This window comes from Trichosurus vulpecula, chromosome 8 (genome assembly GCF_011100635.1).
Source record: "Trichosurus vulpecula isolate mTriVul1 chromosome 8, mTriVul1.pri, whole genome shotgun sequence".
Lineage (NCBI taxonomy): Eukaryota > Metazoa > Chordata > Mammalia > Diprotodontia > Phalangeridae > Trichosurus > Trichosurus vulpecula.
Window position 1 is genome coordinate 233,503,833 of NC_050580.1, and position 67,527 is coordinate 233,571,359.

General features: G+C 41.8%; 1 protein-coding gene across 1 annotated transcript; it reads left to right on the top strand.

Moving 5' to 3' along the window:
• Positions 1 to 251: 251 nt before the first annotated feature.
• Positions 252 to 49,402, top strand: LRRC74A (leucine rich repeat containing 74A). Its single transcript, XM_036736394.1, has 13 exons — positions 252 to 291; positions 2,547 to 2,675; positions 9,005 to 9,180; positions 15,601 to 15,708; positions 16,334 to 16,430; positions 17,246 to 17,295; positions 18,244 to 18,325; positions 18,410 to 18,495; positions 19,543 to 19,737; positions 23,861 to 23,956; positions 25,893 to 26,033; positions 47,196 to 47,303; positions 49,313 to 49,402. Exons 1-13 carry the CDS (start codon positions 252 to 254, stop codon positions 49,400 to 49,402), a joined length of 1,398 nt encoding a protein of 465 aa, XP_036592289.1.
• The last annotated feature ends 18,125 nt before the right edge of the window (positions 49,403 to 67,527 follow it).

Sequence of the window (67,527 nt, forward strand, 5' to 3'; positions counted from 1 at the left end):
GATGACCAGGGGAAGCAAGGTTTCTCCCAACTGACAGAACTGGGATAATATTCACGAATGTCAGGTCACCTCAGGAATCAGCTCTTTCTGGGACTGCTATGATAGAAAGGTTACAGCAGGCCACGAGGATTTGTTTGTGGGAGGTTGAGAACAAAATCTGAAACAAAAGTGAATGTACCAGTGTGTTTCTGGGGGAAAGACAAGCAAGGTGGTGAGCAACTAGCAGCAACCCTGGGAAGGGCATTGACACCATGGACTATGATGATGAGGATATGCTTGACCGTGAGCAAGGTGAAAAGTCGTAACATTTATCACCACTTAGTTCCCTCTGGTGCTGCCCCAGCTGAAAGTACCATGATTGATTACATGTGCCCTCAGACACTGGCTTCTCTTCTCTTCTCGTTTGACCTCTCTCTAGAACAGGATTTGTAGTACATTAATTGGGGGAGTGGGGGCAGGTCAAGAACTGGTCAATAGGGAGTTGTAGAATTGTAGAATTTTAGAGTTGGACAGGACCTTAGATGCAATCCAACTTCCATATATATGTATATGTTGTATAGATATACACACATACATATGCATTTTTTTCAATTTTTTTAATTCAATGAGTATCCAAGGTCCAGAAAAGGTGAACTCACTTGCCTAATGATTCACAGGGAATTACTGGTCAAACTCAGGTTCTCTGTCCCCCCAAGCCAGTTTTCTTTATATTACACTGCATTATCATGTCTCATAGGCTGGTGAGAGACTCCAAGAATCTATAACTCACACAAGGCATAAGAGAGCTCCTTGACTTCATTTTAAATCAGAGCTGTGGGATCATGAGGGGCCTTGCTTCTCCAGAGCCTGTTGATCTCCTAGCCTACTGTAGGCGTATCTCTACCCACAGGCCAGGATCACAGTGTCATACATTATAAGCTAGAAGAGACCTTAAAGGTCATCTAATACAAGCTCCTCATTTTATAGATGAGGAACCTGAGGCTTAAATGACTTGCCAAGGTCACACAAGTTAAGAGCAGAGACAGGATTTGAACCCAAGTCCTCTGACTCCAAGTAACAACGTCATGCCTCTTAAGAGCCAACAGTGTGGCTTCCATATACCATCCAGTCTTTCCTTCTGATGCTGGGAGCTAGGAATTCGGCATCTGACTTTCACATTACAAAAAAAAAAAGAATCCCATAGTTGAACAGGTTCAAGAATTACAAATTATTACTCAAATGACATAAGACAGAATAGGATATAAGGAAAATCCCATTGCTTTCATGTATTCATCAAGGAAAAGGGAACAATAAAAGAAGCATGCAACTATGATATTTTGACATTTAATTTGGTTTTTCTCCATCTTCTCGTCCCCCTAATAATATTAGCTAAAGAATGTAAAGGAAAGGAGTTGATATTACCTAGTTAGGCAGCTTGTCAGCCTAGTGGCTAGACTGCTGAACTTGGAGTCAAGAAGAGCTGAGTTCAAATTCTTCCTGAGCCCTTATTAGCTGCGTGACTCTGGGCACGTCACTTAATCACTATAAAGTGAGGACGATAGTAGCAGCTACCTCACAAGCTTATTACAAGGATCAAATGATCTAGCATGTGCTTTATCAACCTTTAAGTGCTTTATACATGTGGACTGTTACTATTCGGAAGCCAGATTAAACTTCTCATTCCTCTCCAAGTGCATTTGGCGTTCAAACCAGCTTTTCAGTCCTTGTCTGACTCTAGAGAGGGCTAGATATTGCAATAAACTTGGGAACTACCACTATGGAAACTCCTTCCATGGTTGTTGGTCTGTAGCTTATAGTTTTAGGGAGTTCAGTGGGACAGTGATTACCTACAGCCACACAGCTAACGTATGTTGAAAGTAGGACTTGAACCCAGGTCCTCGTGACTCCAAAGCAAGGCCTACATATCCACTGCACCATCGTGCCTTTCCTTTCTCTTTATCCAAAAGAAAAACTGTAGGTTAAGCAAATCACCAAGCTAGTATCATGGAAGGGAAGGAAGGAAGTGATTGGTCAAGTCATGCGTATGCACAGTCAAACGCAGAGAAGGATCTGTCAGGAGATTTTCCGACGTTCCCAGAGGAGCAGTAACCAGAGAACACAGGGAAGAAGCATCAGATCTGCGCAGACAGGTTCATAATAGGCCAACAGCTAGTTTTGCACTTAATGCTTATTGAACTGAATTGAATAAACTGCTGGCAAAGAGATAGGAATGGGGGGGGGGCCCAGGTGGGGAGAGGAGAAATAGGACAGGAACTGTCATTGAATCATGTTCGAGATCCAGTCCAACCCCTTTGTTTACAGATGACCTGTAAGAGATCAAAAACCTCTCTCCCTTCATGACAGTCAGGCTACTTTATCATCAAAGTAAAGGAAAACCCGGAGTGAAGAAAGAGGCTGAGGGGAAGGATGGGAATCCTGGGTGACCGGACGTAAGGATCTGGATTTATTTCCAAGATGGAGTCTTTGAGAAAGAAGTGGAGTTGGACGTTTTCTGGGCTGTACAGAATGAGGGAGATTGGCTTTTGTTCCTCTCTTTCTCTTTCTAGATGAGGGCGAGCAACAGGCCGAGGAAAGTGATTCTAACGAAGATATCATCTGTGTGGTAGAACCTCCTGCTGTCATTGAGAAAGAAAAAGCCCAGCCTGAGAGCTATGAAACAGACCTTGAAATCGAAGGTGAACACGCAGCACGTTTGGGTGGGACCGGAAGCATTTGTGTCAGAACAGACCTCTCTCTGTTACATCGTTGACAGGGGTGAGAGGGTGGAGTAAAAGATGCCAGTGTGTCTTCATTGGTAGGGTGGGTCCCATGGTCTCCGCTATAGAAGTCACATAATAATGATGACGATGATGATGATGATGATAGCTAGTATTTACATAGAGCTTACTATGTGCCAGGCACTGTGCTAAAGGCTGAGAATTCCCTTGCTTAGTCTCCTGGGATCGTGGGAATTTTTCCATCTAATTTTGTGGAAGTTGTCTACCTACACCCAAGAGCTTAGGGTGTCTGAGAGCTTTTAGAGTTCTGTATGTGTGGGGCAGAGTAAGGGATAAACCAGGAAGGGAAAAAGGGAGGCTTATTCTACTCCAAAGAAACCTGGTCCAGTTTGGAGTTGGCCTTGTTCCAAATAGCTGCAGGAAGCCAGGTCGGGTCTTGGCCCTTTGGGGGGATTTGGATACTAGCTAGATTCTGGATACCCACAATGATTTTCTGGATAAGTCTGAATGCACAAGTTGATGCTTGATGCAAACTAGATCCCCAAGGGGGCGCTAGATGTGGAGCCAGTCTGTGTGCAGAGTGGACTTTCGGAGGCAGTTATGCGCGCACGCGCGCACACACACACACACACACACACACACACACACACACACACACCCCTTGGCCCAAGGAGCCCTGGCTTTGACCTAGGTCAGGGTTCAGGCTGGAGTTGGGAGAAAGATCCAATGCAGCGTGAGTTTAAAAGGGCCATGCATAGGGAGTGGTCATCAGCTGTTGACCGGCTTCAAGTGTTTGGGTAAAACAACAAAGGGAGGGGTATCGGAGGTACTGAAGTGGCCAGCAAGCCCTCCTCTCCACAGAGATGGATGGCATTCAGCGTGATAAGTTGAAATTCTGGTCCTCATTGCCAAAATTTCAGAAAGGACCCACTTTGCCTTTTTTTCCAACACTTTATCCAACAAAAAAATCAATTAATCCAAAAGCATTTTTAAACACCTGCTTACCATGTGACTATGTGGCATTTGCTATACACCGGACATAAAAAGATAAAAGCCAAAGAGGACCTCCCCTCAAGGAGCTTGCATTCTCATAGAACACACTAATACTGGTTATAAATAAAACAAATAAGCCTATGGATTCTCCTCAAAATCTGAAGGAAAAAGCATCAGCAAGAGCCTGACTTTGTGGGGTGATGTCTCAAATCTCATAATTAGAGGCCTTGACCTGCCAAGTAGAACAAGTGGGGTAATAGGCTTAGGGCCAGAAAGGTCCTTAGAGGTCATCTCAGCCAACCTCTACATTTTTCAATGAGAAAGATGAAGGCCAGAATGGTTAATGGGCTTGCCCAGGGTCACCCAATTAGTAGATGACAGTCATCTCAAACTCAGGACCTCAGACTGCAGATCCAGCATTCTTTCCACTGCGCCATGCTGTCTCTCCACAGGTGTACTCCAGCAAACATTTGACATGTTCCCAGGAGTATACTTTCACTAAATATATAGATTTTACCAGAAGGCAGCAAATTGTGCTGCAGAGCAAGTTTGAGGGGCCACTGGCTGAGTTACGTAAAGGATTGTTGTTGTTTGTCCTTTGTTTTCAAAGAGGACCAATGTCTTGACTTGTAAGTGAAATGGATTTAAGTGAGGCAGGGCTGTGCAAAGTTATCAGCCTCACTTTCTCCTCCAGAGTCATTCGGAATCCAGTGGCAACACATAGAGCAGGATGACTGGTGATGGCCCCCACATGGAGGAACCAAGCAATCCCCTTAGACACCAAGTTTCAGTGCCCCACAACCACACTTACGTTCACTCTCCTTTGCTACTAGTACTTGAGCATTGACTTGAGGATGCAACCAATGAGGGGGAAAGCAATTTACTCTGCCAGTTTATTTTTTAAAGGTCCTGAGGCTCTTATTGATGTGTTGACCCATTAATCTCCCCACACAAGCCAAAACCTCTACCTCTTCCACAGAAGCATACAGCCCTTGGGTTGCATGGTATTCTTTTGGGACTTTTCCCACCCTTCATTTGAATGCTTCTCGTTTTACCTGGATGCAAATGTTGAGAGGTAGGAAGGACACATCATGTGGTTTGTACGAGGTTCTCCAGGGGAATGGACCTGCTAAGCTGAAAGTTGCCTTGAAATGAAGCCATGGAGAAAAAAGCTAAGAATAAGCCCAGGCTCCAAACTCATCAGGTTGCCAGGGTTCTAAAAAGAGGAATTTGTCCCAAGTACAAACCAGGAGACAGATGCAGCCACATGGAACATAACCTCTGAGGCCAATGGTTGGTGACAAAAACACAGCCTGCACAGCTGCTCTGTCTCGTCTGTATCCCTGCGGTCATGTCAGGGGCTACCAGCCCCCTCTAAAGCAGGGGTTCTTAAGTTTTTTTATCATGGACCAATTTGGCAGCCTGGTGAACCTTTTTCAGAATATTGTTTGTAATATATAACACAAAATATGTATAATTACAAAGGAAGTCAATTACATTGGAATACAGGTATCAACATATTTTTTAAAACAAGTTCATAGACCCTAGGGTAAGAACCCCAGCTTATAAAGGAAAGAGCCCCTCAATGGGTGGCCTCAAGTAACATCATCCCTGGGTCCCAAGTGGGAAGCATCAACATCAGTTGGCATCATGGAAAGACCTGGATGGACATTCGTGGGTACGGCAGCATTAGCAGGAGGTCCAAATCGGAAGAACCATTGTTCCAAGCACAGGTAGGGAGAAGAGGTCACCTCCCATAAGTGGCTATCCTTCATCAGCCATGCCATGCCATCCTTCACATCCAAAATTCATTGTTTTGGATCTGAAGGAGAAGGCCAATATATATCTATGGTCACAGGATAAGCTGCCCTATAAATCTGTTTCCCTTTCCCAGACAAAGGCAACTTTGTCTTCCTTGGAGATGCTTGTGCTCAGCTGGCCAAAATCCCAGGGATCAGAAGGAAAACAGATGCAAAATTTAGATCCAAGCCAGACACAGAGAGCTCAGCCAACAGACCTGGCATGACCAAAAGGATACCCAGCTGTCGAGATATCAGGAACTGAAAGGATTCAGACTCCCTCAGGCATGAGCTGGGTTGGGCTGGTCTAAACCACAGAAAACCAAAGTAATCAAAGCTCTCTGGATGAAGAAGTAGAGACCTCACCTTGACTCTGGGCTCTGCCATCTAGCTTTGCAAGATTAGGCAGCGTGCCTACCATTTGTAGGCCTCAGTTTCCCCAACTGTAAAATGGGAAAGGACATAGGATTAAAAATTAAATGATACATGGGAAGTCTTTTAAAAATGAGGTTGTGCCATACAAATTCCAGTGGTTCTTTCTCTCCCCACTGGGCCACTACCCTAGGTCATGCCCTCTGGATTATTATCAACAGCCTCCCCACTAGTCTTCCTGTCTCAAGTCTCTCCCCTCTCCAGTCTGTCCTCTGTACAGCCACCAAAATGATTTTCCTAAAGTGCAGGTCCAACCTGTGTCACTAGGTCTAGGATTCAGTCAACTTCAGTGTCTCCCTGTTTCTTCTGGGATACAGGGCAAACTCGATTGTTTCTCATTTAGAACGCTTCATCATCTAGCTCATTTTTTTTCAAGGTTTATAATGCATTATTATCTTTAATGTATGCTACATTCCAACTCAACCAACTTACTTGCTCTTCTTTATGCATGGTATTCCATTCATTCCCTTCTCTGTTACTTTGTACAGACTTGTCCCTTCTGTATGGAATGCACTACCTTCCATCTTCTGTCTCTTAAATCCCTCACTTCTTTCAAAGCTCAATCCAAGGGCCATTTTCTAGGATTTCCTAATCAGCTAAACTGCTACTGCCTCCACAGTCCCCTGAAATTACTTTGTACATATGTTGTGTTTATTTTTATGTATATATCTTGTTTTCCCCCATAAGATGAAAGCTCCTTGTAGGCAGAAATTGTTTCATTTTTGTCTTTTTATTCCCAAGGATCATAAGATCTTAGATTTAAAGTTGAAAAGAACCTCAGAGGACCTCTAATCCAATCCCCTCTTCTTATTTTTATTTGTACAAATACTGTATTTGCTTAGTCATTAATTTGGTTTACAAAAGTGGGAATTGTGTTTGTATGGCCTTATCTCTTTTTTCCCTCTTTTTTTTTAAAAATCAATCCCCTCTTTTTAAAGATGAGGAAACTGAGTTCCGGAGAAGTTGTGACTTGCCCAAGGTCAAGTAGCTGGTGAGCATCAGAGGCCTCTGACTCCAGAGCCAGTGTTTTTTCTCTTGTATGGTGCCTTTTGCAAAGACCCAGTGCAGCCCAGGCTTAATAAAGGCTTGTTGATTGGTTCATTCTTCTGTAGTGCTTTCAAGGTCCTACGAAGACTCAAAACCTTAAAAGCTCACTCTAAATTACTCTGATTTGGATGAAGGATATCACCTAATTTTTTTCTTTGAAAGCTTGAAGTCCTGCCAATAGAGTACCTAACCCTATTCCCTGTTTTATCAGGTTGGAACCTTCTAGGTTTGTTCTTTCTCATAATCCTATAGCACTATAGCAGCCCTGAGGAGGACCACTCACAGTGATGAACCCTAAAGAATCATAGTAATGGATGAATAGATAGATAGATAGATAGACAGACAGACACATACATAGACAGACAGACAGATACATACATAGACAGACAGATAGGTAGATAGATAGACAGATACATAGACAGACAGACAGATACATACATAGACAGACATATAGGTAGATAGATAGACAGACAGACAGATACATACATAGACAGACAGACAGATACGTACATGGACAGATAGATAGATAGATAGATAGATAGATAGATAGACAGATACATATATAGACAGACAGACAGATAGATACATAGATAGACAGACAGATACATACATAGACAGACAGATAGGTAGGTAGGTAGATAGATAGACAGATACATATATAGACAGACAGACAGATAGATACATAGATAGACAGACAGATACGTACATAGACAAACAGATAGATAGATAGACAGATACATATATAGACAGACAGACAGATAGATACGTACATAGACAGACAGATAGGTAGGTAGGTAGATAGATAGACAGATACATATATAGACAGACAGACAGATAGATACATAGATAGACAGACAGATACGTACATAGACAGACAGATAGGTAGGTAGGTAGATAGATAGACAGATACATATATAGACAGACAGACAGAGAGATACATAGATAGACAGACAGATACGTACATAGACAAACAGATAGATAGATAGATAGATAGATAGATAGATAGAACATTTATTAAATGTTTATTATGTACAAAGTGCTGAGGGTACAAAGAGAAAGACAGACAGTTCCTGCTCTCAAGGGGCTTACATTCTAATGGGAGAGGCAACACTTATGGAAGGTTTCAGCTGCAAGTTAGGTGGAAATAGCCCATGATCCTTAGGGTGTAGCAGCAAAGCAAATATTAATGCCTCCTCTTTATTTTCATTTCCACTGACAAAACCTTATCAGTTTTGGCTGTTGAGCCATTTGAGGGTACCAAGGACTTTGATGATAAGAACTTTCTATTCTGAGTCTTTGCAACAGATTTGTGGTGGCTGTATTACCTGAAGGAGGAGTTTTATCTCCAGAGTTTCTTCCCAGAATTTTGGCTATCAGTCCTGGGATAGAAGCATCACCATTCCTAAAGCTCTTGGGTTCAGAGTCCTTAACGGTCTTCATCAGGGACTGAAGGAAGATGGTGGTCAAAGTGGCGGTGGTGGTCCGATGTTCCCAGCACATTCTGCCTCCTGTCTCTCCCTCTAACTCTTGCTGCTTCTGTTAGCCTGACTCGCCTGCCCTATGGACAGTTGATGAGGATGGCTGACGCTTTCTCAACAGGAGATGCCTCCTAGGATGATGGCTATGAGGGCCAGTCTAGAAGTAAGGCCAGAGGTCTGGGAGGTACTGTCACTCCTCCAGGAGGTGCTGCTTTGCTCCGCCTCTTTTGCTGGTGGTGATGAGAAAGGTGGGCCTCTTCTCCACAATGAGTTCTCCCCTCAAGAATGGCTGAGCCATAGATTTAAATTTCAAAGGTATATTAGAGGCCATCTAATCCAATTCCCTTGCTTTTATAGATGAGGGGACTGAGGCCTAGAGAGGATAAGTAATCTGTTCAGGTCACACAGGTAGTGAGGGGCAAAGCTGCTTTGAACCTAGGGGGAGGAGCTAAGACCTGGGGTGGCCCAGGAGGAAGGGGAGCAAGGGCAAGGCTGGAAAAGAAAGTGTTCTGACTCTGCTCTTTGTACTTTTTCTCAGCTGACTCGGAGAAGCTTTTCACCACAGGACAGGAAGATCTATACCTAGAAGCCTGCAAGCTGGTAGGCGTGATTCCTGTGTCTTACTTCATCAGAAACATGGAAGAAACCCACATGAACCTCAATCATCACGGGCTGGGGCCCAAGGGCACCAAAGCCATCGCCATTGCCTTAGTGGTGAGCATGACCAAAGCAAGGTCAAAGGCAGAGAAGAAGACAGTGAAGATGGTAGCCACGGGGGGCCGGGCCCGGAACTTACACAGTCCGGATGGTTAACACCCCTCTCTGTCCATCAGCATCTCCCACTTTACTGCGGCATCCTGTGTTGCAAATGCCGAATTTCCCCTTTAAATCTGAGATACTCCCTTTTGCTATTCAGGTCAAGGGTGCTGGCTGAGCTCTGACCTGGCACTGTGTTCTCTTATTCAGGAAACCAAAGCAACAGCCCTAACAGCAAGGAATAGGACTGGGAATCAAACTACGCGTTGACACCTAACAAATGGGTCAAATCAGTCAATAAGTTACCAAGTCTTATCAGTTCTATCTGTGTCTCTCACATGCTCTGCTTCTCCCCACTCACACAGCCAGGTGTGTGCGAGTTCGGGTCTTCATTTCCCACCTGGACTATTGCATAGCTTCCTAATCGAGTCCTCCACTTCGAGTCTCCTCCCTCTCCAATCTGTCCTTCACACATGCCAGAGTAATATTCTTTAAAGCATAAGTCGGACCATGCAAAGGAGGTCCTCAAACTCTAGTGGCTTCTCATTACTTCTAAGATCAAATACAACCTGTTCTGTTGGACATTTAAAGTCTTCATTCTGGCTACAGTCTGCCTTTCCAGACTCTTGCATGCCATGGTCCAGTCAAACTGATCTTGCTGCTGTTCCTCACACACAAACTCAGGTGCCTCCACACGGCTGTCCTCCGTGTCTGTCATGCACTATCTCACCACCTCCAACTCTTAGAATCCCTAGTGTTCTTCAAAATGCTGCTTATGTGCCATTTCTTAAAGGGAGCTTTGTCTTGATTCCCTCACCCCCACCCCCAGCTGCTAGTAAATCCCCCAAAAAATTACCTTGCATTTATGTTTCACATACTCATAGGTATATGTTACTCTTCATTCCCAATAGAATGAAAGCTTCTTGAGGGCAGGGCCTGTTTCGTTTTTGTCTTTGTACAGGGCCTGGCACAGAGTAGGCACTTAATAGATGTTTGTTGGTTAATGATTAACTGATCAACAGTGAAAGCCAGGGAGGTTGGATTTCAAAATAGGTTTCCAATCCTTTTATATGCAGTCTTAAGGCTTCAAGGAAGCCACACACTTAGCTAATTCATCTCTCTGCCTTCAAACAGGACCCACCCAGATCAGGTAAGGCTGTTAATTTTTAAGGCTCCCAGAGGAGGTTCCAGTGTCCTCAATAGACCATTCAAAGTTTTCCGATTCTCAGTCTTCCTTATGTTTAAAACATTTCTGGAGGGAATATAAAAGTTACCAGATCTTTCCCTGATCTATTTCCTACCTCTCCTGGATCTGAGTAGGCAAATATACAAGTTCAAAATTATGTTTGTACTCCATATTCAAATGTCATTGAAGAAAAAAAAAATCCTCTTTCTAGCCATACCAAATCCTTAATATTATAGCTAAAGCTCTTTTGTGCAGGGGATATGGAGAATTGTGAGTAAACATACTCTTTTTACTTGTTCATTTGTTCTTTTATTTGATACTTTGAAAATACTTTGATGTCTTGGCCTGGGTGGTGCACACCTGTAATCCTTACTACTGAGGAGGCCAAGGATAGTGGATCACTTGGGTTTACCAGTTCTGAACCACAGTGGACCAAGTCAACTGGGTGTCTGTGCTAAGTAAAGCACTAATGCAGGATGCCCATCATGGAGTGGAGAGCATAAGGGAACTAGGTTACCTAAGGAGGCATAAACCAACCCAGCTTCCAGCCTAGACAAGATAGAAAGATTCAGTCTCAAAGATTGAGGAAGGAAAAGAAAGGAGAGGAAAGGAGAGAAGAGAGAGGAGAAGTGGAGGAGAATGAGAAGGAAAGGACTTTGATGGACCCCCGATCCCATCAGTGTAGATACTTCCTCCACCAGTTGTGCCATATTCAATCCATCCGTGCTTCCAATCCTGTCAAGCATCTGTTATGTTTATACTGAGTTCTATGGGACATACAGGACTGAGTATTATGAGGATAATTATGATAGATTATTTGCACTTTGATTTCTTCATGCTCTTCATGACTGATATCCTATTCACTGTCCTCTTTTGCCAGAATCCTAGGACTGGTTTATTGGGAACCAAGTATGGCCAGGATGTGCCCTGAGGAAAATGTATAATGTCAGCTCCTTGAGATCAGGCACTGTTGGGTTTTTGTTGGTTTTTTGGCCTTGCCTTGGTATCTCTAGTGCTTTAATATAGTGCTTAATGTTTGTTTAATTGGATTGAACTGATGTTTAGGATAGCAACTAAGTATGAGTATGACAGGAAATGGATTGTACTGACAACTCTTTCTCTGCCCATTCCCACGGTGGTAGTCAAAGTCAATTAACTAATCTATCAATCAGCAAATAGGCACAACCAGGTCCTGGAAAGCTGTCTACTGCCATCCTCTACTCAGAAATAATTATGTACCTTGTATTTTTAGGATGGGGAAGGCAGTAAAAAGAGATAATCATCTATATAGCACCTACTATGTTCCAGGCACTATGCTAGGTGATTTTCAAATTTAAGTTTTAGCATTTAAGTTTATTACATTTTTTTTACTTTTCTTATTGTGTATTTAAGTTATAGTATTTAAATTTAAAATAAATTAATAGAAAATTATCTCATTTAATCCTCACAACAACCCTGGGAGATAGATGCTGTTTATTATCCCTATTTTATGATTAAAGAAACTAAGGCAGTCAGAGGTCAAATGACTTGCCCAGGGTTACACAGTTAGTGAATATCTGAAGCTGGATTTGAATTCAGTTCTTCCTGACTTGAGGCCTAGCACTCCATCCATTGTGCCAACTACCTGAAATGACTTTGTTTGTCTTAATATCCCCACCACCTAGTACAATACCTGGCATATGTACTTAATAAATGAAATGAATTAGGAATTTCACTAGATAGTCTATGCGCTTGGTGGTCCTCATTAAATTCTCTCTCTCTCTCTCTCTCTCTCTCTCTCTCTCTCTCCCTCTCTCTCTCTCTCTCTCTCTGTCTGTCTTTCCTTCTCCCTCTCCCTCTTCCTCTCTCTCTTTCTCAATGGAGTTCTGCCTGCTAGATGATCTAGTGACCATTACTGGAAAAAAATACCTAGATGAAAAGAATACTGGCCCTTCACAGACTTAACATATTTCAGTCTAGATAACAGAGGAGGTGGATATCAGGCAGTCTTATTAACACAGAGTAAAGATAACAAATAGGGTTCACAAACCAGAGTCCATGGAAAATAATGGCACTTGCCTACAAGCTCTGGCTATTGTGCAGAATGTAATTCTTTACTCTGCTTGCAATCTTCCAATAAATAGTGCCCAACAGTATAGTATCCCAGTATTAAAGTCCCTTAAGTAAGTCTTCCCTTAGAAGCGTGTCCTGTGGCTGCTGGGTATAGTCCAAAGCTCCTTTGTCTTGACTGGAGACACTCGGCTTCCCTGAATCCTGCTCTTCTGCAGTGCCGAACAGGGACTCTACCCTTGCACTTCTCCCTTACAGAAGTTTCTTTTGAACTCAGGCCTCAAAGAAAGCTGTCCAGTGAGCAGGAATACACTACCCTTTCATGTTTTCCAAGCAGATCTCCATCCCAAGTACCAAGTTGGGTTGACTTGCATAGTTTGTTGTCCTCTCTTACCCAGTACCGAGATGGTGCGCCTTCCTCCTTCCTCCTTCAAAAAGGTTCCTCCTATGCTACAAGAAGCAAAGTAGAATCCCTACTTCTCCTCCCAATTGTCTCTCATATTCATGAGTCATTCTGGGGCCAGTTGGGTGAGTGGATTCAAATTATCAAGGACTACTTTCTAAAACATTCAAGGAGATCCAAGGAGCTAAAATGGAAGGGCAAGGAACCATGACCTAGGAAGGATAAAAAGGTTTATTCTATACTACATCAATATTGAATGAGGCATAAAAGAGAGCAATATAGGGTTGCCAAAGGTGCTCATCATTTACTTGGAGGATGTCTAGCAAAGAATCTGAATGGAAAAAGAGAGGGAAGGCCCTCTACACACTCCTATTCATGGATGACACTCCGCTTACTACATCAAGTCCCAAAATAGCATAGGAACTCTTCAATGAGATCTATGGACATTCAGAAGAGAACTGCCTAACAATCCACACAGGAAAAGTCAAGCGATAACTAAGTGTCTATTGCCACAACCGTGACTTTCATTGTCATAGCTGTTGAATGGTCATCCAATTGAATCAACATATATGTATGCACGTATGTGTATATTTATATGTGTATGTGTATACATACATACATACATTTTATATATCTTAGGTAGTCACTGCAGGCTGACAATGAGCTAGTCCCAAAATTAAAGCAGAGAAAGAATATGATGAACTTTACCCATTTTCAGTGATCTCAAGCTGTTCTCTGAGTCAAAACCCCATCATGTAAGCATCTATATTCTCCTAGTAGGTTGGCAGAGTGGATAGAGAATTAACTCTGGAGTCAGGACGACCTAGGTTCTTATTCCACCTCTGACACTCACTGGCTGGGTGAACCTAGATGAGTCATTCCTACTGTTCTCTAAGATCACAAGGGGCAAAATACTTACTGATCAGGAAAATCATAGGTCTGGACCAAAAAAAGATTCTTTAGGCAACCCTTTATGGCTACAAATCCTGGAACACCGTGAACTCTGAGTATTCAAAATTGTGGGTACTGCGAAGGGTTAATGGAGAGACACACAGGGTGGATACAAGTAGCCTGTCACGTATTGCTGATTGTGATTTCCACACAAGAAGTAACACGAGGAAACGCTTCTCCAGAAAAAGAAGCGGGCTGGCCACACATCTAGAACATAACCCACGGACAAGCTGAGTCTTACCACGGCACCAATAAAATGTTAAAATACCTAGAGGAAGGCCTCCAGATTCTCTATGAAGAGTTTATGGGAGGACATGGACGAGGATTGGGAAGGATGAAAAAGCAAAGATGTGTTGCCATCCATAGAGTGGTAGAGTGCTCGGATCAATGAGATCATGGGCCCATTGATGCTTTTTTATGATTCAATTTATGATCAGTTACGTGGAGATTTCACGCACAATACTCCTCTGGATTCTCACAACAGCAATGTGAAACACATGGTACGCATATAACTATACCATTTTACAAATGAAGAAACTAAAGTTTAGATTAAGTGACTAATAGACGGAATCCCTTGAGGCTCTTCTCTAAGTCCTTACTGTATGGCTCTAGGGGATCTTGCAAATACTCCTCAAGTTCCCCTCACACCCTTTCTTTAAAAATAAGTTATTAATCACTTTTGTTTTTATCTCATCTTCCTTTCTGGACATATTCTTCTCCCTCACATTCCCTAAAAGCCATCCCTTGTCACAAAAAATAAAAAAGTCAGCTGGGTGGTGCAGTGAGGAGAGAGTCAGGAGGACCTGAGTTCAAATCTGGCCTCAGACGCTTGACACATGCACTACCTGCTTGACCTTGGGCAAGTCATTTAACCCCAATTGCCCTGCCCCCCCCCCAAAAAAGGCGTGTGTGTGTGTGTGTGTGTGTGTGTGTGTGTCTGTGTGTCTGTGTGTCTGTGTGTCTGTGTGTGTGTGTGTGTCTGTGTGTCTGTGTGTCTGTGTGTGTGTAGAAGGGCTGAAGCACAACTAACCAATGTATCAACAGAATCTAATGGTATATGCGATGTTCCGTATCCGTAGACCCCCACCTCTGCAAATATTCCTTTCTTTTTCAATGGAGGATCCCATAGGAGTCTAACCAGTCTTATACTGTGTGTATGGAAATATTACCGTATTATTGCCATTATTACCATAATATGGAAATATTACCAGAGGATTCTCCCTATTATTCATAGCTCATACAGTTAATAATAATAGCTAATATTTAGGCAATGCCTTAAACTTTGCAAAGTACTTTAAATATATTATCTCATTTTATCTTCGCAATAAATCCTCCAGTTAGATGCTATTACTAAATCCTTTTTGCAGAGGAGGAAACTCAAAGCTAAAAAAAAGCTAAATAACTTGCCCAAGGTCATAGAGTGAATATCTGAAGCAGGATTTGAACTTAGGGCTTTTGACTCCAAGTCTGACACACCCTCTACCACATTCCCTAGCTGCCTCAGAGGATTAGAGCTGCAAGGCCCCTCAGAAGCTACTTAGTTCAACCTCCTCATTTTATAGATAAGGTATCTGAGGCCCAGAGAAGTAGAAAATGAATATTCCAAGGTCACAGTGTGAGATCTGAATACATGTTCCCTGTCTCTTCCCCCAAAAAAGTTCATGCTCTTATTAAGTTGCATCAGATGTGAACAGAAGATTCAAGTGTAGAGTTGAGTTCTGGTTGTGCTTGGGGAATGGGCAATGCTACTGACTCTTTTTCTTTGTCCTTTCCCACATGGTGGCCCAAGTCCAACACAACTATCACCCGCCTGGAGTTAGAAGACAATTGGATCCTGGAAGAAGGTGTCTTGTCCCTGATGCAGATGCTGCATGAGAACTACTATATTCAAGAACTGGTACACCGTCCTCCTTTCAGTTTTCCCCTCTATCTGAACCCAGGCTTCAAAACCCAACACAGAGCAGGCCAGAGCAGTTGCAGCCAAGCCCAGGGCTTGCCCCCAGCCTTACCACAACCCACCATTGGCTCCTCTCTTTTGCGGGATGTATTCAAGTTAGGGCTTGACATACCAGAGGAAGTCCATGGAGCGCTTGTCCTGTTTTCCAGCGGAATGCTCCAACAAGCATTTCCTGCCCAGACTTCAGGGGTCATCCATGGGCATCTTGACCTTATTGTCCATTACCTTGTTGAAAAATCTTTCAAAGTCAATGAGAGATAAATCATTTGAAAAAATAAAGCATTGTTATTTCTGCAGGCCTCTCTTAGCTTCCATCTCCTCCTTATAGATCTCGGGTAAAAAAAATACCCTGACTGCCTTCGTATGATTGTAGGATTTGCAGAGAAGATCATTCTTGCGGATGATTAAACTGAAGCTCAAAGAGGTCAAAGGATCTGGTCAAGGTTACACAACAGACTCAGATCATAGGTCTTCTGATGCTGTCTCTTTTCCATCACATTGCTTGTGTTACTGAAAGTGGCAATCTGCAGCATTTTTCTCATAGAATTTTTGTTTTGCCTTTTAGAATGTCTCCAACAATCACTTGGATTCTCCAGGGGCCAAAATTATCACAGATTTTCTCTTAGAAAATACTTCTTCACTCTCGTCAATTCAACTTGCAGGTGAAGTTCAAGATCGGGGTATGGGGGGAAGCAAAGGATGAAAAAAGAGAGCAGGTTCTTGAACCCTCTGTGCTCCTATATGACAAAGCAGTTGGTCAGTAGTCAGCCACCAAGCATTTATTAAGCACCTATTATGTGCTAAGCCCTATTCTAAGTGCTGGGAATACAAGTCTCTGCTCTAAAGGAGCTTACATCCTAATGCAATAAGACAATGCTTTATGCATTGAATCTGAAAAGGTAGGGGAGAGACAAAGGTAGCTAGCTGTGGGGACCTGGTACTTCCCTACCCCCATACATTCAAAAGTCCATCGGCGTCGTGAAAAAGAACCAGCTTGGCATCCCAGAGACAAACCTAGCAGCTGAATGACTAGAAATTCACTTCTTCACACCAATGAAGTATTACGTAGAAAAAGCCAAAGATTGAGCACATTTCATTGGTTTCAGGTGGGACCCAGATGTGGAACTAATGCTGCCCTTTTGAAGGGTAGAGTATGGTACACTACCTCATAGAGCTCCCAAAATAACCCAAGTTGGGGTAGAGAGAGAAGAGAAAGGACAGTTGGAAAGGAGCATTTGGAACCATTTTGCTTCTGTCTCTTTTTCAGCATCACTCTTCTCCACTCCCTAACTCAACTCTTGATTTTGTCACCCCCAATGAAATAAGAAAACTGCTTGCAGAAGCAGGAGATGATGATGGTGGGGAGTGTTATAGAAAGGAGTTCACAAGAGATACTGGGGAGGGAGACCAGAAGAAGAGAGTGGGGGGGAAGTTAGAGACCAAACTGAATTCCAGCCATGCAACTTCTTCATTGCAGGGAATAACTTCAAAGACGAAACAGCCCAGATGTTCTGCAATGCACTTACGGTAAGAAATTAGGTAGCTACTCAAACTTCTACCTCTTCTTCTATACCTGAGAGGCACCCTACCACCTGTCCCCACTCCATTGCTGTCTGAGAGGCAGCACAGCATCATCGAAAGAGCACTGGTTTTGGAGGGGAAGACAAGCTCCAGTTTTAGCTCTACTACTTACCTGCTGATTTCCTCTTCCTTGGAGGCCTCCTACATACTTAGCATCTTCTAATGATCATTAGATTTACCTGATCACTCTATTACATTAGGAAGATCTTGAGGGCAGGGAGCATATCTTGCTTATCTTTCTATCTCCCCTGGCACCTAGTACAGTACATCCATTGGGCATACTATTCACTTATTGAATGTTGGTTGGTTGAACCAATGAATGGATGGATGGATGAGTTTCATTCAACCAGCATTTATTTAGTGACTAATCTATGGAGGCCAAGCCATGAATATCATTGGTAGAGGTAGGCAACTGCCAAGCAAGAGAGTAAGTCCCACAGGCCTGGTTTCAGGGAAGGTAGTCATTGCTTCATCTCCTCTCACTTCCATCTTTGGATAAAGTCAAACCACAGAACCTTCCTGGAAGCGCTAAATTCTTCTGCCAGCCATCATTCGTTAAAAATGAACGACCAATTTTACAACTTGACTAATATGGAAATGTGTTTTGCATGACTGCACATGTATAACCTATGTCAAATTGCTTACCTTCTCAATGATGGGGGCAGGGGGGAGGGTGAGAGAATTTGGAACTCAAAGTTTTAAGAAATGAATTTTAAAATTATTTTTACATGTAATGGGGGGAAAAATAAAATATTTTTTAAGAAGAAATGACCAAGATCTGTAACATCCCCCTGTAACATCCTCTTCCTTTCCTTAAGTAGATAAAAGGTTAAAGTAGGTATAAAAAAGAAAGAAAAAGATAAAGAACCTTCTCTCCACAATTTCTTTTCCCAGTCCAATTACCGAATCAAGGTCCTGGACCTCAGCCACAATGCATTTTCTGAGAAGGGAGGAGAGCAGTTGGGACATATGCTAGGTAATACCATTATACAGAGCATGGTAACTTGGAAATGCGATACTCTTGGACATGTTTCATGTTAAAGTATCTTCTCATCCTCAGTCCTCAATGAAGGATTGCAGACATTGAACCTCAGCTGGAACCAACTACACTTGAAGGGGGCTGTGTCATTGTGTAACAGTCTCCGGGTAAGGTGCTCTCTCAACTGGTGGTGAGTAGGTTTCTGGGAAGGTGCCCAGTGCATCTCCCAGTACCATCATCATCATCATCATCATCATCATCATCACTTTCTTTGCTCTTCTCAGGCACCTGAGACTGGACAGTTGTCATGATACTAGGTCTCTGTTGGGCACCCATCCCCTAGTTCTGTCAGATGCTTAGCTTCCACCCAATCTGAATGTATAGTCATTGTAGACCACTCACTGACCATGTTGACTGCATCCAGACTCTGGTGCAGCAAATAAGCTTGGCCACAGACACACAAAGTAACCTAAGGGGTAAACCCACAAGCCCCTTACACCATTGGCTGACTCCTGTTGGAGATCAGTACACCAATGGAACGCACAGACACTGGTAGAAAATAAGGCAGGTCCTTTTCCCCTTTCCTTTTCCCTTTATACTATAATGCTCTGTATCCTTAAAAAATTATGATAGTCCATTCTCCCATACAATGGCAAAGCACTGGATCAAGCCTCCCACATAAATATCTATTTGCAAGCAACCTCTGTGAGGGCAGAAATCCTGTGGCACTCTCTGAAAGCAAATTGTCATATCTGCTCTCTTCCCATCTCTGTTGTTCCAATGCATTGCCTCCCCTGGTGTGCTAACAGTCTCCATCAGCAGGCTGTTTCTCAGATAAACAGTAAAGAGATAAATGGTAAGTACATTTGCCATTTAGTTCAAGTCCTCATGTCTTAGAAGTACATCCCATGAAGGGAAACTCACTCTGATGGAGGCCCAGGCAGTGATGTTGAGTCAATCTCAGAAAAGCAGTTCACAGCAACCATCAGGGACTAGCTAAGCTCATAGTTGGAAGTCCAGATACTTAAGAGCCTGGACACTAGAAGGATGTATCCAGAGAAGGCAAATTCTTCCTGATTCTATCCTTCTGGTTACTGGGGTATCTTATTGAAGTGGGATAGATGGTTATGGAGAAGGAGATGTAAATCAGTACTCATCAATTAATGTGCAACATACAACCTTTATTCCTATGCTATTCTGCCCTTTCCCTGAAGCTCAATATTACACTGAAGACTTTGGACGTTTCTTGGAACGGCTTTGGTAATGAAGGCGCTCAGGCCCTGGGGGATGCACTCAGAGTCAACTCTACTCTGGCCTATCTGAATATCAGCAGCAACCACCTGAACAATGAAGGGGCCATCAAGTTGGGCAGGGGACTAGAGTTCAATGAAACCCTCAGAATTTTAAAGGTAAAGTTGTCTCAACTGGACTTGGGTCACTGGGTACAAATGGGCACAAATAAATGGGACCTGATGTCAGCGATATCCGTGATAACACTTCAGGAGAGTCAAGGTTAGGCATGCCTCACAATCTATGAAGCAGAGCCATCAGGAGGAATGTTTGCCCTTGGGGCAAATGCCACCAATCATGCCCAGGAGAAGTAACAGAAAATAAGCACTCACTTGGAGGGGAAAGAAGCAAACAAGACAGAAACCCTGAGGCATAAGCTGAAAGCTGCTACTAGGGAGGTCAGTCATAGGAAAAGAGGAAGGAACTCAGTCCGGCATGTCACCTGACGCTTCCTATTGGTGGATGAAGGGCTAGACGTGGAGTCAGGAAGACAGATTTCAGATCTTGCCTCGGATAACTTGCTAGCTGCATGACTTAGGCAAATCACTCTCTCGGCCTGCTCCTCTTCTGTAAAATGGGAATGGTAATACCGCCTCCCTCTCAGAGTTGTGAGGACCAAATGAGATGATGTATGTAAAGCACCTTCAATCAGTGGCTAAATTGTAGTTGTTATTATTTTAACTAATTATTCTTGCCAAGTAGGTGCTAAGTAAGCTTTGATATTTCTGTGGTGCTTGTGGACATTCGGCACCCTGGGGCAAACTCCTGACCACCCCTTCCTAGGGGTATGCCATTGCAGAGTTTGCCTCTGTTAGTTCAGGGGGGCACATGCCGACTGCCCTTTGGGCAGGTGTCCATAATTTCAGTTTGAGCGGTGTAGTTATAGACATATGCTAAAAGCTGAGAAAGCCATGGCAGAATCTCATCACTGCCAGGGAATGTCAGACTGGCTGCATGGTTTCTAGGCACACCCAAGCAGCTGTAGCATTATTGTGATGTATTTCATGGATCACAGGCTAAGCGAGAGCCAAGGAATCAGCCTAGTTTCTGCGCACTGTACCCTAACTCCTGCGTGAATTTCGTGTGGCTCCTTGTTTTGGATCCAACGACAAAGGGGGAAAGTTCTGTCTGTGGCATTTTCATGGTTCCTCAGAGGATGAGGAACTCTAGGGAGCCTCTCCTTGTTTATTCATGGGATCATTACAGGAGGGGGTTAAGGACTTGGGTCTAAGTCAGAGAAGTCACTGTGAGAACAACATGCCCGTGAGGAAATTCAATCCCAGACTCTGCTGGCTAATGCATCCCTGAGTGTCATCTGAGGTGGCTCCTCCCACTCATGAGAGAGTAGTAGCAAGGAAAAGCACTAAGACTCAAGTCTTGACATTTGGGTACTGGGCTGTTTCTTACTGGGGAGGGTGCAAATGCTTCTTTGCCATAGACAAAAAAATTCATCTGTGTAGTCTATGTAAGTGGCTTGTCTTGTGTATGTTAATTCATAATGTGTAAGCTTTTCTGACTGCTAGAAACAGATGAAAGGGAAGGGAGGGGAGGAGAGGGGAGAATGGAACCCCCTGGTTAGAAGTTAGTGAGTTAGAAAATTTCTATCATACTGGGTAGCCAGTATAGACCGCAATACTTTTACCTGAGCTAGGGCATGAAACTGTATCAATGGACAACTAAGAGCTATTTTACCCACATGCACAGGTTAAGCCACCACCTCTGTGATGTCAGTGCCCCCCCAAAGATGTGATGTCCTATGAAACTTGCACCTTCTCTCTTTCTCTTCTCTCTCTCTCTCTCTCTCTCTCTCTCTCTCTCTCTCTCTCTCTCTCTCTTTCTCTCTCTCTCCAGCTCACTCTCCCCACTCTGGCTTCACATTGACAAGCTTGAGGGTTTTTCTATAGAGGGGCAGGACTGATCACATTCTCAACCATACTTCTACAACTCAAACTTTCAGGTTCCTAGGGATAACCTTCACATAAGGAAGATACAATCTTAGGACTCACCACTGTAACTACTAAGCCCCCACTGGTGTGTTTCTTATTTATACAAAACCATTCAAAATGAAACCATTGATTCAAAAATAAAATAGTTACTAAAGCAAGAAGGGGAATAAATATAACCTTTACTCAAGAACGGGCCAAAGCAATTATAATAACATTTACTTAAAAGAAGGCAAAAGCCAGAATAATTATTACCTTTAGCTGATAAAAGGCAAAAGTAGGAATAATTGAAATATAACAATATAGTCATAAATTTGGGGTATACTGTCCCACAGATGCATGCAGTGCCAGAAATGCACATTCGAAACCTAGCAGAGCAGCACATGAGCAGGGAAATTCACGTGCCCAGATAACTCATGACTCTGAATGGCAGACCCTAATGTCCTTTATCCCTTTAGAGAATAGTCTGTACCATGTGTCCCTTGTTGGATAAAACTGCTTCTTTGCTATTTGCTTCCTTCTGTTCCTCATAGTTCTTCTGTTGGTCAAGGCTGCTTTTCTGCTATTTTGGGGGCTTTTGAAGCAGCATCAAACACTTTTAGTATACAGCCACCCTTGTCAGTATATTGGGAAACTGTTGGGTTCTTTTAGCAAAAATATATCAGCTACAGTCAAAACAGTAACAAAGCCTTTTTCCCTCTCTCTTCCCCCCACCCCGCCGCCTTTAGCAGTAAAGGTAAACACAGACACCCCTGATAAGTTTCCCCTCTTTCAGGTTGTAGGCAATTGTAGAGAACAATTAATCCAGACAGCTTTCCACACTGCAGCAGGATTCAGCTCACTAATCATATTCCAGCAGCTACAGAGCCTGTTTGGCCTCAGTCAGCACTCTCAGCTAACTCATTCTTTCTACAGCCAGTCAGCTCTCAGCAAAGTAATGTCTTTCTTCCGATCAGAATGGCTCCCATAAAAACAACTGCCAAGACTGTGTATCACTTCACTTCTTGTTACCTTCTATATTTTCAGTGTCTTCTGTTCCAAACTCCTTCTGTAATGAACTTCTTCACCTGCTTCTATCTTCATCTGGTAATTTCCTACTTCTTCTCCCATGACTTATAATACCTCTAATCAGGGCTTCCCCATAAGCAGTGACCAATCTCTAACTTATGATGTGAAACTCATCTTCTGCTACATGTGCCTCCATTAATGCTTAATTATATTATATAATCCATGCTAAAAAAAAAAACAGTCCCTAGTATCCCTAATTTCTCAGTTGTAGCCTTCAAAGCTTTGAAAGTAGTTCATATGTAAATGAGCCGATGGAAGGGCACAACGGATAGAGTGCTGGGCCTGGAGTCAAGAAGACTCATCTTCATGGATTTAAATCTCATCTCAGACACTTAACTAGCTGTGTGACTCTGAGCAAGTCACTTCACCCTATTTGCCTCAATTTCCTCATCTGTAAAATGAATTGGAGAAGGAAATGGCAAACCACTCTAGTATCTTTGCCAAGAAAACCCTAAATTGTGTCATGAAGAGTCAGGCATAACTGAAATGACTGAACAGCAGCAACAAAAAATGAGCCAAAGGACCACAATACTTTGAAGCCATCTTTAACCCAGTCAAAGAGATCCTTTAAGTGCATTCACCCGAAGAGTTTTCTCTCAGGTCTTCAGAACAGTCTATTTCTCCTCAAGCATTTTTATTGAAGGAACGGTGTTTCTTCTCAAGCTGATTTTTATCAGTATTCCCTTCACAAATGCCCCTTTTGTTGCCTTTTTAAACAACCAAAATGTCCATATACAAAAGAGACAAATCCATACTGATGAAAAAGTGGACACTAAACCAAGAGAGCTTAGCCCTGAAAAGACATCCGTAGCTAAGGGGACCAGATCAATGTAAAATCACTTTTTCAGCATTTTTTCCCCTTCACGCACTCTGTGCTCCAGCCAAACTGGACTATGAACTGTTCCCCATCTTCATCTTGCCCTCTGCCGAGTCTTTGCATTCACACAGACACCCTGTCTCATGTCTGATACTCATACACTTTTCATTTCAGTCTTTTGAAAACCTTTCCTTTAAAATCTATTTCAAGAGCCACCTCCTTCATTAAGTCTTCAATGATTCCCCCCAGCTTGAGAGGATTCTCTCACTTCTCAGGCTCTCATTGTTCTGTTTGACATTTCCTATTCACTTTTCCCATTCTAAACTCTATTATATTTTAATAAAAGTTTGTTAGATGAATTAATGATGAATCTTTACCAAACTTCAACCTTCTCCTGTTTCATTTCTCCTGCAGATGTCCCAAAATCCTGTGACTGTGGAAGGGGCACTGTCACTTGTCTTGTCTGTCAAGAGGAACCCCAAAAGCAGATTGGAGGAGATCGACATCTCAGTAGGTGACCCTACCAGCCTAGGCTAACATATTGATAGAGTAGGCAGTTCCCTACATAATGGGATTTGAGGAGCACTGTAGGGCTCCTCCCTTTTTTCCAAAACAATTTCGGGTATATCGGACCCTATGCCAATCCGGTAAAGTAAGCAAGTAGCTATCAATATTTACAGACAAGGTAAAGAAGACCCAGAGAGGTCAACTGATTTGTTCAAAGTCCTACAACTTGGTAGTTGTAGCATCAGATCTCCTGATGCTTGATCCAGTCCTCTAGCCATCTTGGATTTAAATGTCACTGTGTATTTGGGAGGGGCCAGATCTGTGACTTCATTAGCAAAGGGAACTGCTAGCAAGGAAACTCCCTCTACCAATGTGAATCCATAACTATTCAGTCTCAGAGAGTTGCCTTGGACTCTGGCAGGTCATTTGACTTTCCCAGGATCACACAGTCAACACAGGTGGAGCCTGAACCCAGATCTTCCTGACTCTGAAGAGAGCCCTTTTCCCTCTCCATAATGATCCTACTCCATCCCCATTTACTCAAATACTTAAATATTTCTGTGATCCACAGACTTGGACAGACTTGGACTCCAACAATGCATATTGCAACCCATCCATATCTGCATAGCCTGAGTATTGTCTGCCATCAGTTTGCCAGAGAGGATCTAACCAATGTGCTGGAGGCCTCCTTTGCTTACTCCCAACATCCAGAGGATACCATTTACCTGTCATCCTTTGCTCTTACAATGTGGCTATACTCAGTTTTTTGTAGCATACATATTTCCCTGATTACATCTTTTACTCCTGTTCTTCATTGAAGTTCCTCATTGCCAAGTGCTCACACCCACCATTTTGCAAATTAGAAAACAGGTTTAGAGAAGTCATATGACTAGCCCAAGGTCACACTGATCATATAAAGGCAGTGAGACCTGAGTTCAAATCTGGCCTCAGACACTTATTAGCTATGTGACTCTAGGCAGTCAATAAAAACCTCTGTTTGCCTTAGTTTCCTCCACTGTAAAATAAGGATAACCCTACTTGATGGGTTGTTGTGAGGATAAAATGAGATAACATTTTTAAAGTACTTAGCCCAGCAGCTGACAACACAGTAAGCACTACATAAATGCTTATTCCCTTTATATGTCACTTGAACTCAGGTTTTTCCACTACATGAATGAATGAATGAATAAGTGAAAAGGCATTTACTAAGCTCCTACTATCATCTAGGCACCATGCTAGGCACTAGGAATACAAATACAAAAGTGAGACAGTCCCTGCTCTCAAGAAGCTTCCATTCCAATGGAGGAAGACTAAGAAAGAAAGAAAAGAGAGGCAGGGAGGGAGGAAGGAAGGAAGGAAGGAAGGAAGGAAGGAAGGAAGGAAGGAAGGAAGGAAGGAAGGAGGGAAAGAAGAAGGAAGGAAGAAAGGTGGAAGAAAGATGGATGGATGGATGGATGGATGGATGGATGGATGGATGGACAGGTAGATGGCTGAAGATACACATATGTATGTACATATGTTTGTATATGTGTATGTATACACACACACACAACTGGGTAGCATCTGCTAGAGCTTATGACCATTAAGAACTTCACGTCACCTCAATGCCATCCTGAAGCAGAGGAAGAGCACATGAGCTTGAATGCAACAAGTTCTTACATGGTTTGCTAAAACATCATTGTCAAGACATTACTTCCTATACCATATATACACACACAAAATTGAGAAGTACAATTAGGATTACAGTACAATACAGCACCATATGGTTGTGGTGGTAACTGTTAGTAATAAGCAATATATTTCAGTATAGGATACTAGTATGTTAGAATACCAAACCAATGACCAAAGTTAGGAAGAAAGCTTATACCTAGACCAGAGCTTCTTTCCCTATAGTACTTTTCTGTGATCTACATCACCTCTCCTTTCCCTTCTCCATCAGAATGTGTTGGTGACTGAAGGATTTGTGAAACAGCTAGACGGAGTCTTCTTTGTTCATCCTGAGCTAGATGTGATCTATGGTGAAGTGGTAGGCACTATCAGCAAGTCAGTTATGTCACCAGTTGCTTTAAAGGTGATAAAGGTAAGCACTCCTCTTCCTTCTTTCTCTTGCCTACTGAGCCCCCTGGCAAAAGAGAAAATCTTGCTTTCAACCCCAATTCAGCTTCTTAGGACACACTAAGGCTGTGCCTCTACCCTCCTATGAGAAATGCAATGTGGTCTTCCTTTAAGGAAATGGAATATTCTCCTTGGCTATGAAATTATTGTACAAGGCCTGATATAAGGCCTGATCATTCCTGGAGAAGGAGAACAACTGGGAATGACTGGAAATTCTTGAGAAGTTAAAGATGGAGTCTCCCATCACCCTGTGCTTACCATAGCCTATTCTGGCAAGTGCCACCTCTTCAATTCAATTTAGTTCAACCAAACAAACATACATTAAATGCCTTCTATGTACAAGGCACTGTGTTATGCTTTAGGAAACATGAATACATTTTTGATCTCATTATTATGAACATTCTGTTCAAAGATGCGATTGCAACCCTCCATGCCCCACCTTCCTGGTTTTCTCTGCTTTCTAAATTCAATTGTATCTGAATTAACTTCCTTCTGTCTCCCCCTTCCCCACCCATTGAATAGGTAAGAAAAACAAAACCCATTACAAACATGTAGTATCAAGTAAAACAAATTCCAGAATTAGCCTTGTCCAAAAAAAGAAAAAGAAAAGAAATAGTTTCAATCTACACTCTGAGCCTCTAGCTGGACTCCAGTTCTCTAACAGGAGGTGGACAGCATGTTTCCTCGTGAGTCCCTTGGAACTGTGGCTGATCATTGTGTTGATATGAGTTTCGAAGACTTTCAAAGTTGTTATCTTCACAATAGTGTTGTTATAATTGTATAAATTATTCTCCTGATTTCTGCTGTCTTCACTCACAATTCTTCCTAGGTTTTTTCTGAAACCCTTCCAATCATTTCTTACAGCATAATTAGTATTCCTATACATTCATATACCATAACTTGTTCAGCCATTCCCCAATTGATGGGTGCCGCCTCAGTTTATAATTCTTTACCACCATGAAAAAAAAGCTGCTATTACTATTTTTGTACATATGGTTCATTTTCCTCTTTCTTTGATCTCTGGGTATATAACTAGTAGCAGTGTTACTGGATCAAAGGATATGAACAGTTTTATAGCTTTTGGGATATAGTTCCAAATTGCTTTCCAGAATGACTGGTCCAATCCACAGCTCTACCAACAGAGCGTTAATGTACTTGTTTTCCCACAGTGCCTCCAGAACTTGTTGTTTTCCTTTTTTTTTTTAAACTTTGCCAATCAAATGAGTGAGATGACACCTCAGAATTTTCTTAATTTGCATTTCTCTAATTATTAATGGTTTAAAGCATTTTTTCATATGGCAGTGAATAGCTTGGATTTGTTCTTCTAAAAACTGATATGAATCAGTTCCTGATATATCTTGGAAATGTGACTTTTATCAGAGAAACTTGCTGCAAATTTTTTCCAAGTTCCTGATTCTCTTTTAATTTTAGATGCATTGAATTTATTTTACAAAAATTTTTTAGTTTTATAAAAATCAAAATTGTCTATTTTACCTCCTGTGAACTTCTTTATCTCTCTCTCTTAGTCATGAATTCTTCCTCTATCCACTGATCTGACATGTTAATTTCTTGTGTACTCTTCTAATTCTTTCATGGTGTCACGTTTTATGTATAAATCATGTAACCATTTGGAGTTTGTCTTAGTAAGTCATGTGAGATGTTTGTCTAAATCTAATTTCTGACAGGCTACTTTGAAGTTTTCCCAAGTTTTTGCTGAATTACTGAAAGTTCTTGCCCCAAAAGCTGGGATCTTTGGGTTTATCCAATACCAGGCTACTGTGCATGTTTGCTGCTATATATTGTATAACTAATCTGAACCCCTTATCAACCTCTCTATTTCTTACCCAATAGCAAATTGTTCTGATAATTATAGCTTTGTAGTATAGTTTAAGATCTAAAACTTCTAGGATCCCTTACTTCCCAATTTTTTCATTAATTCCTTTCATATTCTTGGCCTTTTTGTGCCATGAATTTTGCTATTATTTTTTCTAGCTCTACAAAGCTACCCTTTGATAGTTTGATTGGTGTAGCACTGAATAAGTAAACTAATTTAGATAGTATTGTCATTTTTATTATATTGGCTCAGTTAACCCAGGAGCAATTAATAGTTCTCCAGTTATTTGGAACCTATCTTTTTTGTATAAGGATGGGTTTGTATGTTCATACAGTTCCTGTGGGTGTTTTAGCAGGCAGATTCTCAAGTACTTTATACTGTTTCCATTTACTTTAAAGGGAATTTCTCCTATGTCTTTCTGCTGGATTTTTTTGGTAATATACCTAAATACTGATAATTTATGGGGGCTTCTTTTATATCCTGAAATTTTGCCGAAGTTGTTGTATTTGGGTCTATTTCGTACTTTGTCAAAAGCTTTGTTTCACTTTTTTTAGTTAATTTTCTAGTATTCTTTAAATAAACCATCATTTTGTTAAGTAAACCAAAATGATAATTTTATCCTCATTGCCTATGCTTATTCCTTCTTTTTTCTTGCCTTATTGCTATAGCTAGTATTCCTAGCACAATATTGAATAGTTATGATGATAATGGACATCCTTGCTGTGCCCCTTATCTTATTGAAAAGACTTCTCACTTATTCTTATCACAGATAATGTTGGTTTTTCATTTTAGATACTACTTTTATTTTTTTAAGGAAGGCTCCATTTATTCCTATTATTTCCAGTATTTTTAACAGGAATGGATATTATAATTTTTCAAAAACTTTTTTTGGATGTATTGATATAAACATGTGGCTTTTGTTGTTTTTGTTATTTAAATGGTCAAATATGTTTATAATGTTCCTAACATTGAACCAGCCCTGCGATTCCTGTTACAGATCCAGTGCATGATCTTTGTGATGTGTTGCTCCAGTCTCCTTGCTAATATTTTATTTAAACTTTTGCATCAATACTCTTTTGGGATATTGGTCTATAGCTTTAGTTCTCTGTTTTAACTCTCCCTGGCTTACGTATCGAGACCATATTTGTGTCTCAAGGAGAATGTGGTAGAACTTCAACTTTTCCTATTTTTTCAAACAGCTTATGTAGTATTGGAATTAATTGTTCTTTAAATGTTTGGTAGGATTCATTTATAAATCCATCTGGTCCTGGGATTTTTTCTTTGGGAGTTCATTTATGGCTTTTCCTTATTTCCTTTTGACACCACAAGGATACCAATGAAGCAGGTGGGATATCTTAATGGTTTTCCTTCTCTCACCATTGTACTAGACCATAAAAGACAATGTTCTTTGTACTACTGACCTTCATAATTACGTGTTTGCAATGTTTTGCAGCCTGCTCACACAATCTATTTATATCTTGATTGCCCTTCAGGCAATCCTCAATTTCAGTCAGAGACTATAATGTTCCATGGCCTGCAGCCATATAATAAACACTAGAAAAATATTGGTTTAAGAGAAGATAAACCTTTGGTTCATGGAGAAACTTAGAGGCATTAAAACAATTTTTCATTTCCCCAATTGCCTGGAGAAGTGACATGATATTCCATACAAAGAGTAGTACTTAGAGTTAGAACATCCAAGGCTCAAATCTCATTTCTAATTGTGTAACCCTGGGAAAATCAATCAAAACTCCTCAGTGTCCCTCAGTGTCTCTAGGGCTTTGTACGCCCAACACCTAGCACACCTTAAGTTGCAGGGCAGGTATTAATCCACATTGGTAAAAAAGAATTCCCTCACTAGCCATTCCCTGTGCCAATGAAATTATAGATTCTATTAAAAAATCCGGTCTTCTCCTCTTCCTGTTTCATTCTGAGTCCAACTTGTCCATTTGCAGTGTCTGTCCAATATGCATGTGTGTATATGTGTGTATATATAATATGTATCAATTATATACATGTATGCATGCATATATATTTGTGTACATATACATAGTATGTATATACTATGGCAAATCTAGAAAACATACTAAAAAGCAGAGACTTCACCTTGCTTGCAAAGATCCATATAAGTCAAAGTTATGGTTTTTCCAGTAGCAATGTATAGCTGTGAAAGTTGGATTATAAGGAAAGCTGAGCACTACAGAACTGATGCTTTTGAATTGTAGTGCTGGAGAAGACTTTTGAGAGTTCCTTGGAGAGAAAGGAGATCAAATCAGTCAATACTTAAAGAAGTTAATTCAGGCTGTTCACTGAATACTGAATACTGAAGCTGAAGCTTAAATACTTTGGCCGCATAATGAGAAGATGGGACTCATTGGAAAAGACCTTGATACTTAAAAAGACTGAAGGCAAAAGGAGAAGGGACAGCAGAGGATGAGATGATAGAGAGCATCATGGAAATAAACATGAACTTGGACAGACTTCAAGAGATAGTGGAGAATAGAGGTGCCAGCCATGCCTTGGCCCATAGGATGATGAAGAATAGGACGTGACTGAAGGACTGAGCAACAGAACAAATAAATATTTATGCATACATACATGCACACATACCTACTGAAACACATAGTGATGGACAAACTACAGGTTGTCCACTTAGCAACATGCCATAGTCCAGACAATAAGCAGTCTTCATCCACTTAAAAAACAAAAACAAAACAGGTCCTTCCCTCAAAAGCTTATAATCTATTGGAAGGATAAACAAAAAATAATTGCAATACAAAGTAAATTGAGAGAGGGAGCATTATTGCTAGAGAAATTAGTAAGTATTTACTGAGGCAGTGGCTCCTGAGCTGAGTCTTGAAGGAAGTTAAGGATTCTGAGAGGTGAAAAGGAGATAAGAGTGTTTTCTACATTTGGGGAATGGCTTATGCTAATGCATGGAATTGGAAGATGGAGTGTCAAGTTTGAAAAATTTCTAGTGGTCTAGTTTTACTGAAATACAGAATGTATGAAGGAAATAGCAGGAGATAAGGTTGGGTGAAGTGGTAAGAGTTGGGGCCAGTTTGTGATGGGCCTTAAATGTTAGGCTGAGGATATTTCTTTTGTCCTATAGAATGTTGCTGCTGTTACTGTTTGTCCTTCATTCTCGAAGAGGACCATGACATCAGTTTGGTGATGCCATGACATGCGAGTGAATTGGACTTAAGTGAGGGGGAGCTGTGCAGAGTCACCAGCCTCGCTCTCTCCTCTGGAGCCATCTGCGTCCAGTAGCCAAATATGGATCAAGACACCTGAAGATGGCCCAGGGTGCAGTGGGGAACGTTAGCCTTTTCAAGCTAAGGTCTTTAATAGGAAGCCAGTAAAGATCTTTGGGCAGGGGAATGATATGGCTAGATATGTTACTTGGGAAGAGTTACATAAAGTATGTCTTGGGTAGGGTTGAAACTAAAAGCAGAGAAACCAATTAGGAGATTAATGCTCTGTGTGTGTCTGTGTGTGTGTGTGTGTGTCTGTGTGTGTGTGTGTGTGTGTGTGTGTGTGTGTATAAAGAGAAGGGGATGAGTATATAAGATTGTCTATGTGGAATTGACAAGACTTAGCAGCTGATTGGCTATGAGAAATGAGGGAGAAGGAAGACTCAGTGATGACTCCATTCTTGTGAACCTGCATAACTAAGAGGATAGCAACAACTTCAGCAGAAATAGGGAAATCTTGAGGATATGTGGGTTTGGGGAGAAGGATAACAAATTCTGTTTTGGATGTGTTGAATTTGAGGCGTTAATTAGACATCCAAGTGGAAATATCCAGCCATCAGCCTAGCCGTATGGGACTAGAGTTCAAGAGGATTATTAGGGATGGAAAGTCGTTTGTGTACATGTGGTAATTGAATCCATTGAGCTTTCCATGAAATAGTCCCCGATCCCTAGTCCCCACAGCTGAAAATGTTCTTTCCCTCCTCAAATCTTGCTAGAGCATTTTCCTTGTCACTCCTCTTTTCCTCCTTCACTCTCTTGTGTTATCTCCTTGAGGACAGGGACTGTGTCAGCTTTCATCTTTGTGTGTTTGGCACCCCTAGCACACCTTAAAAATAGTAGGTGCTTAACAAATATCTGTAGAAATGGAAAGAGTCAATATTAGAATCGTGGATCTGCTGACTCCTGGTCCAGCATTTGTTCCTCTGTAACCTGGGATGAACTGAATATTCAGCTGTCCTTAACAGGACAGGACTCAGCGAAACTGGACTCGTGGTTTCACTGGCATAGGGATGAAGAAAATCCCTCTACCAATACAAGTTGCTATCCTCTCTGCTATTCATAGTCTCAGTAAGCTGCCTGGAGCACTGACAAGTTAAGTGACTACCCAGGGTTACACAGCCACTACATGTCTCAGGGGAGGACTTGAACCCAGGTTTCCCTGACTCAACAGCCAGCTCTCTATACACCTGATGCCTCTCTGCCCTAAGTAAAAAACAGTAATGATCAAGACTGTTGAGTTAACTCATGAATGTAAGAAGCCTGCTGCTATATGCACATCAGTTACACTTAGGTTAATAGCAATGAGGACATGATACAGTTACAGGTAAAAACAGTCATTCTACCTAGAGCTGTCTCCTGTCACTAATTCATCTGTATCTGTGCCACAGTATCCAGGACTAAGCAATGGAAAGCAAACTCAATATTCCAGTAGTGTTGAACAGAAGGTAGTATAAGGTTAAGACTATTACTGAGATATGAAGCCTTTTCTTCCTGTGGGTGAGACAAGGGCAGCTGAAAATGAGAGGAAATATGCTCTGCAAAGCAGCAATAGGCCTGTTGTGCCTGTGGGCAAGAGCTATACTATGTTCTGCTTAATGTACAAGAACAAAAGCTTCAAATTAAAAGGTAACTAGAAAAGTAATCCTCAGAGTACATACCAAGCTAGAGCTCAACAATACAGAATGTCAAATTTACGTAATTGATAAAGTTAGAGGCTGGCTTGTTTTGTATCAGGCTTGAACCTAAGGAATTCCCATTGTATTTCAGATGGCAACACCCACTGGCAGTGCCTGGTATTGCTGATCAGTTCTATTAAGGATGATAAATATAAACCTTCTATTTATTGTTTTTCAGTTATGTCCAACTCTTTTGTGATCTCATTTGGGTTTATTGGGGTTTTTTGGCAAAGATACTGGAGTGGTTTGCCATTTCCTTCTCCAGCTCATTTTATGGAAGAGAAAACTGAGGCAAACAGAGTTAAGTGACTTGCCCAGGGTCACACAGCTAGTAAGTGTCTGAAGCCAGATTTGAATTCAGGTCTTTCTGACTTTAGGCCCAGCACTCTATCCATTGTGCCTTCTAGCTGCCTGGCAAACCTTGTATACTACTCCCATTAACCCCCAACTTTTCTGGTTTGGTCTTAGCATCAAAACCACATAATAGATGTCGGGGTGGAAGTAGGGAATCATAATAAAAATATAAAAATTTTTGTATATAGCTTGCTTGTAAATCGTTGTTTGGATGTTATCTCCCCCATTAAACTGCACATTTCTTGAGTGCAGGGAATGTCTTTCACCTTTCTTTGTATCCCCAGTGCTTGGCATAGGACCTGGCACATAGTAGGCATGTAACAAATTTTTATTGACTGACCTACAGTGATGAAAGAGACAAATGCAAGATAGAGAGAGAAAAAGCCTAGGAGCTAGAATAATATGCCATCTTGTGGGAGAATGGAAAAGAAGACACCTCCTCCCTCTCTTAGGTGGACAGAAGATTAAAGGATGGAGACCAGTGGTAGGAAGAGAAAGGAAATAAAAGGATTCTAAAAGTAGGAGATCTGAAGAACTTGGCAATACTTTACCTACAAAAACCTAGAGGGACCAAACTGGGGCCAAAAGGAGAGGACTTTGGCTACTTAGGGCTGCATTTAGACCCTCGGCCTCCACATGTCCCCCATTTAAGTCTCCCATCCCTCTTTACCAAGAGAAGAGACAAGTGGTTCTAAGGGCAAACACTTTACTTAATTAAAGTTATATGATTTCCCAGAGTTTTTCTTGTGCTGTCCTTCCTGAGAAGCTGATCAGGATGAATGGGGCATGAAGGAACAATGAATGCCAATCAAAAATATCCAGACAAAAGGGGAAAAGAACTAAATTCTGGAAGCTACGAATGTGGACTTAGGAATTCCTCTATGTAGGAAAAGTTTCTATGATTCAGAGAAGATATAGAATGAAAAGAAGAATCAGTTGTGGAAGAGAAATCTTTGACCCAGATCTAAACTCTGAAGTTGCTGCAAGACACTGATAGTAAGAATGGTTTGCTTTTTTATACTGTGGCATACCCAGAATGCCATGGGACTGACCACCAAATTAACCTTTTCCTTAATCATAAATTTTCATGTCTACTGCTTTTGTTTTCTTCAGGGGAAACATATCTCTCTAAAAAGAGAACATAAATCAATGGTAAAATAGCCTTTAGAGAAAGGTCCCAGACCCTCATTGACATAGGGAATTCCTAAATGAAGAAACTCTCTCTACCAAGGCAGGTCCACACCTTCTCTATCATTTATGGTCCTGAAGCCCTGAAAGTTAAAGAACATGCCCAGGATCATAAAGCCAGTGCAAGTAAGGAATAGGACCAGAGTTCAGGTCTTCATGGCTTGGAAGGCAGTTCTCCATCCTCAATACCAGTCTTTGCCTTGCTGATATTTACAAAATCCCACTTTTTTAGAGCAATAGTTGTTCCCCAAAGTGAGATACCTGTAATGATAAGCCAGGAAAGAGGGAAAGGAAGTATCCATCTGGATCTTTCCCAAAACACTATCCTCAGATAGCCTAAGAGGGAAAAACAGAGAATCATTGGGTCTGCCTAGAAGGTAATTAATTCTGTCTCTTCCTATTAAGACTATCATCATGAGGATCCCATCTCCAAGTGGGACTTCTCTACATTTCCCTAGCAGAAACTTAAAGCTGTCCACTCTTAAATGGTTATAGGATGTTTCTGCTAATGCTGCGTCCTGAATCTCAGCATTGTGTGCTATGATGGTGGGATGAACTGTGGCTAGCATCCTCTGATGGAAGGCCCGCTCAGTCCTATGAGACAAGATTTACACGAACCATAAGAATAATAACTGACATTTATTTACCGCTTTAAGTTTTGCCAAAGGCTTTATCATATGTTATCTCATTTGATTCCCCAAGAACACTGTGAAGTAGGTGCCATTATCATACTCATTTTATCAATGAGCAAAAAAAGTTTTGAGAGGTTACATGGCCCAGGGCTACAGAGCTAGTAAGTGTCTGAGGCAGGATTGTAACTCAGGGCTATCTACCTCCAAGTGCAATGTTCTATCCACTATACTCAGTTACAATTGACATTTATGTGGTGCCTTAAAGTTTGCCAAGAACTTTATATCGATCAACTACAGAGGGAGTTACACAGCATAGCGAATAGGGCATTGGGCCTGAGATCTAACCTCAGACACTAGCTATGTAGACCCAGAATGACCCACTTAACCTCTTCTTGCCTCAGTTTCCTTATCTGTAAAGTGAAGATAGTAATAGCACCTATCTGCCAGGATTTTGTGAGGATAAAATTAGATAAAACTTGTTCAAGTACTGTACAGATGTTCAGTATTAATATTATTATTATTTACCTCATTTGAGTTCCACAACTTTGAGGGAAGTAGGACAAGCATTACTATCTTCACTTTACAGATGAGGAAACTGAGGCTGTCCCTTCTTGTCTCCACCTGCTAGCCCCTCAACTTCATTCAAATCTCAGCTAAAGTCTAACATTCTATAAGAAGCCTTTCCCAAGCCTCCTTCACCTTAGTGTCTTCCTTCTGAAACTACTCCAAATATATGCGCATGTGTGTATGTATGTGCACACATATACGCATATGTACATACATATCTTATTTGTATGCAGTTGTTTGCATGTTGTCTCTCTCATGAAACATTCTTGTTGGTGAGGCTGTCACTGTTCCTGTTGCTGTTCCTCTTGTTGTCATTTGCCTCTGTATCCACAGCACTTGGCATAGTGCCTGACACATAGTACGCACTTAATAAGTGCTAGTTGACTAACTGAAGTGATTTCCCTGCTGTCGTACAGATAGCAATTGTCAAAGGAGGGATCTGAATCAATATTTTGCAAGAGCCTGCCATTCTTGATCCTATTAAAAACAATTTATTATGTAGGTGAGATGTTGGGCTAGGTGCTGTGGGGGAAGGATACAAAAAATATAAGATACTATTCCTGGTCTTTCATGCTTAAAATATAGGTGGGGATAGAAAATACACAGTAACCAAGAAAACAAGGCAGTATATAATAATTAATAAATGAGCAACCATAGGCCCAAAATTTGGGGGTGGGATAGAGTGGGGTTCAGAAGAGAGCTCATGATGAGTCACAATGATCAGGGAAGATTTCATGGGAAAGGTAAGAATTATAAAGTCATAGAATCTACAAGTGGTAGAGATCTTAGAGATCATCCAGCCCTTTCATCTTACCAAAAGTAAAATAGATAATAGTATCATAGAATTGGAAAGGACCTTAGAGGTCATCTAGTCCAGCCCCCTCATTTTATAGATTAGGTAACTGATGGAATAGCAAGTGAAGTATCTTTTCCAAGATGACACAGGTAGTAAGCGATGAACCTAGGAATTTGAACCCACATCCTCTGAATCTAATCTTAGCACTTTTTAGGCCAAGAGAGGAAAGGTAATGCCCAATATCAAACAGGTAGTAAATAGTGAACCCAAGATTAGCATATGGGAACTTGACTTCAAATCTAGTGTTTGAATTGGGCCATAGAATAAGTTTGTTTGTTTGTTTGAGGGGAAATCAAGAGCCTGTATGGGTGGGTGCCTTCCTGGCAGGAGAAACAGCATTAGCAGAAACAAAGAATCAGGAATGTGTCCCATGTGTCTGGAGTACAGTGAATAAATTGGGCAGGCTAGAGAAGCACCAATTACATACAGCAATTACAGGAAATAAGAGTGGAAAGACAGTTTGCAACCGGATTTTGGAGTTCTTGAAAGCCAAAGTCAGCACCATGGCCAGAGGTAGTAATGCTTGTCTAAATGAGTACCTTGGCTAGAACAAATGTGGGTGTTGGAAATAGGGCAGGTATTGGGAAATTGAAGAAAGAGAAATAACAGGGTTTTTTTTTTTAGTGATCACTATTGTGAAGGTTTTTGCAGATTCAGTTGTTCTCAGATGTGTTTCTGTCTCTCCAGGTAGGCTTACTCATGGGAAAATAGCCAACAGAACCAGGTTTATTTTTTTCCTTCTCTGGGGTGTCTATTTGTTGTGGCTATACTTGTTCAGCTTCCCAGCACAGATGAGTCTCTGCTTATCAGGCCTTTCTCAGAGAGTATAAGCTGCATCCCTGAGGTGGCAACTATCTGTGACTGCCTCCATCAATTTCAGGGTCAGAGTATTTAAGAGCAGCTCTGGAAGCCATGCTGACTTTGGACTGTCTAGTGTCCCTAAAATTTTGTTTTTATTTTTAGCAGGGGGGAGACAAATTGAAAGAAAATTTTAAGATTAACCTGGCAATGATGTCAAACTCATGACCCCCTGGCCTTGCAAAACTTCTGAGTGTGTCTAGAATCAGATTAATTTTCAAATTCATTGAAAAATGTTTAACAAAATTTAAAAATACAATAAAATGTAGATAGTGTTAATTTGTGATTTTATAAGTCAATATGTGGCCCACAGGCATCTGTTGCTTTTTGAGTTTGACACCATTGACATACAGGATGGATGAAAGAGAGGAAAAAGTGAAGGCAAGATTAGCTTGGAAAGTATTGAAATACTATAGTGTGAGATGATGACAAGAATGTTGGCAATGGGAATAGAAAGGACAGGATGAATGGGTCATAGTATCATGGAACTTAGAGCCGGAACAGGCATTAGAACGCATCTAGTCTAACCCTCACATCTTACAGATGAGGAAATAAGAATGTCAACAGAGGTAAAGCAGATCAAGGTCACAGAGAGGGAAGAGAAAAAGGCATTTATGTGTCAGGCACTGTGCTAAGCACTTTAAAAAATATTATCTCATTTGATCCTCACTACAACCCTGGGAGATAGTACTTGAGTGACTTGCCCAGGGTCACACATCCAGTATGTGCCTGAGGTCTGATTCGAACTCGAGTCTGCCTAACAATGGATAAAGTGCCAGGCCTGCAGTCAGGAAGACTTATCTTCCTGAGTTCAAATCTGGCCTCAGACCCTTGCTTGGCTATGTGACCCTGTTTACTTCAGTTTTCTCATCTGGAAAATGAGCTGGAGAAGGAAATAGCAAACCACTCCAACATCTTTACCAAGAAAACCCAAATAGGATCACAAAGAGTCAGACACAACTGAAAATTACTTAACAACAATAACAAATGAAGGAAGGGCAAGACATGATGATCGATTAGTTTGAACGGCATAGGTGGTGTCATAGAATCTTAAAGTCAAAAGGGATTTTAAAGGCCATATAATTCAATCATATTTGTGATGGATACATCCCCTTTATGATGGAAAAAGGTCATCCAGATTCTGTTTAAACAAATCTAATAATGGGAATCTTGCCACTCAGCTTCCTAACCCCTTCAGCTTTGGGACAGCAACACTTCCATAGTCTCCATTCAGAATCATAAATCTCCAAGTTGGGAGAGTCCTCAAAGAACGTGAAGAAAGAATCCACTCTGTAACATGCCCACAAATTGGTTAGTCAGCCTTTGAAGATTTCTAATGAGGAGGAGCCCACTTTCTTCTGTTCACTTTTTTCACAGTGTGGTTAGAGAATTTTTCCTTTTGTCAAGGTAAATTATAGCTCTCTGCAACTTAAACCCTTTTCTCTTACTTGATTCTGCCATATTGGGCCAAACCCAACAAGCATTATTTCTCTTCCACATGAAGTCCTTGAAATAGCTGAAGACAATTATCTTCATCTCTCTACTCTTCTCCAGGCTAAATATTCTCATCTCCTTACATCAGTCCACAAATGGCATGATCTTGAAACCCTTCACCATTTTATTCACCATCTTCTAGATATACTCCAGTTTGCCATTGTCTCTTGTGAGATTTGGTGCCCAGAAATGAATATCATGTTCATGGACTTACCAGAGTAGAGGACAGCAGGATTATTATTTTCCTTATTCTGGACAATATATTTCCTTTATTCAGTTTTTTTGTGAATTTTCCCATAGTCTCCTTACATTATTGGTTCATACTGGGCCTGGAGCTAGCTAATATACCTTAGTTGTTTTTCACATGAATTCCTGCCTTGCCAGATATCTCCATCCTATTGTACAACTGAGTTTTTTAATCCATAGTATGAGAAAGATTCTACATCTATATTTTTTGATTCTATCTTAATAGTAATAGATTACACCTTGTTAGTTTCTGCTTTGGATCCTGTATATTAGCCGTGCCTTCCTTGTTTTGTGTTATTAGCAAATTTGGTAAGGATGTCATCGACATTTTCCTCCATGTGTGTGCCAAGTGTCTCAGTGCTCTGTCCTGTGGCTGAAGTCAGACGGTGGTGATATCTCTAAAGGCCTTCCTGGATTTCACTGATTCATTAATAAACTCTCTTTAGTTATAGACTCCCAATAAATTATGAGTCCACTTGAAGGGAAGAAGCTATATTGCATGCAATTAAAGACTGTGTAGGGAGAAAGGGGCCGGATCTATGATTTTATTGGGAGAGGGAACTCCCTTTACGATTGTATGTTGTTAGATGCCTAAAGCATTGAGAGATTCAATGACTTGCCCAGGGTCACAAAGTTAATATGTGTGTCAAAGGTAGAAATTCCTCAGGTCTTCCTTGTTTTGAGGCCAGCTTTCTACTCATAGAATCATCCTCTCATAGGTTCTGATGATATGGAAGCAGTCTATGAAGAGAGCAAATCTCACACCTTCCTCCCTCTCCACAACATTCCATTTTTCCTTGATTCTGTTCACTGTGACATGGCTGGAGATTTCTCTCTAATTAATTACACTGTTTAGTCCTTCCACCCTGCATCATCATCTCTCCAGTTCTCACTAAGCAGGTGCTTCAGGGTGTGTTGGTTGATCCAAGGAAAACCCATAGAGCTAAGCTTAGATACATCAGAGTGAAGTCTTCTCTCTGAATTACCACCGAGCCCATAACCATGAGTTAGATATATCCAATTCTTCAGTACCCCAATATTTATCTAGTTCTTTTTCCTTTCCCTGCTTTTAAAGGATCATTGGATTTGGAGTTCGAACTGACTTTACAGGTGTCGTAGAATCATAGATTTCAAGCTCAAAGGGATAATCAGAGGCCCTTTGGTCCAGCTCTCACTGTTCCACCAATTGTTAGCATCCCCTCCCAAATCACTTTGTATTTATTTTCAATATATTTTGTTATTAACTTATAGTACATATTGTTTTCTACCAGTAAAATGTAAGTTCCTTGAAATCAGGAACTTTCAATTCTTTTTCTCCCCAGGGTCTGGTTCCTAATAGGACTTTAAAAATGTTTGTTGAATTGAACTGAATAAGAAACTTAAGCCTAGACACAGGTGAAGTGACTTTTCCAATGTTGCAAATCCCAAGGAGTTGGGATTTGAATCCAGATACTCTGGCTCCAATGGCTTTTGCCCTCTTGACCCAGGGTATATTCTCCAGAACCTCCATTCTGAATGTCTTACAAATCTAACAAATGCATTGCTAGAGAGAGACTGACATACCAGTAGAGGTGGTGGTCTTTCAGCTGAAACATAAAACCTATCTCCTGGATGCCTATAGTCAATAAAACTCTTTGGGCATCGTCCCCTGGTATCCTGACAGACTTTAAAGTGTGACAGTTCCAATCTAGTTGCTCAGAATTCCCAGGCATTTCCATAAAGAAGTCTGACATCCTTACTTTGCTTTTTATTTGCAAACTACTGGATAAGACCAAGGATGTGCCCGCTCCATGGTGGTCATTTCCAAGTCAGGTTTGGACTTGAGCCAAAGGACTGATGAAACACTGCTCACCCACACAAACTTACCCACCACCTATGAGGATGCCCAACTGAGATCAAAGGGTATTGGGAATCTTGAACTTCACTTTGAAAAAAGAGGAAAAAAATTTTACTGCTAAGATCTCCCATTCCTCTCCAATTACTTGCCATCCTTACCATACATATATGTACACCTGTATATGTAAGTTGTCTCTGCTGGCTAGATTGGAAGCTCCTCAAGGGCCTTTTCATCCTACTGTCTAGCACAGTGCCTAGCACAGTCCGTGCTTGATTGATCATCATCATCATTAAATATTTCTGAGACACTGGTGCTATATCAAGAAATTATATGAACAGAAGAAAAAGACTGTGCTTGTTCCCATATTTTCATGAAGATACTAATGCTTTGTTGGTGGTCTCTGCAGAAGTTGTAAGAAGAGGGAGAGATCTCCATGAGACCTTGAATTAAAGCAATAAGTGGCTCTCTCTCTCTCTCTCTCTCTCTCTCTCTCTCTCTCTCTCTCTGTCTCTCCCTCTCTCTCCCTCCCTCCCCCCTCTCTCTCCCTCCCTCCCCTCTCTCTCTCCTCCCCTCCTCCTTTCCCCCTCTCGTGTCTCCACTCCTGTTCCCTAACATCCCAATCTGCCCCTTCTAGGCCTGGCATTATGACTTTTGGATATAACAAGATCAATTAGAAGCAGCCTTATGTGTGATTGGTGGTCCAACAGATGGCACCACCTAATACATGCAGCAACACCAGTGGGAGCCGTGAGGGCAGAGCAGGTGAGGAGCTGAGCAGAACCAATCTCCATATCTCAAGGATGCGGCTGAGTGCCATGGACCATGACTTAGTCCATCTCTGTCAGTTGTATGGCAAGGTTGTTTCTCTTAAGGCCATATTGGGCAAGTCCACAAATAGATGCAAAGACTTGGGCTTCATAGATTTTGACAATTATTCAGCTGCACAGAAAACTATAGCTGCACTGAAGACCAGGCACAGATGGTAAAACTCCCTATTGCCTCCAGGATCAAATACAAAATGCTCTGTTTAGCATTCGTAGCCCTGGATAACCTAACCCCCTCCTACTTTTCCAGTCTTCTTACACAAGTACTCTCCGATTCAGTGACACTGGCCTCCTGGTTATACCACAAATAAGACACTCCATCTCTCTTCTCTTGAGATTTTCTCTGGCTGTCCTCCATGCCTGGAACACTCTCCCTCCTCCATTCCAACTGCTGATGTAGTTGACTTCCTTTAAGTGCCGACTAAAATCCTGCCTTCTATAGGAACCTTTGCAACCCCTCTTCATTCTGGTGCCTTCCCTCTGTCACTTATTTCCTGTTTACCCCATGTAAAGCTTGCTTTACGTACCTTTGTCTGCATGTCTCTCCCATTAGACTGTAAGCTCCCTGAGGGCAGGGATGGTCTTTGGCCTTTTTTTGTATCACCAATGCTTGGCACAGTGCCTGGCACATAGCAGATACTGAATAAATGTTGACTGACTGATTGTGAGGATCACATAAGATAATATTTGTAAAGTACTTTGCATAATGCTTTGCACATAGTAGGCACATAATAAATGCTTGTTCTCTCCATACTCAAAAATCTTGTGTGGTTCCTTATTGTCTCTAAGATAAAATAGAAAATCTTTAACCTCTCGTAATCTACCTCCCACCTACTCATCTAGCCTTATTTCATTGCATTCCCTTTCATGCATTCTCTATTCCAATCAAAAAGGCTTACCAGATGTTCCAGGTGTGTGATGTTTCATGTCTGCTCTCTGTACGGTCTGTTCCCTGGGCCCCTCTTCACTTCTACTTCTTGGAATTCCTACATTCCTTCAAAGCACAGTTTAGGTTCCCCTACAAGAAGCCTGGCCTCATCCCTCAATGTTCATGCCTCCTGCCTCTTGAAATTACCTTGTATCACCTTGTATATATTTTGCATTTACTTAGAATGTGAACTCTTCTAGGACAGGGATTGTAGGGGTTTTTTTTAACCTTTGTTTCCCCAAGATGTAGTCCGGTGTTTTGCCCCCTGCCCAAGGATAGGGATTGTGATTTAACTGGTACAGAGAATTCCCACCAGGGTAGGTCAGCAGTCTGCAACTTGGTCTTAGTGAATTGCGTAGAGGTAAGTGACTTGCCCAGGGGTCACACAGTCAATATATATCAGAATACAGGTTTGCCTGGCTCTGAGGTCCACCCTCGATACACTTCATCACTTTGCCCATAGTTAAACAAATATCTGTTAAATCAAATTGAATTTATAGTACCCATGCCCCAAACCAAACCTATGTGCTAAAAACCTAAAATGACTTAAAAATCATATGACAGTTTCCATGATATTTCAGACTAAAGCTCCTTACCATCCTTCAGACTTTTCAGGCCTGTGAAACTAGACTCTTCATGGGTTATTGGAGTAAAAGACATTCCCAAGTATTTTGGAGAAGATCCTTCTGTCTTAGAGAAAAGGACATCTTGGCCCTTTACGTGTGAAAAGTAGACTTGTTAATTTGGCTTGATTAGAGAATGAGATACTCAAGTCAATCAAATATCATTGTGAATAAATAGTTGCCAGACATGGATTACCAATTTTAAATTAGAATAAAATGCACCTTTGGTACAGAAACTCTGTTCATAATGTCATCTTGGTCTGTGGTGAAAGACAATTCAGAATCTTACAATGTCTCACATAATCCTTAGAAACATTAGTTATAATTGTACCAGGAAAAAATTAATGTGCCAACTGAGAGATAAGCCCCTTTTTACTTTTTGCTTTTGTTTTCCTGCTCTCATCCTAGACATATGCCCTTGTTTCATTACTCTCCTCCTTTCTTTCCATGCTTCTTTGTTCTCCCTAATGCTGGAAATTTACTGTCTACTAGGGGCCAGCAGTCTGCAGCACGCAGGTTGGAAATCATATGGGGACCATTTGCTTCTACCATACCTTTCTTTCTGCCATTTGGGGCCAGTTCTTGGCACTACCAAATAGTTCAAAACCAGAAACTGATATGATATAATCAGTGAAAAGAAAAAGCATTAATGTCTGCTTTGCCACTGTACCCTAGGGACCATGGGACCTTTCCATCTGACTTGTAGCTAAAACCTTCCCTATGTGCTATTTCTCCCCTTAGAATGTGAGCTTCCTGAGAGCAGGGAATGTCTTGCTTCTCTGTTTATATCCCCAATGTCTAGCACAACACTTCATATATAATAAGTGCTTAATAAATGCTTTATCATTCATTCATAGTCATTACATATATTAGTATGTTAATGTACCAATTTTAATTAGTAATTGACATTTATTTATTTGTTATGCTCCCAACGAGCTCACAATCTAATGAGGAAGAAAATATGCAAATAAATATATATAAACAATATACTGGATGAATAGGAAATAATTTACATAGGGAAGGCAAATAGAATTAAAAAGGGTTTGGAAAGGCTTCCTGTAGAAGGTGAGATTTTAGCTGAGACTTAAAGACTTAAACTCTAACGTTTGAAAAGCACTTCACATATATTATGTCACTGGAACCTTGCAACAATCCCATAAGGAAGGTACTTTCCTGAAGGTATATTTTATTAAGGAGGAAACTGAAGCTCAGAGAGGATAAGTGACCTATGCATAGTCACACAACTAATAAATGTCAAAGGGATTTGGACCCAGATCTTCCTGATTCTAAGTCTGTGATTATCCACTAAGCTATACTGCCTGGAATACAAAAGACAAATATCAAATACAAATATTGTCTGTGTGTATGCAATTGTCTACATGTATATTATTAACTTTACGGTTCAACTCAAGCAAAATGTTAAAATTTACCACCAATGGCTCACTTCTGTTCAGCCATTGTTATGGCCTATCACCCCTTATGGTTATTTGGTACATGTAAAAGAAATGAAAACTGGTTTGGGTATCAGCCTAAACAAAATATGGGACAGCTAGGTGGCACAGTGGATAAGGCACTGGGCCTGGAGTCAAGAAGACTGAGAACTTTCCTGAGTTCAAATTTGACATCAGACACTTACTAGCTGTTTGACCCTGGGCAAGTCACTTAACCCTGTTTGCTTCAGTTCCTCCTCTGTTAAATGAGCTGGAAGAGAAACCACTCCAATGTCTCTGCCAAGAAAACCCCAAATGGAGTTATGAAGAGTTGGACACAACTGAAAAACGACCTAACAAAAAAAATCAACAAAATATACTTAGGAAGCTAAAGTTGTTTTCCAAGAAGAGCAATAGGATGCCTTCCAAAGCCAAATATAAATGGAGTATCCCGTCTATGAGTGCTGGTGAACAGCACTGACTAAAATGGAATGTGACTGCTTGAGCTTTGTATAACTCCCCCTAGAAATACCACATGCAGGGCCATCTGGTCTAGTGGGTTTAAATGTTGGATTTGAATCTCGGCTCAGTAACTTATTAGCAGTGCAGACATTGTGCTTAACTCACATAACCTTCCCAGACTTCAGTTTCCTCGTTTGTGAATTAGAGAGAGAGCAAGAGTAGACAATCTCTATAATTCCTTCCCTTCCAGCTCTAAATCTAAGATTCCAGGTATTTAATAAGTATTTTAATTGGCAACAAACAGAACCCATGGGTTGGAAGCAGCATGTGCTTGCAGATTTGCTCTTTCACTTTGTAAAAAAAGAATAATAATAATAATAATCTGTGTCACTGTCTCTTCATTCCCTTGGATCTATTCATAGATTGGAATTTAGATCTGGCATAATATACCCACTTGTGTTCCAAGGAACCTAAAGCTCAGAATAAATGTTCCCCTGTTTGGAAAAGCCTCCCTATCTCTTCTTTACTAATAAAATTTTAACCTGTCCTTCAATGGCCAGCTCAAGTCCCATTTAATCTGTAAAACTTCCTTTGATTTCCCCCTTACCTAATTTCTGTTGAGCTGGTCTATACCTTACATTTAATGCTTTACTATAGAAAGAAAGAAAGAAATAGAGAACACTTTTGTAAATTATTTTAGTACATCGCTGAGGGCTATGAGCTGCCAGACCCAGGAAGGCCAACAACAGAAGCCCCCAGACTAAAATTAAGCCTATTCTTTTGAACATTTTTCTCTTGGTGCCTATGACCAGCCAACTATCTAACTTGGGTTATTGTTGCTTTTTAATCCTTTTAACTACTGTTAAATCCCTGATTGTTAGTTTTGGGTTCCCCAAAACTCATTTCAGAACCCATATCCAACAATATCCCCCAGGATTACTGTGGGAGCTGTGAGGAATCTTAGCTCCCATAATGCTCCCTGATTGGCATGCAAATAAGCCTAGTGCAATCAGGTGAAATTGCCTAGGCCATAGGCCTCTGCTCCTATTCCATATTCACATCTTTATTAAGTATATCTGCCAGCAATAATCTCTCTGTCTCTGTTTGTCTGTCTCCTTCCCTCTCTCCATCTCTCTCTCTCTCTCCTTCTCCCTCTGTCTCTGCCTTTCTGTCTCTGTCCTCTTTCTCCTTCTCTCTACAGCTATTCATCTCTGTCCTTCTCCTTTTGTCTCTCCCTCTCTCATATATGTATATGTACATACATGCACATATATATTTCTACGCACATATGCATAAATACGTATGAATGTAAATATTATGTATATAATATCTATTGTTGTTCTCTAATTGTTTCATGTGCATATACTTATCTCCAGCCTATAAGCGATCTGTAGCACTGAGCTGACCCAGATTCATAACTCACCTGTGACCACTACTAGCTGTGTGTGATGCCAGGCAAACCATTAAACCTCTCTGGGTTTCCTTTTCTGAGAAATGGGGATAATGATATCGTGCATCCCGCAGCGTTGTTGTGAGGCTCAATGAGATAGTGCATGTAATTCACTTTGCAAACCTCAAAGCCCTGTATAAATGTAGACTATTATTGTATTTCTTGTATATCTTTTCATAGTCCCTAGGACAGTCCTAGATATGCATAAACCCTCAATGGAATCACAGGAGCACAGAACTTTCTGAGATAGAAGACATCTTAGGGGTCATCTAGACCAACTCCTTCATTTTACAAATGACAAAACTGAAGTGAAATGACTCTGCCAAAGTCACACAGCTAATTAATTAATGTTAGAGCAAGGACTAGAACCTGGATCCCTAAACTCTTCGGTGCTTTCCCTACTACATGATTGTTGGTCATTTTATTGAAGAGCAATGGAAGCTTACCCTCTCAGGTCAAGCCTTTACAAAACCACTGCCTGGGTTTGTCATTCAGTAATCCAGATGGCAGGATCACTGCAGTCTCTTGGGATAGGCCTAAGATGAAGTGATAGCTTAAGATGGGTTCCCTCCGATAGTCATGTTTTCGTTATTGGTTTCTCTTGCTTCTCCCAGGCTTTCGTGGAAAAGAGGAAAACCACAGTCTTTGATTTCTTGAAAACCATAGATCATCTTGGAACTACGAAGATGCCTGTGGCAGAGTTTCGGAAAGCCCTGACAATGGTGTGGTTCTAAATACACCCTCTGTGTCTGTGTCTGTGTCCGCATGACTCTGTGTTTCTTCACAGGATTCTAATCTGGGAAATGTGAGGTCATATCACTGGAGAACACTCCTAGATGCCAAAGGTTGTATTACCAACAAACGTCCTAGAGGAAGTTTCCCACCCTTTGAGTTTTCTGACCCAGGCAACCAAGAGTTTGTCAGGAGCTACCTGTTTCTTGATCAGTGTGTATGTGTGTGTGTACATGTGTGTAGGGCTTAAAATGGCACTGAGCTATTTGGGACTATATACATATATGTGCACATACATATAAGCATGCATCCACACAAATATAGATGTAACAGTGCATAGTGTATAAATACACATTTATGTATATGTAGTATCCCAAACATCTCAGCATATACACAAATATGTGTGTATTTATACACATGTATGTCTCAGTGTGTCTGTATGTAATAGTGCATGTGTATACATATACATAGAACATACATGTACATGTGGTATACCAAACATCAATATATGCACGCATGTGTGTATAATACATGTGTTTATGTATACATGCATACATATATGTCTCAGTAAGTATTGTGTATATACTTCACTGAGACATTGGGGATGCTATATATGTTTGCGTATGAATACACACAACTGTGTGTGTGCTCCAAATGTCTCAGTACAGTAGATCTCTATGTATGTGTGTATATATGTACGTATATATGCATACACATCAATACCCAAACATATACACAAATGTATGCACATGCATGCACATATATGTATATACACATATATGTTCCTCCCATATGTAGTCAAACTTCTTCATGCGTACATTTGTGTGTGTATAAACAAACACTTTATCCATTTATACAAATCTCATAGTAAAATGGGACACAGCTCTTTAAAGGATAAAACTCTACCAAATATATAGAGATATAGATATATACACACACACATACATACATACATATACTACATATGTTTGTACATAGTATATATACACCCACTGTATGTGCATATACACATGTATATATGTATGTGTGTATATGTATGTCTGTATTGGGGCAACTAGATGGTGCAGTAGATAGTGTCAGGCCTGGAGTAAGGAAGACCCATCATCTTGAATTCAAATGTGTCTTTAAACTCTTACTAGCTGTGTGACCCTGGGCAAGTCATTTAACAATGTTTGCCTCAGTTTCCTCATCTGTAAAATGAGCTGGAGAAGGAAATGGCAGACCACTCCAATGTTTTTGCCGAGAAAATCCCCAATAGGGTCACAGAGAGTTGGACAAAACTGAAACAACTGAACAACAAAAATGTACTATATGTGGTATATGTAAATATACATATGCCACACACACACACACATGCAAACTCTTAATAGCCCTGCCTTAATGTCTGAAATTTCCCCATTAATCACTTCTTTGGGTCAAAGTAGAGAAGATCCTATTAAAATGTGAATGATATCTGAGCAGGTAAAACACAAATTTTTATCAACCATTAACACCATAGTGAGAACGCAGCCCAAAGGCAAGGTCAGTATTGTTGCTGATATGGGAAGAGGCTGAACCAATAGGAGAGGGATAGCTGGGGTGGAGTTCTCTAATGAGAGACTCCCCTTTTGGAAGGAAAGAAGAAAAATAAAAGGGATTGAAGAACTTTGAAAGAGAGACGGGAGCAGGGCATGGAAACAGACTTGACCTTCCCTAGAACTTTTTCTCCTGTGGATTTGTCTATCTAATCCCTCTGGATCCTTCCCTTTTACTGCTCCATCCATCATGGCCCTGGCCATTAAACATAGGAAATGAGAGCTCTTCTTGACCCTTAATTTCATGATGAGCTTTGCTTTGGGTTGGTCACCAATTTCAGTATCCTCCAAGCCCTCTACTCCCATTTCAGCAAAGAAGGTCTTTCTACCTACCTGAGCAGTGAGAAGTGACTCTGAGAACAGCACACAGGGTGGCCTTGAAGGACTTGGCTAATACAGCTTTCTTCTTCCTTCTACTTCTGCAGCAAACGAAGATTCCTTTGAACAGAATACAAATCAGAGAATTAATCAAGAAACTAGACCCGTATCAAACAGGGATCATAGACTACAGGTAAGTTTCAGTCCTGTACTGTGACCCATTATGGTAGTGAGATGACATGTGCCTAGAATCTTTCCCCATCCATTTCTAACTAACTGCTTGCTGTATGGGAGTCTCCATTTCCATCCAGAAGAAATTGTCCTGGTACATTAGAACTAAAAGAATCGAGGACTCTGTTCACCCTGTTGCCTGGGATCATTGGCCCTACGCACATTGCAGCATGGGTCACTGTCTATCCCATGAGTAGCAAAGAACTAGCATTGTTTCATGGTCCATTGCCCACTCTGCCCATTAACAATGGGGTAACCCATGGATAAGTCATTTGAGCTTTGTTTTAGCTAAGGAAACCTGACACTCAGTTTCCTCATTTTGGGTTTTTTAAAGGAGTGAGAGTCAGACCTAAAATTCTGTCAGGAGTTTCTTTAAGGAAGGTGGAAAGGAAGAAAAAAATTAAAGGCTTGTTAATTAAAAAAGGAAAACTTAAAAATAACAAAGAAATAGATTATTCTTATGTTTAACTACTGAAAAAGAAGGAGAGAGAGACAGAGATGGGGAGAGACAGAGAGACAGAAAGAGACTGGAAACTGTCTTGCAATTTATAGAATTGTCTGAGAGGCTAAGTAACTTGTTCAGGGTCACACAGTCAGTACATAGCAGAGGCAAGATGGAATCCAAGTCTTCTTGACCCTAAAGAGAGATTTCTCTCTATCAATTATTTGAGATTGCCTCAAATATTTATAAAATGGGAGTAACCATGCATACACTTACTAACTCACAGGTTAATCGTAAGGAAAGTACTTGATAAACTTTAAAACATTAAATACATGTAGACGCAGCTAGGTGGCACAGTGAGTAGGGCACCAGCCCTGGAATCAGGAGGACCTGAGTTCAAATCCAGCCTTAGACACTTGACACACTTCCTAGCTGTGTGACCTTGGGCAAGTCACTTAACCTCAACTGCCCTGCCTTCCCTCCTCAAAAAAAAACCATTAAATACATGTGAATTATTATTAGTGTTTTTCCTGTTGCCAAAATAAAAACCTGGCCTCCCTCTCACACAAGACCAGGGAAGGTACTAACCACAACAGTTGCCTTAGTGCCATGTACTGCATGTGTCCAAGGATGCCAGGGAACCAGAAGCTCACTCCCAGAGGCAGGAGTTTCCTGGAACTAGCTCTCACCAGAGTGGATTGATAAATTTTCAGGGTGAGCATTTACACCTCAGAAGTCAGCAAATACTACAAATCAGGCCTTGGTTTATTGTTTTGTTGATTGTCTAGACTTAGGAAAGTGGCGGAGAATGTGATCATAATTAAACTTAAAAGCTGTCTTTTTGGAGAGCCAGTTGTTAAATATTTAACAGCACACCCCTGCCCAGAAGATGAGCTTTTGGCCTTCATGATGTATATCTCCAGATCCTTCATATCTTCCCCTTTCTTAGAATTTCCTCTATCTTCCTCCTTCCCCAACCAAAGAAAAATCTGAAAACCCTTTTTCCCACTAGCATGGAAAACCTGACCCACTGTGGTGCTATCCCTGGAATCCTGAGATCATGGATTTAGAGCAGGAGCCCCCTAATCCAATGCCTTTGTTTCACTACTGAGAAAACTGGGCCTTAGAGAAGTGAAGAGATTTGCCCAAGGTCACATAAATAATCAGTGACGGAAGCAGAGGCAGCAGCAGCTATAGGTGGTGCAGTGGACCTGCTGTGTGACCCTGGGTGAGTCACTCAACCTCTGTTTGCCCCAGTTTCCTCAGCTGTAAAATGGGGATAATTACAGTACCTACCTCCCAAGGTTTTTGTGAGGCTCAAATGAGATGATAAGTGTGAATCACTGGACACATAGTAAGCACTATAGAAATGTTAATTATTATTGTGTGACCCTGGACAAGTCACTTAACTTCTGCTTGCCTCCGTTGTAAAGTAGGGATAATTAGAGTAACAACCTCCCGGGGCTGTTATGAGGATCAAATGAAATGATATTTGTAACGTGATTAGCACAGTGCCTGGCACATAGTAAGTGCTATCTGAATGTTAGCTGCTATCACTATCAAGGTGGCAGAGTTGATCGCTGGACCCTAGCCTTTAACACCAACACCAGTACCCTGGCCATTAACCCATGTTACCTCTAACCTCTAAAGGGAAGCACAAGGCTAGCAGAAGATATCTCCTGACCTGACAACAAGTTCCAATCATGCCCCTGATTTTCATGTAGATTGTAAGTTCCTCAAAAGAAGGGATTCGAAGCCCTCTTTGGCATCCTCGGAGGCTAGCTCGGTGCCCCAAATAGCAGGGACTGAGTACAATAAGTGGTAAGGAACCAAGTGCTAGATTTGGAGTCATAAGTCTCTCCTTTGACATTTAACTAACTGTGTGATCATGTCAAAGTCATTTAATTTCTCTGGGTCTCATGAAACTCTCTTAAGACGTCTGTATTAGATTACAATCAGGCCAACATCTGCACTGATAGAGAGAGCCCCAGTACTCAGAAACTAGTAGCAGGAATAGGAGAAATAAATCCCCTGCAGGGATGTGAGAGTCAAAAGTGCTCATAACTGTAGCCCACTTGAGAGGGGAAAAAAGGGACTATGTCAATGCTAGCTGTTATGTTGTTTATAATTTAGATAAGCCTGCTATAACCTCACTGTAACAGTATAGGCCTTGGCCTAGGCCATTATTATAACCTATGATTGGGAGAAAAATCTCTTAGCGATATGACCAGTGTCTAGAAGTCAACAAAAAACAAGCATTTATTAAGTACCTATTATGTGCACGGTGGCTGCTGGGTCAAGCAATGAATAGAGTGCCAGGCCTGGACTCAGGAAGACCTGAGTTCAAATTTGGCCTCAGACTAGCTGTATGACCCTGGGCAAGTCTATGTTTGCCTCAGTTTCCTCATCTGGAAAATGAGCTGGAGAAGGAAGCAGAGAATCACTTCAGTGTCTTCACCAAGAAAACACCAAAATGTGGTCACGAAGAGTCAGACACAACTGAAATGGCCAAACAACAGCAAACATGCATGGTGCTGAGGGAACCAGTCTGCTCTCAGAGAGCTTATACTCTGAAGTACCACCTTCTGGACTGGTGTCCCAGAGGACATCTCTCTAAGGACAACTGAGTTATTAAGGTAACAGCTGGCTTGTGGTATTTATTCATTTCTACATTTTCTTTAGATCCACAGCAAGAACTATGAACTTGTTTGATTTTTTTTTCAGGATGAGTATCTTCAGTGCCTTTGTCTCAGTAGCTGCCTCAAAGAGTCTCTCTATTATCATTAACTTTACCAAAGAGCAACATGAGTTTTTAAAGTATTATCTGTGTTCTAATTCTTGTCAAACAATCACTCTGGGGGCACCCGCCAATCATTATTATTCTCTTCCTTTAAAATAGTTTATTCCAAGAACCGCTGCAGCCCCAGTGAGGTGAGAAGCAATACCACAGAGGAGAAACGAAGAGGAAGCAAGAAACCGAGGAAACGTACACTAAAGCCTTATAGACAACCTTACGGACAGCCAGTGGAAAGATAGGCTCTTGGAACTAGGAAATAAAATGCCAAGTTTCCTCTTGGGTTTGGGCTACTGGTGGTTTGCTCTTCAGCAGCAGTGGACAGTCTCAGGAATAAACCTCCAGCCAAGGATCAGGTGGTTTAAGGAAGAACTCGAGGCCCAAAGTTGGGAGTGAACTTCTGCTGCCAGAAGGTCAAAGATTAGCTGGAGGAGGGAAGGGTTGTTCCAGCAAGAGAGGGGTTGTTTGATTCCCAACAGGGATAAAAAGATGAGGGGTTTTTCGAGAGAGATCTGGTGGGATCATAAAACATGGGCTGATTCTCTGAGTAGATGAAGGGACAAGATGGCGGAACTCCAATAGCATTGAGGCACCGAAGGGCAGTGAGAAGAGAACCAGATTGGGAATTGGGAGATGGGGGAATCTCAGGAGAGTCATGTCCCCTCCCGGGACTTAGTTTCATCATCCCTAGAGCAAGGAGGCTAATCTAGGGGATCTCTAAGGTCCCTGTAGGAAGCTGGGTGAAGGCCGTTCCAATCCAGCGTCAGCTGTCTACCTGCTGCGTGACCCTGGCAAGCCCCTTAACTTCTGTTTGCCTCCATTTCTTCATCTGTAAAATGGGAATGACCATAGCACCTACCTCTCAGGATCGTTGTGAAGATCCAATAAGGCAATAATTGTGAAGTTTAGCCGTGCCTGGCACATAGTAGGTGCTATATAAATATTAATTATTATCATTAATAATTCTTATACAACCCTGGGCAAATCCCTTAAACTCTGTCTCAGCTTCCTCAGGTGTAAGATGGTGAGGATAAAAGCACTTACCTCTCAGGTCTGTTGTAAGGATGAAATGAGATGATAATTGTAAAGTTCTTAGCATTTGCCTGGCACATAGTAGGTGCTTAATAAGTGCTTGTTCCCTTCCCTTGTGCTTACATTCTATGAAGGATTTTTAATATGTCTTGGCTAATGCAAAGGAGTGAATTAATTAACTCTTGAGAAATTGGAGAGTCTCAAAAATTTTGTGATGGTTAGGAAAGGAAATGGATAGAGAATATGCCTCTCATCACCTGTGGTTCTGACTTCAGGCCCAGCGCTCTATCCACTGAACCACCCAGCTGCCCAGGCCTCAGATTGGGTGATTCCTAATGAAAATCAGTAGCAGCATTTAACACAGGGCGTGGTATGTGCTCAGCACTGTGGTAGGCACTGAGGGATAGGGACAGAAAAATAAATAAGTAAAACAATCTTTGATCTCAAGAAGTCATTCAACTAGAATTCACTGAAGTGAATATGATGTAAGAAGAGTAGCATACTCTCTTTCCTATTTGATTGCCAACCAATGTTCTAAATACATTTTTTAAGTAATAAATCCTTTTGCCTGGTTTTTATTTTCTATGTTTATCAGCCACTAATATTTTGCATATATTCGACTGGATGTCTGGTGTGTCTATTCTAAATAAATAATAAATAAAAATTCTATTTCATTGGTCTGCCACTCTATCCCTCCCTCCCCAATTTGTTGTCCAGTTCTGTCTGACTCTTTGTGACCCTGCGTACCATAGCACGCCAATGCTATCCATGGAATTTCCTTGGCAAGGATACTGGAGTGGTTTGCCGCTTCCTTCTCCAGGGGATTCAGGCAAACAGAAGTTAAGTGACTTGCCCAGGGTCACACAGGTAGTAAGTGCTGGAGGCCGGATTTGACCTCAGGTCTTCCTGACTCCAGGCCCAGTACTCCATCTGCTCAGCCACCTAAGTACCTTCCCCATACCAGATAGGTTTGATGGGCTAAGCACTTAATAAATGCCTGTTAATTAGCTGATTAGTAACAGCCTTTTGATATTTTCAAGTCTAAGAGTACAATAGTTCCATCCACTTTTCTCTTCGAGGTGCCCCTTAATATTCTTATTCACTTGTTTTTCCATATAAACTTTATTGTGATTGTAGTGAATTCTGTAAAGGATGGAGTTATAAGAGATAAAGCATGGAAAGGCCATTAAGGGGAAGAAATGATAAGTCAAGAGCTAGCCCTTTATCAAGAGATGGAGGACGGCAGTAGTAGCCAAAAAAAGTCACCCACACTTAGGCCTGGAGCCTTGATAATACTGAGTAGTAGAGAAAACTCCCCTGTAAATGTGTGCTACACCTGCACCTAACTAAATTATAGGCTTGCTGGGTAGAGACTATGGCTTCCTTGGTGATGCCCACAATCCTTAGAAAAGTATAATAAGTATAAATAATATAAAATAATAAAAGTATAATAAGCCTAACAGGCAGCTAGGTGGGACAATGGATAGAGTGCTAGGCCTGGAGTCAGGAAGACTTATCTTCCTGAGTTCAAATCTGGCCTCAGACACTTACTAGCTGTGTGACCCTGGGCAAGTCACTTAATCCGGTTTGCCTCAGTTTCCTCATCTGTAAAATGAGCTGGAGAAGGAAATGTCAAACCACTCCAGTATCTTTGCCAAGAAAATCCCAAAATAGGGTCATGAAGGGTCAGAAACAACTAACCAACATAAGCCTAGATGCCTCCAGAAAGCGTTTCCTGATTGCTTGCCACATCTCCATTATTCCTGCTGTTCCCTTTGAGGCTTCACAACGCACCTCTAAAACACTTATATTTACATGTTACGATTGTCTTTGTTTATAACTTCTCCCCCCATTGGACCATAAGAACCTTTGGGCAGGAAACTTTCCTCTAAATCCTGCTTCTCCCCAACAATGTGGGGCACTCACAGACACTTAAATGTTCGTTGATGAAGTTGTTGTGCAGTTACTTCAGTCACGTCCGACTCCTCGTGGCCCCATTTGGGGTTTTCTTGGCAAAAATGCTGTAATGGTTTGTCGTTTCCTTCTCCCGCTCATTTTCTAAACGAGGAAATTGAGGCAAACAGGGTTAAGTGACTTGCCCAGGGTCACACAGCTAGTCAGTGTCTGAGGCCGGATTTGAACTCAGGATGATGGGTCTTCCTGACCCCTGGCCGGGTGCTCTATCAAATGTGCTACCCCTTGTTGACGAATAAGTGACTGTTAAGTCAACTTCTAACTAGATGTGAATCTCCTAAAACAGAATTTAATAAAAATCAATGCATTTAGGATGACTGGATTCTCAGTCTTCCCAGCTAAAATCCTACCTTCTACAGGAAGCCTTTTCCAATTTCTCTTAATTCGAGTGCCTTTCCTCTATAGATTATTTCCTATTTTTCCTGTGTATAGCTTGTACACAACTGTTGTCATGTTGGCATCCCCAATAGATTGTGGGCTGGAATCAGCTTTTGACTTTCTATTGTATCCCTAGCACTTAACACTGTACCTGGCACATAGTAGGTGCTTAATAAATGCTTATCGACTTAGTCTTCATGGTGTGGTGCAAAGAACATTTGAGGATCTGGAGCTGGATTCCAATGTTGGCCCTGTCACTTACTACCTTTGTGGTCTTCAGCAAACCACCTCCTCTCTTGGACTCAGTTTCCCCATCTGTAAAATAAAGGGCCTAAGGGAGATGATTTCCTGACCTCTAAGATTCCTTCAGATTCTAAATCTATGAGTCTAAGCAGAACCTTCTTGGTATTGTGACTCTGAACTCTCAGTAGAGCATATGAGAGGGGAAAGAGCACTGACTCAGAAGCTGGAGGACAAAGCTCACCTTCGATATTTGCTATCTGTGGTCTGACATTGGGCGAGTCACTTAATGCCCCTGAGACTCAGTTTCCTTCTCTGCAAAATGAGATTGTGTGATTGAGGGCCTCTGAGGTTCCTTCTACCCTTGGTTTTATGATCCTTTTCTAAAGACTCATCACGATGTGGGAGTGACCACTAGGACAGGGTAGCACACCTTGACCACTGGAACCACACTAGAAGGACTTCAAGATGGTCACAATGCCGGTCTTTGGAGGGCAAGCCCAGCTAAGAGAGTCTCATCACCACCAGAGACACTGGGAAAGAATCTCTGCACCAGCCAGTGAATATTTTGGTTACAGATGTACCGGAATCACTACCCACCCAACCACACAAAGAAAGGTTTGGATCTGCATTAGAGAAAAGGAATGCCTATGTTGATGAAAGTGCAGATTTGCATACTAAAATGAGGTGGTAATGGTGATCACAGGTGAAGGAATGGGCCCATGAAATTAGACACTGAAAAAAATTAGTAGCAAGAGTGTGTGTGTGTGTGAGAGAGAGAGAGACAGAGACAGAGACAGAGAGACAGATACAGAGAGAGACAGACACAGACACAGACAGAAACAGAGAAAGACGAATACATGTGCACACGCACACGCACACACACACACACAGAGGGTGGGGGGAGGAGGAGAGAAACTTCTCAGGAGGCCGTTTTCATTCAGAAATTCTTTACTATCCAAATTCCTGTGATGGAAGATTTCTTAATTTGCCTTCTAGAGGTAAATGGTAACCATTCCTTCTCTGCTCAAAAATGTGAAAACTACTGCTAGCCAGGCCACCAAACCACTGCTGGCTTGCTCTTCTGGCTAGGCCAACCTACCATCGGCAGGATCATCTAAGCCTAAGGAGGCGATAGCCCACCCGAAGTCCACAGGGTAGACAGAACTGGTATGCCACTGAAGCCCCATAGACCTGCATACCCACTGCAGTAGTGGGCTACTGACCCAACATCAGCCAATTCCACATTGTGGCCACTAGGTGTCGCTTCAGCTCCAAAAGTTCAAGGCTGATAAAGGTCTGTAGGGAGGGGAGAGTTTCCCAGAGTTTTGTTCAGGGTTTTTGCTCCTGTCAAATGATTACTGAGCTCCGGGGAGGGGGTGGGGGAGGAAGGGGGTGGTGGCTATTTTTCTATATTTTCACTTCTCTCCTTGACAGGCGTCTATTCTCCATGGTTGGGAAGACTTCGAATCCACTTTCTATGAAACTTAAGCCCAGAAATGTTGGGATGCTTAGGATCTAGAATCCATTTATCGCTATTGCCCCAACTCAGCCTGTCTGAGATGCTAGAGATCTCCCTAATGGAGAAGCAAAAACTACCGGCAACAGAATTCAAGAGCTGAAGATTTGAAAACTAGAGCTTGGAAAAGCCATTGGGGGAAGTCAAGTCAAATCAAGAAGCCACGTATTAAGAGCTTGACTAGGTACCAAGCACTGTGCAAAGTGCCGGCCATATGAAGAAAGGCAAAAACACATTTCCTGAGCTCCAGGAGATCAAGTTCTGATAGAGGAGACAACGAAAGTAACTACATCCAAGCTATACACGGCGTAGATTGAAGGTAATTGCAATAAAAAGGCACTGGGATATGTAAGGGGGCAAGGAATAGGAGGACCAAGAGTGACCTCTTGAAGATAGGACTTGGGTTTATCTTAAAGGAAGCCAGAAGCTGGAGGTGAGGAGGGGGAGCATTCCAGCATGGAGGGCCATGGAGGCATAGAGACCGGCCAGTAAAAATGTAAGGAGTCAGAAAATGTAGCGTCATGGGCCAGGTGCAGCAAGAACAGTAGGAAGAGATGGAATACGCAGGGTAGACCATCAGTGGGACCTAGAAGACAATAGCAAGGAATGGTAAAGTTCACCATAGTCTTAGGCTGGAAAGGAGGAGGGCAGTTACTAGGAGAAAGCTCGAGGTCAAAGACAGTCACTTCTGGGAGAAAATAAAGACTAACCCACAATCGTAGTTGAAGAAACTGTGAGTCAATCAACCATAGCATATTATAGTTTCTGAACTCACTTCGCAACTCCCACTTGGACTAGCAAGCTGGGTCCTCAGAGGGCAGGCAGCTACTACTTCTCCCCTCAGAGTTCTTAAGGGTTGTAGCTTCTAATACAATAGTATTATATGTGACCATGAGCCCCCATCCACAAGTCTATAGAGTTGTCTGAAGCTCTGAGACCTTAAGTGACTTGACTATGGTCATACAGCTGGTGCCTGAGGTCTTGCTATCTCCAATTCCACGCTTGGACTCCCAGTCCACATTTACACCATGCTACCTCTCACCACATCATAATTTGTTAATAAATATCTGTTGAATGAATGAATCTTTGCACACATACACCTATTATGCAAAGTGCATAAATACATGTTGAACTGATTATCAAAAATTTTGAGTTGGAATGGATCTTAGCAATCCTCCAGAGCAACTCCCTCCTTTTATAGGAAACTGAAACCCAAAAAGGGTAAATGATTTGTTAAAGGTCACATGAGTAGCAAGTGGCAGTCAGGAACTGAACCCAGGCCCTCTGATTCCCAACCCAGCACCCCTTCCCATACACTATAATGTAATATAGAAATCTAAAAGCGCAGGTCAGCAGTTTCTCCACATGTCTGAGCAAATGTCTAGAATCATAGAAGGCATCTATCTACTCCTGTAGGGACACTGAGGCCTACAAAAAGGGCAACAGAATTTAAAGTTAGAGGAAACCTTATGGAAAGAGTCATATCTAAGGAGCTCTCCACTAATTTAAACTCAGTTCTGGAAGACCTCCAGATTATGCTGGTCTGCTCCCGCCTCTTCTCCAGTTCTTCCAGCAGAGGGAGATCTCTTCTCACAAGTCCCTAATATGCTCACGCTATTCAGGCCTCCATTGTCTGAGAAGGATTTTTAAAAACAGGACCACAACCAGCTCTCCCAAATGAAACAATTTTCAAGTGTCTTGAAAACAGACCCAAATGGCAGGCTTTGGGAGACAAGGGTACTCTATCATAGCTCAGAGACTTGGAGGAAGCCTTCTGAGTAGCTAATGCACTGGACCTAGTGTCAGGAAGACCTGAGTTCAAATTCAGCCTCAGACACTTACTAGCTGTGTGATCCTGAACAAGGAACTTAACCCTTTTCTGCCTCAGTTTCCTCATCTGTAAAATGGACGTCATAATTGTCCCTACCTCTCAGGGTTATTGTGCAAATCAAATGACTTAACATTTTTAAGGTGTTTTGCACACCTTAAAATACTATATACTAGCTATTATTAGAGTTGGAAGAAACCTTAGAGGCCACTGAGTCTAACATCCTCATTCAACAAATGAGAAAGCTGAGACTGAGAGAGGTTAAGTGACTTCCCCAGGGCCACACAACTAGTAAGCATCTGAGGCAGGATTTGAACTCTGGTCTTCCTGACTCTAAGTTCAATGCTTTACCCACTATGCCCACTAAGAGCTTCTGGAAGGGCTGCTGATGGCATAGCAAAATTGCACTGGACAGAACATAGATCTGAATCCCTATTCTGTTGCTTACTAGATGCATGACTATGGGCAAATAATTTTATCTTCCTGGGCCTCTATTTCTTCATATTTAAAATTAGGGAGTTGTCTCATATATAACAAAAACATCCTTAGCATTTTTGTGTTAACAAAAAGAAAAGTAAGATTAAAAAAATGGGTGCCCACTGACTATAATGGAATATTAGTGTGCTATAAGGAATTATGAAGGTAAAGAATTAGAGAAGTATAGGAAGATTTATATGAATTGATGCAGTGAAAAAGCCAGAATCAAGAAAACAATATAAACAATGATGACACAATGTAAACAAAAAAAAAAGCATTAAACCAAAGCTCAATACAGAGAAATTGTAATGACCAATCTCAGACTCAGAAAAGAGATGAGAAAATCTCTCTCTCTGTAGCAGAAAGGTGGGGGACTACAAGGGCAGAATGTTTCCTATACTTTCAGTCATGGTCACTGTCTGACAGTATCAACTGGTTTTGCTTTATACCAAGGAAAGGCTGATTTGGGGGTGGGGATGGAACAGGGGATAGTTACAGGGGTGGAGAACCTTTGGCCTCAAGGCCACCCCTGCATAGTATATCTGGATATGATTGTGATGTAAAAACAAAAGCCACCATTAAAACTTATTTTTAACAAATAAATTCTTCAAATCCAGCCTCAGACACTTGATACTTACTAACTGTGTGACCCTGGGCAAGTCATTTAACCTCAGTTGACTCACAAAAAAACAAATAAAATAAAATGAAGAGATTGGACAAGATAATCTCTAAAGTCCTTCCCCATGCTAAATCCTATTATCCCTAAGAAAGAGTCACTCCTAGAGGCTGGTTCTCTTCAAAAGAGCCTCTTACTGAAGGAAGGGAGATATTGGGGGATAGCTCTTTTGAACCTCCAGCATCTGTGTTTAATTCTTTGGAGCTAACATCCTTCTTAATTAGAATATGTCTTCTTTCCTTCTGCCTAGTTCTTCAGACATGGAAAGGAAAGCCAAAAAAATTCAATCGATCTACAAACATTTATTAAGCCCCTACTATATGCTAACACTGCACTGGGCAAGACAAGAATGAGATGGTCCCCTGCCCTCCAGGAGCTTGTATGCTATAGATTGACTTCAGACCAGAATGTGGAATCTTCCTGGATAGCTTCTGTATGTCTTCAATGCAGACTCTTCAGACATATACTTCTTTGAAGAGACAACTACATCCAGTCCAGGAATATGTATGAGAAAGAAGAGCTGGGACCCTTACTTCACCGGACAGATCTGGGAGCAAACCAAATCCGTCTTTTCTGCCTATTTGAGAATAAAGGTAGAGATGGCTTTGTGGGATGATGGTGTCCCCAGAAACCAGCTCAAGCTGGAAGACTTACTTAGGATCATGAGATTCAGAGCTTGGAAAGGATTGAATTAATAATGCTTATTGAATAAAAGCGGAATGATTTTATGAGTCAAGAAACTGAGCCCCAGGAAAAAGAAGTGGCTTATGAACCATTTAGTTAAACCTAGACTAGCTCATGACGTCCTAGAACATCTCTCTACTTCAACTCCCTTGGCCTTCTTCAACATGCTATGCCTATGGCATCTTCCTCTGATCAACAAGTTCCTCTCCAAATCTCCCTTTGAAGAAGCTCATACTAGCCATCCTGTTCTTCAAATGAAGATTCTCAGACCATCTCTCCACCTTACTTCATCATGGGCACCTTTCCCCACTCCTCTCTCCCTTTTCAGCTTTTATGCATTGTCTTCCTCCACTAGAATGGAATAGAAACTCTTCAAGGGTGGGAGTGTCTTGCTTTTTGCTTGTATTTATATTTCCAGTGCTTATTAGCAAAGTGACTGACACATCAGTCACTGTAAAGTTCAATCATGTCCAACTTCCCATGACCCTGTGTAACCAGAATGGACTTTGTTTTCTTTGAATGACTCAGCTTACCTCATTGAGCTTCCCTGGACACTAGGGCTTGCTCTTCCAGGGCAGGAAGCCCAGCGACCGTGCCAGGAATCAGAGAACTTCCTGTGTGATGAGTCATGGGGCTGGCTGAGGGGAGGTGTGTTAACCTGGTCTATGCTAGGGGGAGGGGCCAAGTCAAGAACCAATCGGCCCTGGTCGTTCAGGAGGCGCTTGATGATGTCAAAAACTCTATAAGAAGGGAGAGGACAGCTTGAAGATCCTCTCTTTCTTTTCCGGTTGGAGCCAGAGACGCCTACAGCCGAAGCTGAGCTGCCGGTAGCAGAGCTGACTAGAGGCTAGTGGGTAATCTTCTTACCGTAGAGGGGAAGCATGTATACGATTTTGCCTTATACTACCTCACTTCTCTGTGGCCTCCTGGTTACCCTTGTGAGGCAGACTTATTGGGCCTGGAAGCTTTTGATGAAAATATCAAAATGGGGACGCTGGTTTGTGGGCTTGTTATTGTGGAGTGTAAATACATGCTTTAGTTCTCCTGCCTTCTGCCTAGAGAATTCCTTACATCCTGCGGTTCCGGACCTTTTAGGCACATATGAGATTCTCTTTGAAATCATAAATTCTGCCTTCCTAATATACCCTGTTTGGGATTTTCTTAGCAAGAGTACTACAACAGTTTGCCATTGCCTTCTCCACAAGCAAACAGAATTAAGTGACTTGCCCAGGGTCACACAGCTAGTAAGTGTTTGAGGCCAGATTTGAATTCATGATGATGAATCTTCCTACTTTGGAAGTGCTCTAGCCACTGTGCCACCTAGCTGCCTCACATAGTAAAACCTTAATAAATGTTTTACCTATCTTTCCATCTACTCGTCTATCTATTTGTCTGTCTATCTACCTATCTATCTATCTACCCATCTATCATCTATCTATCTGTCTGTCTGTCTATCTACCCATCTATCATCTATCTGTCTGTCTATCTATCTACCCATCTATCTATCTATCTATCTATCCATCTATCTATGTTGTATGTGTCCAGTTGCCCAACTAGGCCATTACTTCCTCAAGGACAGAGACTCTCATACTCTTCTTGTGTAAAGAGACCAACAAGGTTTGCAAGTCAGCAATTCTGTGGTAGGCAGAAGGGCACAATAAAGACGAGAAAGTCAAATGAGGGCAGAGGCCAATGGCCCTGCCAATTTCACCTAGCCCTTTTGTTCTTGCCCCTAGGTTTATTTACATGCCAGTCAGGGAAAAACACTGGAGCTGAGGAGACCCTTGTTGCCCCAATATCCCCATCACTCTTGTGAAGTTTTGTCAAGTGAAATCTCTGAAATGGGTTTTGGGGATGTAGGATCAGGGATTTAACAGGAGTTAAAAGGAACTCTGGGGCAGCTAAGTGGCACAATGGATAGAGCACCTGGCCTGGAGTGAGTTCAAATCTGACCTCAGACACTTACTAGTTGTGTGACCCTGGGCAAGTCACTTAACCCTGTTTGCTTCAGTTCTTCATCTATAAAATGAGCTGGAGAAGGAAATGGCAAAACACTCCAGTATCTTTGTCAAAAACACCCCAAATGGGGTCACAGAGAGTCAGACATGACTGAAATGACTCAACAACAACAATCCTATCCTCAAATCAGATAATTGGTTGGGGCTAAGGACCTCAAATTAGCACCTGGAATAAAGTGGTCCAAAAATATCCTTAATCTGGGTCATTCTGATGAGTTTTGTTGACTTCCTCACTAGCTATTCTAACTCATAGTCTTGGGCCATATGCTAGAAGAACTTTAGCTTTTCCTTGCTAGTGAGAGGCTTTCTAGTCATTACTTGGTAGTCAATGTAACAGGTGGTAATGGAGAGCCCTGAAGAGGATGAGGCTCAAATCAATGGCAGCTGAAAGTAGTTCAGTGTCCACAAAACAAGAAGACTTCCATTCGTGTTATTTGATTGTCTATTGATGGAATTGAGGATCTTTCACCAGGAGAAGAGAAAACTCAGGAGGATGGCTGACTTGAAGCATGTGTAAGGCTATGATGTAGAAGAATGATCAGCGTGCTCACTAAGCTTAGTCCCAGAGGACGCAACTAGGAACAATGGAAGGAACTTGCAAAGAGATAAACTTAGACCTGGTATGGTGTCTGAAAAAAAAATTCCTAACAATTAAAGCTATACGAAAGCAGAATGGGTTTCTGGTTTATTAACAAACAAGAACTGACGTTCAGCACTGCGTTGGACTAGAGCAGGGCTTCTCCAATCCTTTTCCATTCGTGACCCCTTTTGCCATTTTGGCAATATCCTTTGGCATCGTGTGATGTGACAGCAAGCACAGTGCAAAATGTGCTCAGAACCAGTGCTGAGGTGAAGTTGCTCGATGCAACATGGGCAAGCACTGCCAGAAATATCTTGGACTCATTATGCATTTGATTTTGAATTTTTGGTCATTGAATGTTCAGAAACTTTTTACTGTTGCCAAATTTTTCAAGAGCCACATGAGGTCCAGACCCACAGTTTAAGAAGCGCTGGACTAGATGACCTTTGAGGTGCCTTCCAAATAGGAAGCTGTGGTTTTGTGAATGGGACTTCATCTTCAGAGTGGAGCTAGACCCAAGTGGTCTTCAAGAGGAAGTCTCGTAGCATCTGACTTGACATAGGGTAGGCCTACCAGCACAAGGGGGCTGGGCCCAAACACAACCTTATTAGTTATAATAATTCACATAATATATATGTAAATACATGAATGCCTATATAATGATATATGCAAATTACACATGTATGTGCTTGATCCTCACAATGACCCTTTAAGGCAGGTGCTATTATCCCCATCTTACAGATAAAGAAGCTGAGGCTTAGAGAGATTAAGCAACTTGTCCTGGGTCACGCAGTTGGTAAATGTCTGAGGCAGAATATAAAATTGGGTCTTCCTCATTCCCACTACAGCCCTATGTTACTTAGATGCCCACCGGGCTTACCTTCATGACTACCTTCCCTAAAGGTGCAGAGACTCAACCCATAAAAAGTGAGGGGAAAGGGTTCCAGTCATTGTGTTAAGCATGACCTCTCCATTCCATCACCAGCATGCCCACTGGGGCAGGTCCCCAACTAGACAGAGGTCTTTAGTCAATGTCCTGGCCCTGCCAACTCTGGATCATGCACTCTTTCTCTGTCGCTCTCTGTCTCTCTGTCTCTCTCTGTTTTTCTGTCTCTCTGTGTCTGTCTCTTTGTCTTTGTGTGTCTGTCTCTGTCTCTTTCTCTACCTCTGTCTTTGTCTCTCTCTGTCTGTCTCTCTGTGTGTCTCTGTCTCTCTTTGTCTCTCTCTCCATCTCTTTCTGTCTCTCTGTCTCTCTTTCTCGCTCTCTCTCTCTGTCTCTTTGTCTTTCTGTTTGTCTCTCTGTCTGTCTTTCTGTATCTCTGTGTGTATCTCTGTCTCTCTTTGTCTATTTCTGTCTCTCCATCTCTCTGTGTGTCTCTGTGTCTTTGTCTGTCTGTCTGTCTCTCTCTCTTTCTCACTCTCTCTATCTTTCTGTTTGTCTCTCTGTCTCTGTCCTTCTGTATCTCTATGTGTGTGTCTCTTTCTCTGTGTCTGTATCTCTGTCTCTCTTTGTCTGTTTCTGTCTGTCTGTCTCTCCATCTCTCTCTGTCTCTGTCTCTCTCCCTCTCTCCAGCTCTTCAAAGCACAGTAATCTAATGCTAATCCTAACTTAGGCCAGCTGCACAGCCAAAAAGAAAAATAACCCCCTCCTAACTTGTTGGAGGGGCCTGGTCCAGATTCAAGGAAAACTAGTCTGAGTGAACTCCCTGAGCTTAGGGACCATGGGTCTGCGATCATTCCCTTCCACACCCTCCACCTTTTCTCTCGGCTGATGGAAGGATGCTAATGGAGAACAGATGGAGAGGGCTGAACTCTGGGCCAGAATTGAAGGGATCCCCCCTCCTTCTTGAGCCTACTCTTCCTCCCCCAAATCCAGTTGGAGCACTTGGGTGAACCCCTCAATCCACTGATAGCTTCTGGCTAGAGAAAAGTACCCAGATTCAGGGACAGAAGCGTCCCCTGCACAAAGCTCTCCTGCCCACAGCATTCACATCGTTCTGGTCCTTTTGTAGAAGCAATGTGATGTCATGACCAAAAACAAAACTTCTGTGAAGTCAAAAGATATGGATCCAAATCCTGCCTTTCCTATAGACTAAGTAACCATACACAAGTCATTCTACTTTCCTGCACCTTAGTGTCTTTACCTGTAAAATGGGAGAGTGGGATTAGATCATCTCTAAGATTCCCACCAGCTCTCACTGTAATAATCCTATCATATTGCATGGATAGAAGGAGAGAAAGACTCATAGATGCCTTAGTTTCTCTAAGAGGCAGCTAAGTGATGTGCAATGGATAGAGTTGGAATGGGAGTTGGAATGGGAGAAGACCAAGTTTGAATCCTGCCTCAAATGCTACTATCAGTGTGACCTTGAACAAGTCACTTAACTCCTGCCTGCTTCAGTTTCTTCATCTCTCAAATGGGGATAAAATAGCCTCTCCCCCAAAGCGTTGTTTTGAGGCTCAAGCGATATAACAAGGCTAAAGTGTTTTGCAGATCTTAAAATGACATAGAAATGCTGGTAAAGTCTGGAAAGAAAGAAGAATCTGAGCCTCCACACATTTCCAGCGAAGATTATGTAAGCGTTAGGAGGTAGGATCACCCCAAGAGGATGGAGGGCTGCCTGCCTGAGTCCCTTCGACAGCCAAGGACAGACTTCGATTTTATTGCCTGGTGATGGTGGAGATGGAAAGGGGGCGGCCAAGTCTAAAGATGACCACATCCTGTGACAAACAGACGTTCTGGGATTGTTTACTAAATAAATTTCAGATCCAAGGAAGCTGCTTCCCCGGGGAGTGAGATGGGGATGACGGGGCCCCATGAGGGCAGGGAAGCTGCCAACTCCTCACAACTTTGGATCTGGGACAACCTGTATTGCTGAAGAAGGGATGGGGGAGGATGACAGACACATTCCCCTTCCAAGTAACTAGCCAGGAGGGGAGAGGAATCTGGATAGAGGAGTTGATGGGTGGAGAGGATATTTAAAAAAAAGTAAAAAGAGCCTCAGTTTCCTCGATGCAAAAAATAAGAGGGAAATTGGACAAAATCATCTTTTATGTCCTTTCCAGCTCTGCAGTGTGTTGGGGAGGGAGGAGAGGGGGGGCAGAGGAGGTACAATCAATGTTGGGAAGAAGGGAGAGGGAGGGGGGAGAGGGAGGGGCATGAAGGGGGAGGAGGATGGAGAGGAGTCCCAGACCTCAGAGCACGGAGACAGGCTCTGTAAAAAGGCTTTGGCTGAAGATCTGGCATCAAAGTCCCCAGACTAAATCTGGCCTCCTGTTTCCAGCTTTTAATTCAGAAATTCCCCAGGAATGTTTGGTTTTTGTCTTGCTTTGTTTTCCCTCTCCTGCTCGGGCCAGTTTGCCTTGGCTGGGGCCAGCATTGGCTCCTGTCTTGTTCCCACATCCCCCTTCTATGGGGCCAGCTCTCTGCACCCGTTCCAGCGGCTGCC

Bases quoted from the DNA above. Each gene is read 5' to 3' on its own strand.
- LRRC74A (XM_036736394.1), top strand. From the start codon at position 252: ATGGACTATGATGATGAGGATATGCTTGACCGTGAGCAAG. The intron at 292-2,546 runs GTGAAAAGTCGT...TTCTCTTTCTAG, and splicing joins TATGCTTGACCGTGAGCAAG to ATGAGGGCGAGCAACAGGCC. The intron at 18,496-19,542 runs GTAAGGTGCTCT...CTTTCCCTGAAG, and splicing joins CATTGTGTAACAGTCTCCGG to CTCAATATTACACTGAAGAC.